Below are 72,089 nucleotides of genomic sequence, written 5' to 3' on the forward strand. Positions count from 1 at the left end.
TTTTCGGGGTTTCAAAATCCAAAGTAGAAGAGCCTAAGGGAAACGGGGCAATTAATGCTCAAAATTAAAAGCATTAAACCCTCGCACGTTCCCAAAAAAGCGCCGGTATAAAAGCGCGCGTCTTTTAAAGAAGAAACGTTCTACATTCAAAAGCTAATACAAAGGAATCGACAAAATGCTTGAGTTCGTCTTCACCAAAGAAGGACCGAAGTCAAGGACTCGGCCTCAAAAAAGAAGACCGAGCTCAAGCAGGGGCACTGTTCATACCCTGGGTCGAGCTGTCTGACTCGGGATGTTCTATAGGTAAAGCGACCGACCTCTTCAGGTCAAGACAACCCGACCTCTCCTCAAAGAGCTCGACCAAGTCACAAGAAAGCCCAAACGAAGGGCCCAAATAGAGGAACGCGCCCCAAATCTAAGGGCAGCCCAAGCCCATAGAGATAAAGGCGGTTCCCTTAAAGATGACCTCACTGAAAGATAAAGATAAGATAAGATAACTAACTTATCTTATCCGCAGAAGGCCACATCTCACCATTATAAATACACTGGAGCACCCAGGTATAACTCATACTCTGATTCTACTTAATACCTGCTTAATACCCTTGCTAACTGGTATGCGAAATTGTGATCACTACCTTCCACAACTCAAATAATCCCCGGTAATGAATCCAAAAACTTGGTGTTCAATACCATGGTATAAACACAACTTCGCACAACTAACCAGCAAGTGCACTGGGTTGTCCAAGTAATAAACCTTACGCGAGTAAGGGTCGATCCCACGGAGATTGTTGGTATGAAGCAAGCTATGGTCACCTTGTAAATCTTAGTCAGGCAGACTCAAATGGTTATGGATGATATATGAATAAAACATAAATATAAAGATAGAGATACTTATGTAAATCATTGGTGAGAACTTCAGATAAAAGAATGGAGATGCTTTGTCCCTTCCGTCTCTCTGCTTTCCTACTGTCTTCATCCAATCCTTCTTACTCCTTTCCATGGCAAGCTGTATGTTGGGCATCACCGTTGTCAATGGCTACAGTCCCGTCCTCTCAGTGGAAATGTTCAACGCACCCTGTCACGGCACGGCTATCCAGCTGTCGGTTCTCGATCATGTCGGAATAGAATCCAGTGATTCTTTTGCGTCTGTCACTAACGCCCACAATCGCGAGTTTGAAGCTCGTCACAGTCATTCAATCATTGAATCCTACTCAGAATACCACAGACAAGGTTTAGACCTTCCGGATTCTCTTGAATGCAGTCATCAATTCTAGCTTATACCACGAAGATTCCGGTTAAAGAACCCAAGAGATATCTACCCAATCTAAGGTAGAACGGAGGTGATTGACGGTCACACGTTCATAGGTGAGAATGATGATGAGTGTCACGGATCATCACATTCATCAAGTTGAAGAACAAGTGATATCTTGGAACAAGAACAAGCTAAATTGAATAGAAGAACAATAGTAATTGCATTAATACTCGAGGTACAGCAGAGCTCCACACCTTAATCTATGGTGTGTAGAAACTCCACCGTTGAAAATACATAAGAACAAGGTCTAGGCATGGCCAAATGGCCAGCCTCCCAATGATCTAAGATAGCATAAGACTAAAGATAGCTACCAAGATGTCAAATACAATAGTAAAAGGTCCTATTTATAGGGAACTAGTAGCTTAAGAATTACAAAGGTGAGTAAATGACATAAAAATCCACTTCCAGGCCCACTTGGTGTGTGCTTGGGCTGAGCATTGAAGCATTTTCGTGTAGAGACTCTTCTTGGAGTTAAACGCCAGCTTTTGTGCCAGTTTGGGCGTTTAACTCCCATTCTTGTGCCAGTTCCGGCGTTTAACACTGGGAATTCTGAAGGTGACTTTGAACACCGGTTTGGGCCATCAAATCTTGGGCAAAGTATGGGCTATCATATATTGCTGGAAAGCCCAGGATGTCTACTTTCCAACGCCATTGAGAGCGCGCCAATTGGGCTTCTGTAGCTCCATAAAATCCACTTCGAGTGCAGGGAGGTCAGAATCCAACAGCATCTGCAGTCCTTTTCAGTCTCTAAATCAGATTTTTGCTCAGGTCCCTCAATTTCAGCCAGAAAATACCTGAAATCACAGAAAAACACACAAACTCATAGTAAAGTCCAGAAAAGTGAATTTTAACTAAAAACTAATAAAAATATACTAAAAACTAACTAAAACATACTAAAAACATACTAAAAACAATGCCAAAAAGCGTATAAATTATCCGCTCATCACAACACCAAACTTAAATTGTTGCTTGTCCCCAAGCAACTGAAAATCAGATAAGATAAAAAGAAGAGAATATGCAATGAATTCCAAAAACATCTATGAAGATCAGTATAAATTAGATGAGCGGGGCTTTAGCTTTTTGTCTCTGAACAGTTTTGGCATCTCACTCTATCCTTTGAAATTCAGAATGATTGGCTTCTTTAGGAACTCAGAATCCAGATAGTGTTATTGATTCTCCTAGTTAAGTATGATGATTCTTGAACACAGCTACTTTATGAGTCTTGGCCGTGGCCCAAAGCACTCTGTCTTCCAGTATTACCACCGGATACATACATGCCACAGACACATAATTGGGTGAACCTTTTCAGATTGTGACTCAGCTTTGCTAGAGTCCCCAATTAGAGGTGTCCAGGGTTCTTAAGCACACTCTTTTTGCCTTGGATCACAACTTTATTTCTTTCTTTTTCTTTCTTTTTCTCTTTCTTTTTTTCATTTTTTTTTTTTGCTTCTTCTCTCTTTTTTTTTTGTATTCACTGCTTTTTCTTGCTTCAAGAATCATTTTTATGATTTTTCAGATCCTCAATAACATGTCTCCTTTTTCATCATTCTTTCAAGAGCCAATATTCATGAACCACAAATTCAAAAGACATATGCACTGTTTAAGCATACATTCAGAAAACAAAAGTATTGCCACCACATCAAAATAATTAATCTGTTATAAAATTTAAAATTCATGCAATTCTTCTCTTTTTCAATTAAGAACAATTTTTCATTTAAGAAAGGTGATGGATTCATAGGACATTCATAACTTTAAGGCATAGACACTAAGACACTAATGATCATAAGACACAAACAAGGATAGCATAAGCATGAATTTTCGAAAAACAGGAAAATAAAGAACAAGGAAATTAAAGAATGGGTCCACCTTAGTGATGGCGGCTTGTTCTTCCTCTTGAAGATCTTATTGAGTGTTTGAGCTCCTCAATGTCTCTTCCTTGCCTTTGTTGCTCCTCTCTCATGATTCTTTGATCTTCTTCTAATTTCATGGAGGAGAATGGAGTGTTCTTGGTGCTCCACCCTTAGTTGTCCCATGTTGGAACTCAGTTCTCCTAGGGAGGTGTTGATTTGCTCCCAATAGTTTTGTGGAGGAAAGTGCATCCCTTGAGGCATCTCGGGGATTTCATGATGAGTGGGATCTCTTGTTTGCTCCATTCTTTTCTTAGTGATGGGCTTGTCTTCATCAATGAGGATGTCTCCTTCTATGTCCACTCCAACTGAATAACAGAGGTGACAAATGAGATGAGGAAAGGCTAACCTTGCCAAGGTAGAGGACTTGTCCGCCACCTTATAGAGTTCTTGGGCTATAACCTCATGAACTTCTACTTCTTCTCCAATCATGATGCTATGGATCATGATGGCCCGGTCTAGAGTAACTTCAGACCAGTTGCTAGTGGGAATGATTGAGGGTTGGATAAACTCCAACCATCCCCTAGCCATGGGCTTGAGGTCATGCCTTCTCAATTGAACCGACTTCCCTCTTGAATCTCTCTTCCATTGGGCACCCTCTTCACAAATGTCAGTGAGGACTTGGTCCAACCTTTGATCAAAGTTGACCCTTCTAGTGTAAGGGTGTTCATCTCCTTGCATCATGGGCAAGTTGAATGCCAACCTTACATTTTCCGGACTAAAATCTAAGTATTTCCCCCGAACCATTGTAAGCCAATTCTTTGGGTCCGGGTTCACACTTTGATCATGGTTCTTGGTGATCCATGCATTAGCATAGAACTCTTGAACCATTAAGATTCCGACTTGTTGAATAGGGTTGGTAAGAACTTCCCAACCTCTTCTTCGGATCTCATGTCGGATCTTCGGATATTCACTCTTTTTGAGTTTGAAAGGGACCTCGGGGATCACCTTTTTCAAGGCCACAACTTCATAAAAGTGGTCTTGATGCACCTTTAAGATGAATCTCTCCATCTCCCATGACTCGGAGGTGGAAGCTTTTGCTTTCCCTTTCCTCTTTCTAGAGGTTTCTCTGGCTTTGGATGCCATAAATGGTTATGGAAAAACAAAAAGCAAAGCTTTTACCACACCAAACTTAAAAGGTTTGCTCGTCCTCGAGCAAAGGAAGAAAGAAGAGAGTAGAAGAAGAAGAAATAGAGGAGATGGAGATGGCTTATGGTTCGGCCAAAGGGGGGAGAAGTAGTGTTTAGGGTGTGTGAAAATGAAGGAGTGAAGATGGGTTTATATAGGGGTGGAGAGAGTGGTAGGGTTCGGTTATGTGAGGGTGGGTTTGGGAGGGAAAGTGGTTTGAATTTGAATGGTGAGGTAGGTGGGGTTTTATGAAGGATGGATGTGAGTGGTGAAGAGAAAGATGGGATTTGATAGGTGAAGGGTTTTTGGGGAAGGGGTGTTGAGGTGATTGGTGAATGGGTGAAGAAGAGAGAGGGTGGTGGGGTAGGTGGGGATCCTGTGGGGTCCACAGATCCTGAAGTGTCAAGGAAAATTTAACCCTGCACCAAGTGGCATGCAAAAATGCACCCTTTTGCCAATTCTGGCGTTAAACGCCGGGCTGGTGCCCATTTCTGGCGTTTAACGCCAGCTTCTTGCCCTTTCCTGGCGTTTAACGCCAGTCTGGTGCCCCTTTCTAGCGTTAAACGCCCAGAATGGTGCCAGACTGGGCGTTAAACGCCCATCTGCTAGCCTCACTGGCGTTTAAACGCCAGCAAGTTCCCCTCCAGGGTGTGCTATTTTTCTTTCTGTTTTTCATTCTGTTCCTGCTTTTTCAATTGATTTTGTGACTTCTCATGATCATCAACCTACAGAAAACATAAAATAACAAAGAAAAATAGATTAAATATAACATTGGGTTGCCTCCCAACAAGCGCTTCTTTAATGTCAGTAGCTTGACAGAAGGCTCTCATGGAGCCTCACAGATACTCAGAGCAATGTTGGAACCTCCCAACACTAAACTTAGAGTTTGAATGTGGGGGTTCAACACCAAACTTAGAGTTTGGTTGTGGCCTCCCAACACCAAACTTAGAGTTTGACTATGGGGGCTCTGTTTGACTCTGTTTTGAGAGAAGCTCTGCATGCTTCCTCTCCATGGTGACAGAGGGATATCCTTGAGCCTTAAACACAAGGGATTTTTCATTCACTTAAATGATCAATTCTCCTCTGTCCACATCAATCACAGCCTTTGCTGTGGCTAGGAAGGGTCTGCCAAGGATGATAGATTCATCCATGCACTTCCCAGTCTCTCGGACTATGAAATCAGCAGGGATGTAATGGTCTTCAACCTTCACCAGAACATCCTCTACAAGTCCATAAGCTTGTTTTCTTAAATTGTGCCATCTCCAGTGAGATCCTTGCAGCTTGTACCTCAAAGATCCCTAGCTTCTCCATTACAGAGAGAGGCATGAGGTTTATACTTGACCCTAGGTCACACAGAGCCTTCTTGAAGGTCTTGGTGCCTATGGTGCAAGGTATTGAAAACTTCCCAGGATCTTGTCTCTTTTGAGGTAATTTCTGCCTAGACAAGTCATCCAGTTCTTTGGTGAGCAAAAGGGGTGTATCCTCCCAAGTCTCATTACCAAATAACTTGTCATTTAGCTTCATGATTGCTCCAAGGTATTTAGCAACTTGCTCTTCAGTGACATACTCATCCTCTTCAGAGGAAGAATACTCATCAGAGATCATGAATGGCAGAAGTAAATCCAATGGAATCTCTATGGTCTCAGTGTGAGCCTCAGATTCCCTTGGTTCCTCATTAGGAAACTCATTGGAGGTCAGTGGACGCCCATTGAGGTCTTCCTCAGTGGCGTTCACTGCCTCTTCCTCCTCTCCAAATTCGGCCATGTTGATGGCCTTGCACTCTCCTTTTGGATTTTCTTCTGTATTGCTTGGAAGAGTACTAGGAGGGAGTTCAGTAATTTTCTTGCTCAGCTATCCCACTTGTGCCTCCAAGTTTCTAATGGAGGACCTTATTTCAATCATGAAACTTTGAGTGGTTTTGATTAGATCAGAGACCATGGTTGCTAAGTCAGAGTGGTTCTGCTTAGAATTCTCTGTCTGTTGCTGAGAAGATGATGGAAAAGGCTTGCCATTGCTAAACCTATTTCTTCCACCATTATTGTTGTTGAAACCTTGTTGAGGTCTCTGTTGATCCTTCCATGAAAAATTTGGATGATTTCTCCATGAAGAATTATAGGTGTTTCCATAGGGTTCTCCCATGTAATTCACCTCTTCCATTGAAGGGTTCTCAGGATCATAAGCTTCTTTTTTAGATGAAGCATCCTTAGTACTGCCTGGTGCATTTTGCATTCCAGACAGACTTTGAGAAATCAAAATGACTTGCTGAGTCAATATTTTGTTCTGAGCCAATATGGCATTCAGAGTATCAATCTCAAGAACTCATTTCTTTTGATTTGTCCCATTGTTCACAGGATTCCTTTCAGAAGTGTACATGAATTGGTTATTTGCAACCATTTCAATTAGTTCTTGAGCTTCTGCAGGCGTCTTCTTCAGATGAAGAGATCCTCCAGCAGAGCTATCCAAAGACATCTTGGACAGTTCAGACAGACCATTATAGAAGATACCTATGATGCTCCATTCAGAAAGCATGTCAAAAGGGCACTTTCTAATTAATTGTTTGTATCTTTCCCAAGCTTCATAGAGGGATTCTCCTTCCTTCTGTCTGAAGGTTTGGACTTCCACTCTAAGCTTACTCAATTTTTGAGGTGGAAAGAACTTTGCCAAGAAGGCATTGACTAGCTTTTCCCAAGAGTTCAGGCTTTCTTTAGGTTGTGAGTCCAACCATATTCTAGCCCTGTCTCTTACAGCAAAAGGGAATAGCATAAGTCTGTAGACCTCAGGGTCAACCCCATTAGTCTTGACAGTGTCACAGATTTGCAAGAATTCAGCTAAGAACTGATGAGGATCTTCCAATGGAAGTCCATGGAACTTGCAATTCTGTTGCATTAGAGAAACTAATTGAGGCTTAAGCTCAAAGTTGTTTGCTCCAATGGCAGGGATAGAGATGCTTCTCCCATAGAAGTCGGGAGTAGGTGCAGTAAAGTCACCCAGCACCTTCCTTGCATTGTTGGCATTGTTGTTGTTTTCGGCTGCCATTGTTTCTTCTTCTTTGAAGATTTCTGTTAGGTCCTCTACAGAGAGTTGTGCCTTAGCTTCTCTTAGCTTTCGCTTCAAGGTCCTTTCAGGTTCAGGGTCAGCTTCAACAAGAATGCCCTTATCTTTGTTCCTGCTCATATGAAAGAGAAGAGAACAAGAAAATGTGGAATCCTCTATGTCACAGTATAGAGATTCCTTGAGGTGTCAGAGGAACAGAAAAATAGAAGGAAGAGGTAGAACAATTCGAACTTAGTGAGATAGAGTTCGAATTGTGCATTGAGGAGGAGTGTTACTCCATAAATAGAAGGATGTGAGAAGAGAGGAAGAGTTTTTTTCGAAAATTAAAAGAAAGATTTTAAAATCATTTTGAAAAAGATTTTGAAGAAGATATGATTGAAAACTATTTTGAAAGAGATATGATTAAAAAGATATGATTTGAAAAACAATTTAAAAAGATTTGATTTTAAAAATTAATGACTTGCCTAACAAGAAAAGATATGATTCAAACATTAAACCTTTCTCAACAGAAAAGGCAACATACTTGAAATGTTCAATCAAATCATTAATTGTTAGCAAGTATCTTTGAAAATGGAAAGAAATTGATTTTGAAAAGGTTTGATTGAAAAGATTTGATTTGAAAAGGATTTGATTTTGAAAAACTTTGAAAACTTGAAAAAAATCTGCATTAAAAACAAAATCTTCCCTCTTGTACCATCCTGGCGTTAAACGCCCAGAATGGTATCCATTCTGGCGTTTAACGCCCAAAATGCTACCTTTTTGGGCGTTAAACGCCCAGCCAGGTATCCTGGCTGGCGTTTAAACGCCAGTTTTTCCTTCTTCACTGGGCGTTTTGAACGCCCAGCTTTTTCTGTATAATTCCTCTGCTGCATGTACTGAATCTTCAGTTCCCTGTATTATTGACTTGAAAACAGAACCAAGATCAAATAAACAATGCATGCAGGACACCAAACTTAAAATGAGACACTGGACTCAACAAGAAACATAAAATATTTTTTTTGGTTTTTATGATTTTTGTAATTTTTTTGTGCTTTTTCAAAAATTATATGAAAAAAGAAAATAAAGGTTTCAGAATTCTTAATGAGAATTCCAGGAATCATTGCAATGCTAGTCTAAGACTCCGGTCCAGGAATTAGACATGGATTCACAGCCAGCCAAGCTTTCAAAGAAAGCTCCGGTCCAAAACACTAGACATGGCCAATGGCCAGCCAAGCCTCAGCAGATCATTGCTTCAACAGCAAGATTGATAGAAATCAACAGGCTCTTGTGATGATAAGTTGAAACCTCGGTCCAATAAGATTAGACATGGCTTCACAGCCAGCCAGATTTCAACAGATCATCATGAAACTCTAGAATTCATTCTTAAAGAAATTCTGAAAAAGATACCTAATCTAAGCAACAAGATGAACCGTCAGTTGTCCAAACTCAACAATCCCCGGCAACGGCGCCAAAAACTTGGTATGCGAAATTGTGATCACTACTTTCCACAACTCAAATAATCCCTGGTAATGAATCCAAAAACTTGGTGTTCAATACCATGGTATAAACACAACTTCGCACAACTAACCAGCAAGTGCACTGGGTCGTCCAAGTAATAAACCTTACGCGAGTAAGGGTCGATCCCACGGAGATTGTTGGTATGAAGCAAGCTATGGTCACCTTGTAAATCTTAGTCAGGCAGACTCAAATGGTTATGGATGATATATGAATAAAACATAAAGATAAAGATAGAGATACTTATGTAAATCATTGGTGAGAACTTCAGATAAGCGAATGGAGATGCTTTGTCCCTTCCGTCTCTCTGCTTTCCTACTGTCTTCATCCAATCCTTCTTACTCCTTTCCATGGCAAGCTGTATGTTGGGCATCACCGTTGTCAATGGCTACAGTCCCGTCCTCTCAGTGGAAATGTTCAACGCACCCTGTCACGGCACGGCTATCAAGCTGTCGGTTCTCGATCATGTCGGAATAGAATCCAGTGATTCTTTTGCGTCTGTCACTAATGCCCCACAATCGCGAGTTTGAAGCTCGTCACAGTCATTCAATCATTGAATCCTACTCAGAATACCACAGACAAGGTTTAGACCTTCCGGATTCTCTTGAATGCAGTCATCAATTCTAGCTTATACCACGAAGATTCCGGTTAAAGAACCCAAGAGATATCTACCCAATCTAAGGTAGAACGGAGGTGATTGACGGTCATACGCTCATAGGTGAGAATGATGATGAGTGTCACGGATCATCACATTCATCAAGTTGAAGAACAAGTGATATCTTGGAACAAGAACAAGCTGAATTGAATAGAAGAACAATAGTAATTGCATTAATACTCGAGGTACAGCAGAGCTCCACACCTTAATCTATGGTGTGTAGAAACTCCACCGTTGAAAATACATAAGAACAAGGTCTAGGCATGGCCGAATGGCCAGCCTCCCAATGATCTAAGATAGCATAAGACTAAAGATAGCTACCAAGATGTCAAATACAATAGTAAAAGGACCTATTTATAGGGAACTAGTAGCTTAAGAATTACAAAGGTGAGTAAATGACATAAAAATCCACTTCCAGGCCCACTTGGTGTGTGCTTGGGCTGAGCATTGAAGCATTTTCGTGTAGAGACTCTTCTTGGAGTTAAACACCAGCTTTTGTGCCAATTTGGGCGTTTAACTCCCATTCTTGTGCCAGTTCCGGCGTTTAACGCTAGGAATTCTGAAGGTGACTTTGAACGCCGGTTTGGGCCATCAAATCTTGGGCAAAGTATAAACTATCATATATTGCTGGAAAGCCCAGGATGTCTACTTTCCAACGCCGTTGAGAGCGCGCCAATTGGACTTCTGTAGCTCCAGAAAATCCACTTCGAGTGCAAAGAGGTCAGAATCCAACAGCGTCTGCAGTCCTTTTCAGTCTCTGAATCAGATTTTTGCTCAGGTCCCTCAATTTCAGCCAGAAAATACCTGAAATCACAGAAAAACACACAAACTCATAGTAAAGTCCAGAAAAGTGAATTTTAACTAAAAACTAATAAAAATATACTAAAAACTAACTAAAACATACTAAAAACATACTAAAAACAATGCCAAAAAGCGTATAAATTATCCGCTCATCACTAACTTAAGCATCGGAGTCTCTTGCAGGTACCCCCCACCCTCCGGGGACGAAGGCTCAGCACCACCACTAAGTCCAACAAGTCGGACACACCAGCTCCGGCCGATACCCACCTGCAGGACACGTCGGTTCCGACCAACACAGACGATCTCATTCAAGATCGACCTACAGTTTCAGGTAACCCTCGGAACAGAAGCTCATCATCAAGAAATCCCTGAGATGCCTCAAGGGATGCACTTTCCTCCCAACAACTATTGGGAACAACTCAACACTTCCTTAGAAGACTTGAGCCACAATGTGGAACAATTAAGGGTGGAACATCATGAGCACTCCATCATTCTCCAAGAAAGAAGATCAAAGAGCAATGAGGGAGGAGCAACAAAAGCAAGGAAGGGACATAGAAGAGCTTAAGGACATTGTTGGTCCTTCAAGAAGAAGATGCCACTAAGGTGGATTCATTCCTTGTTCTTATTTCTTTCTGTTTTTCGGTTCCCATGTTATGTTTATCTATGCTTAGTGTCTCTACTTCATGATCATTAGTATGTAGTAACTATGTCTTAAAGCTATGAATAAAATCCATTAATCCTTCACCTCTCTCAAATGAAATATGTTTTAATTCAAAAGAACAAGAAGTACATGAATTTCAAATTTATCCTTGAATTTAGTTTAATTATATTGATGTGGTGACAATACTTTTTATTTTCTGAATGAATGCTTGAACAGTGCATATGTCTTTTGATATTGTTGTTTATGAATGTTAAAACTGTTGGCTCTTGAAAGAATGATGAACAAAGAGAAATGTTATTGATGATCTGAAAAATCATGAAATTGATTCTTGAAGCAAGAAAAAGCAGTGAAAAAAAGAAAGCTTTCAAAAAAAATGGCGAAAAAAAATAGAAAGAAAAAGAAAAAGCAAGCAGAAAAAGCCAATAGCCCTTAAAACCAAAAGGCAAGGGTAAAAAGGATACAAGGCTTTGAGCATCAATGGATAGGAGGGCCCAAGGAAATAAAATCCAGGCCTAAGCGGCTAAACCAAGTTGTCCTTAACCATGTGCTTGTGTCATGAAGGTCCAAGTGAAAAGCTTGAGACTGAATGGTTAAAGTCGTGATCCAAAGCAAAAAGAGTGTGCTTAAGAGCTCTGGACACCACTAACTGGGGACTTTAGCAAAGCTAAGTCACAATCTGAAAAGGTTCACCCAGTTATGTGTCTGTGGCATTTATGTATCTGGTGGTAATACTGGAAAACAAAGTGCTTAGGGCCACGGCCAAGACTCATAAAAGTAGCTGTGTTCAAGAATCAACATACTTAACTAGGAGAATCAATAACACTATCCGAAATTCTAAGTTCCTAGAGAAGCCAATCATTCTAAACTTCAAAGGAAAAGTGAGATGCCAAAACTGTTCAGAAGCAAAAAGCTACAAGTCCCACTCATCTAATTAGAATTAATATTCATTGATATTTTGGGATTTATAGTATATTCTCTTCTTTTTATCCTATTTGATTTTCAGTTGCTTGGGGACAAGCAACAATTTAAGTTTGGTGTTGTGATGAGCGGATAATTTATACGCTTTTTGGCATTATTTTTAAGTAGTTTTTAGTATGATCTAGCTACTTTTAGGGATGTTTTCATTAGTTTTTATGTTAAATTCACATTTTTGAACTTCACTATGAGTTTGTGTGTTTTTCTGTGATTTCAGGTAATTTCTGGCTGAAATTGAGGGACTTGAGCAAAACTCTGAAAAAGGCTGACAAAAGGACTGCTGATGCTGTTGGAATCTGACCTCCCTGCACTCAAAATGGATTTTCTGGAGCTACAGAACTCCAAATGGCGCGTTCTCAACGGAGTTGAAAAGTATACATCCAGATCTTTCCAGCAATATATAATAGTTTATATGTTATTTGGAAATTGACGACGTAAATTGGCGTTGAACGCCAAGTACACGCTGCTGTCTGGAGTTAAACGCCAGAAACACGTCATGATCCGGAGTTGAACGCCCAAAACACGTCATGATCCGGAGTTGAACGCCCAAAACACGTTATAACTTGGAGTTCAACTCCAAGAGAAGCCTCAGCTCATGGATAGATCAAGCTCAGCCCAAGCATACACCAAGTGGGCCCCGGAAGTGGATTTATGCATCAATTACTTACTCATGTAAACCCTAGTAGCTAGTCTAGTATAAATAGGATAATTTACTATTGTATTAGACATCTTTTGACAGTTTAATCTTTTTACTGTTTAGTCTTTGATCACTCGGTCTTTTGATCATTCAGGGGACTGGCCATTCGGCCATGCCTGAACCTTTCACTTATGTATTTTCAACGGTGGAGTTTCTGCACACCATAGATTAAGGGTGTGGAGCTCCGCTGTACCTCAAGTTTCAATATAATTACTATTATTTTCTATTCAATTCTCTTTTATTCTTATTCCAAGATATACGTTGCACAACACTTTGACGAATGTGATGATCCGTGACACTCATCATCATTCTCACCTATGAACGCGCGTGATTGACAACCACCTCCGTTCTACCTTAGGCCGGGCGCATATCTCTTAGATTCCCCAACAGAATCTTCGTGGTATAAGCTAGAATTGATGGTGGCATTCATGAGAATCCGGAAGGTCTAAACCTTGTCTGTGGTATTCCGAGTAGGATTCCGGGATTGAATGACTGTGACGAGCTTCAAACTCCTGAAGGCTGGGCGTTAGTGACAGACGCAAAAGAATCAAGGGATTTTATTCCAACCTGATTGAGAACCGATAGATGATTAGCCGTGCTGTGACAGAGCATAGGACCATTTTCACTGAGAGGATGGGATGTAGCCATTGACAACGGTGATGCCCTACATAAAGCTTGCCATGGAAAGGAGTAAGAAGGATTGGATGAAAGCAATAAGAAAGTAGAGATTCGAAAGGATTCCAGCATCTCCGCACGCCTATCTGAAATTCTCACTATTGATTTACATAAGTATTTCTATCCCTTTTTATTTTCTATTTACTATTAATTTTCGAAACCCATAACCATTTAATCTGCCTAACTGAGATTTACAAGGTGACCATAGCTTGCTTCATACCAACAATCTCTGTGGGATCGACCCTTACTCACGTAAGGTATTACTTGGATGACCCGGTACACTTGCTAGTTAAGTTGAACGGAGTTGTGTCCACACATAGTTGAAAAAGCAATGAATTTTACAAAATACAATAACAAAGGAATCACAATTTCGTCCACCAGTGACCACTTCATCAAACCTGATGGAGTAATATCCCTGCCAATCTCTGTGGGACAGACTCAAGGCCGAAGATCGGCGATGGCCGAGTTCGTGATCCTCCGAGATTCCACCGCCTACAATATCATCTTGGGAAGGAAAACGATTAACGATGTTGAAGCAATAATCAACACGAAGCTACTAGTCATGAAGTTCGTTACCGATGACGGATCCATAGGGTCCATAAGAGGAGACCTTGAGACGGCAGTCGCTTGCGACAACGCCAGCCTCTCCCTAAGGAAGAAATCCAAAGAGGCGTCCGGTGTGTTCCTAGCGGACCTGGATGCCAGAGTAGACGACAAACCCAGACCGAAACCAGAAGGGGACCTGGAAAAATTCATGATCGGTGACACGGAGGAAAAATTCACGTTCGCCAACAAGAATCTCCCGCATGAGCTGAAGGAGCCCTTGGTCGAAATGATCAGGGCCAATAGGGATTTGTTTGCCTGGACACCGGCCGACATGCCGGGCATAGACCCCAAAATTATGTCACACCACCTGGCCATCAAGTCGGAGGCACGCCCGGTAGCCCAACGAAAGAGAAAAATGTCACGGGAGAGGGCAGAGGAGGTGGCCAGGCAGACGGCCAGCCTCCTAGAAGCAGGTTTCATATGAGAGGTAGACTACTCGACATGGCTCTCGAATGTAGTTCTAGTAAAAAAGCACAACGGCAAATCGAGAATGTGCGTAGACTACTCTGACCTTAACAAGGCATGCCCTAAGGATTGTTTCCCCTCCCTAACATAGACGCGCTCGTCGATGCTGCGGCGGGCTACCGTTATCTGAGCTTCATGGACGCCTACTCCGGCTACAACCAGATTCTGATGCACCGACCAGATGAAGACAAAACGGCGTTTATAACGCCGGGGGGAACCTTCTGTTATAAGGTGATGCCATTCGGCCTAAAAAACGCAGGGGCAACATACCAAAGGCTGATGAACAAGATATTCCGCGACCTCATAGGCAAGACAGTGGAAGTCTATGTAGATGACATCCTCGCGAAAACAACGCGACTCGATGACCTCCTGGAAAACCTGGCAAAAGTGTTCGCGTCTCTCCGACAACACGGCATGAGGCTCAATCCCCTCAAATGTGCCTTCGCCATGGAAGCTGGAAAGTTCCTAGGATTCATGATAACTCAGAGAGGGGTAGAAGCCAACCCGGAAAAATGCCAAGCGATACTCCAGATGAAGAGCCCAGGCTGTATCAAGGACGTCCAGAGGTTGGCAGGGCGACTGACCTCGTTATCCCGATTTCTCGGAGCGTCGGCAACAAAGGCCCTACCCTTCTTTAACCTCATGAAGAAAGGGATAGCGTTCGAATGGACGCCCGCATGCGAGGAAGCCTTTCAACACTTCAAGGAAATCCTGGCGGCACCCCGTGTGCTCGGAAAGCCAAAGGACGGGGAGACGTTATATCTATACCTCGCCATAACAGGAGAGGCCCTGGCCGCAGTTCTAGTGTGAGAAGAAGGGAGGGCTAAACAACCAGTCTATTTCATGAGTAGAGCCCTGCAAGGGGCAGAACTAAGGTACAGCAAACTGGAGAAGCTAGCTCTGGCACTCTTGACCTTTTCACGGAGGTTAAAGCAATACTTCCAAGATCACCAGGTGGTCGTAAGAACGGACCAGGGAATCCGACAAATACTTCAGAAACCCGATTTGGCGGGAAGGATGATGACCTGGTCCATTGAACTTTCCCAATACGACAAACGATACGAACCCCGGCAGGCCATCAAGGCGCAGGCAATGGCAGACTTTCTAGTAGAAGTAACGGGAGACCCAACCGAAGAAACGAGCACACGGTGGAGGCTCCACGTGGACAGAGCCTCCAACCAGACGTCCGGGGGCGCCGGGATCATCCTGGAAAGCCCGGTTGGAGCCGTATACGAGCAGTCGATCAGGTTCGAGTTCCCCGTTTCAAACAACCAGGCAGAATACGAAGCCCTCATAGGGGGCTTAACCCTAGCAGCGGAAGTCGGAGCAACAAGGCTGGAAATATGCAGCGATTCGCAGGTCGTCACCTCCCAGGTAACGAAAGCTATCAAGCCAGAGACTCATTATTACAAAAGTACCTGGAAAAAGTCAAGGATTTAAGCCAAAAGTTTGAGGAGGTCACGGTCCACCACGTACCCAGAGAAAGGAACACACGGGCAGATCTCCTATCAAAGTTGGCCAGCACTAAACCCGGAGAAGGCAACCGGTCTCTCATCCAAGGTATGGCGAGGGAGCCGGCGGTCACCTTGCATTTATCAAGGCTGGGTCCTTCATGGCTAGACCCCATCACCAGCTTCTTAGAAAATGGCAAACTCCCCGACGACAAAAAGCGTGCCGCAAAACTGAGAAGGGAAGCAGCCAAATACGCGGTCATTCAGGGACAGCTATTCAAGAAAGGGCTCAACCAGCCCCTACTGAAATGCTTACATCCCGACCAGACGGACTACGTCCTCAGGGAAGTCCATGAAGGCTGCTGCGGACACCACATAGGGGGCAAAGCCTTAGCAAGAAAGTTGATCCGAGCTGGATACTATTGGCCGTCAATGATGGCAGACTCTAAAGAATTCGTCAGGAAATGTGTAAAGTGTCGATAGAACGCCAATTTCCACAAGGCACCGGCCTCCGAGTTAAGCCTGTTAACGTCCTCCTGACCATTCTCACAATGGGGAGTCGATCTCTTGGGGCCCTTCCCAGTCGGTCCCGGGAAAGTCAAGTATCTCATAGTCGCCATTGGCTACTACACCAAATGGATAGAGGCCGAGCCGCTGGCCAGCATATCCTCATCCAATTGCAGGAAATTCATGTGGAGGCAAGTGATAACACGATTCGGGATTCCAGAAGTCGTTATCTCGGACAACGGCACACAGTTTACCGACAAAAAGTTCACGGAATTCCTCACCGGCCTGGGTATAAGACAGAAGTTCTCCTCGGTAGAGCACCCCCAAACAAACGGACAGGTGGAGTCCGCGAACAAGATTATCCTGCTAGGGCTCAAGAAGCGATTGGATAATAAAAAAGGTGCCTGGGCCAACGAGCTAGCCTCGGTGCTCTGGTCTTACCGAACAACTGAACAGTCCTCCACCAAGGAGATTCCTTTCCGACTAACATATGGATTAGATGCGGTAATACCCGTGGAAATCGGGGAACCGAGCCCCCGGCTACTTTTGAAAGGAGTGGAGGAAGCCGTGGAGAAGGACCTAATAGATGAAGCCAGAAAAATGGCCCATTTGACGGAGACAGCGCTAAAACAAAGAATGGCCTTACGCTACAACACCAAAGTGCTCAAAAGGGAGTTCGAACCGAACGATCTCGTCCTAAGGCGTAACGACATCGGCCCACCGACTCCGGGAGCAGGCAAGCTGGCGGCAAACTAGGAAGGCCCCTATAGAATCAAAAAAGTGATGGGTAAAGGCGCTTTCAAGTTAGAAAGGCTCGATGGCAAGGAATTCCCAAGAACATGGAACGCGAACAACTTGAGAAGATTCTACTCCTAGCGCATGAGGCGACATGCCGACCAATCGAGCTAAGTAGTTAATTCGCGGATTTGTACTTTTCGTTATGCCCTATAGGCCTTTTATGCGATTACCGAATAAGATGTACTTGTGCAAATTCTCTCTCTTTTGTTTTGTTCACCTTTTCTAGACAACCCGCTCCAGAAGCGAATTCATTACAACTCGACAACGATGCGCGGCCCCGGGACTGATCACCCCGGGAGCCCATCAACTGCCGCAATAGCAAATGACTACACTAAAAAGCCATGACCCGTTAATATAAACGACAGCCATAAACCAATAACGGTTAATAGAAATGATAACACAACCAGGCGAATAAGAAAGTATTAACTACGGTAAAGCGGGCAAATGACCAAAAAAGTCAATTGTTCACAAAAGCCAAAACGAAACGGCTAAACCAAAAAGTTTTACACAGAAAAAGAGGATTCATTTCTTAGGAACGTCAACAATTTTGCCGTCTTTGATCACCTTGAAGACGCCAATCGCCGACGTGTCGAAATCGGGAGCAACAATTTTGACCTGAGCTTTAAGGGCCTCCTCGGTCGCCAGGATCGCACCCTTCCCCTGCTTGACGACGTCTTTATACTTTGTTTTTAACGTTGCCAGTTCAGCCTCCACAGCTTGCTTCTCCATCTCGATCTCGGCCACCCGTTTTTGTGCCGCGCCGACCTGACTCTCTAAAGCCATTTCGCGCTCGACAAGACGTGAAACTGTGGCGACCGACTCTTCCAACTTCTTCTCGGTGGTAGTGGCCTTCTTCTCGGCGGCAGTAGCTTTCTTCTCGGCAGCGTCAAGCTTCTCATTTGATTGGGTTAGCTGCTCCCGGAGAGTCTCAACTTCACCTTTAAGCTCATTATTAGCCTTCCCAGCTGATTCCCACCTCCTGTGAAGAGATTCCATCCCGGACAGTTCAAACTCGGCTTTCCGAGCTATCACTGCGCCGCGCAAGAGAGTACGGTACATCCACCTCGCTTGCCCGGCAAGGGATGACTCATGAAAATGCTCTTCAGTATCGGGAATCAGCTGAGAATCGATAAAGTTCCCGGCATCAAAATTCTTCTCCATTACAGTAAGAACCCCCTCAGGACTGCTGGACATCTTCCTCTTCCTCTTCAAGCTTGGAACCTCCTCCACCTCTTCATCGGCAGTAGGGTTGGACGTCGACCCCCCAGTGCCGACCACTTCACGGATCGGGGAAGCGTGAACCGCCCTGTCGCCATGAACCAGGGCATCCTGAACCGAGGTGCCGGTCTTCTCGACCGTGGCCCCTTGTTCGGAATTGGCCTTGTCCTCCGGAGGAGCAGTAGATTTTTCATTACCTCCCTCATCGTCACTCGCGCAAAGGAAGGTTTGGAACAAGTTAGGGAGACCCGTGATCTCGGCAGACATCCCCACTGTAAAAAGAAAAAGAAGTCGGTTAGTTGATGCAAATGCATATTTGCATTATTAGTTAGTTAGTTTAGTTAGTTTTAGTTTAAATTCACTTATTTTCTCTAAATAAACAAGTCCTTTTATGAGTTTTGTTTCCATGCATGATGATATCAAGGAACATGTTAATTCTAGCCAAATTCATGCAAATGATTTAAGGAATGCATATATGAATGAGTATGAATGAATCTCATGAAATTTATTGCTTGAATTGGTAAGACTTTGAAGCTATCTCCCTTGTTGATGATAGGTGATGAAACAAGGAAGCATGGAAGCAAGAAGGAGGCAACCAAGGCAAGAAGTTGGCGTTGCCAACTTGGGATTGGCGTTGCCAACTCCACAACACAAGGCAAGAAGGAGGCAACCAATGCAAGAAGTTGGCGTTGCCAACTTGGGATTGGCGTTGCCAACTCCACAACACAAGGCAAGAAGGAGGCAACCAATGCAAGAAGTTGGCGTTGCCAACTTGGGATTGGCGTTGCCAACTCCACAACACAAGGCAAGCTTGGTCCTGGAGGCAACCAAGGCAAGAAGTTGGCGTTGCCAACTTGGGATTGGCGTTGCCAACTCCACAACACAAGGCAAGCTTGGTCCTGGAGGCAACCAAGGCAAGAAGTTGGCGTTGCCAACTTGAGATTGGCGTTGCCAACGCCACACACAACCACACCAAGCAAGCTTGGCAACCCTGGAAGCAAAGTTGGCGTTGCCAACTCTAGAACCAAGTTGCCAACGCCACACACAAGACACAAGCAAGGAACTTGGCCCTGGAAGCAAGGTTGGCGTTGCCAACTCTAGAACCAAGTTGCCAACGCCACACACAAGACACAAGCAAGGAACTTGGCCCTGGAAGCAAGGTTGGCGTTGCCAACTCTAGAACCAAGTTGCCAACGCCACACACAAGACACAAGCAAGGAACTTGGCCCTGGATTTGGAGCCTCGAGCACGTTGCCAGCCTAGAAATGAGGGGCGTTTTTGAGGACAATGCAGGCTAACAACGCCAAACAATCAAGCTTGGCCCTGGAAGAAAAGGAGCTGGCGTTGCCAACTCAAGATGGGCGTTGCCAACGCCACACAACCAAGCAACAAATGGAGCCCTGGAAGAAAAGGAGCTGGCGTTGCCAACTCAAGAATGGCGTTGCCAACGCCACACAAGAAAGCTTGGCTAGGCACCAAGTTTTGGTGCCAGCCAAGTTGCCAAACGCCCAATGGCGCTCCAACCAGCTGCTAAACGCCCAATGGCGCACCAACCGCGTTCCAAACGCCCAAATGCCGCACCACTCACGTTGCCAACGCTAGATGGGCGTTGCCAACGCCAACTTACCAAAACAAGGCAGCCTGAACATGTCCACTTCAATGGAAGATATCTTGAGCTACAGAGATCCAAATTGAGTACTTCCAGTTGCGTTGGAAAGCTAACATTCAGAGCTTTCCAACCATATATAATAGTCCATGGTGGAGCACAAGATTGAAGCCAAACCAGAGTCATCTTTAGGCCCTAAAAACAAGAACATGAAATGAAATTCAAAGGAGCTAGAGATGATCCTTGGATGTGGGATCGAGCACGTTGCCAACGTGCACAAAGGGGGCGTGTTTTGCAACAACGCCAGCCTCAAGTCCTTGCCTTGGGAGAGTGATGCTCGAGCACGTTGCTAACTTGGGGTTGAGGGTGCGTTGTTCACAACAACTTGGCAACAACTTGGCAGCTTGACCTTACCTTCTTTGAGGAACCATAACTTGAGCTAGGAAAGTCCAATTGAGGTGATTCCAGTGGCATTAGAAAATAGACATCAAGAGCTTTCCAATGATGTATAATAGTCCATATTGAAGCTGAAGGTTGACACTCAAATTCTGGGCTACATTTAGCATGAAAGTAAGGCCAAGAAGAGGAAGAGCAAGTTGTTTGCAACAACTTGGGCTAGCAACGCCCAAGTCTCAGACTCACTTCCAGGAAATTGGCTTGCACGTTGCCAACGTGCACTAAGGCCTGAGTTATTGCCAACAACGCCCATCAATGGGCCAGAATTGGTGCCAACTTGCTCTACTTCCCCTATTCATCACAAAGGCCAAAACACCTCCAATTGAGCCAAGAATTCAACAATGAGAAAGCCCACATTGCTAACCCAAATTGAGGATCTCTGAAGAAGTTTTGGGAGTGGTATAAATAGAAGAGGTTGATGTACTTGTAGGGGACTTTTACACTTTTGAATACTTTTTGACACTTAGAATTTTTATACACTTTTAGCACTTGTACTTGGCTTTTGTTAGAACTTCCGGGTACTCTCCCGAGAAGCTCATTTTTTGGCTTTTCTATTGGAACTTTTCTTCTTCATTTTTCTTAATCTTGAAGCATTTTCATTCTTCTTCTTCTTCTTCTTTTACATTTAGTTTAATTTTGATTTATGGCAATTGTTGTTGAAATTGGAGCAATGACTCACTAAACCCCACTTTCATTAGGGGGAGGAGCTCTGTTTGTTGGAATGGATTGATGAACCCATCTTTCCTCCTCAATTCTAGTGGTTGATCTAAAGAGGGAACTCTTGCTCTTCATAGATTCAACCACCATCGAGAGAGGGGTTAATCTACATGAATTATGTGGTGAATTTGAGGAATGAGCCACATAATTCAGTTTAGAGTTCATCCTTTCATGATTTCTTCAATCAATATACCTTGGTTAGTATGTGAGATGTAACTCTCCTTGGTTGAGATTATAGAAATTGTGTGGCTGGATAATATATGAGCTTCACCTCTTCTCATGAACAATTAGATCACGAGAGTGGCAATTGGCTATGTTGAGAGAGATTGAATCACCAAGAGATTGGGGTTCAATCACCCACTTGCCATAGATCTATACCCATGATTGAGAGGAATTTGACTAACATCAATTCATGAAAACTAACATCTCTGATCCCTAATGATCTTCTCTACCATCAATTCTTATTTCTATTGCCTCTAGTTGTTTAATTTCCCACAACCCAATTCCCTTTTACATTCGGTCATTTATTCTTCTTGTCATCTACATTTTGTTCCTTTAATTCATGCTATTTACTCTTATGTTCTTTAAATTTCTGCAACCTTTAATTCCTTGCAATTTATCTTTGATGTCATTTAAGTTCCTTGCAATTTAAGTTTCCGTTATTTACTTTCATTTAATTTTTCTTTTCTAGTTCTTTACATTTTGTGTCATTTACATTCTTGCAATTATGTTCAAAAATCAAAATGCTCATGAAATCAAAACTATGTTTGCTTGACTAAATTTACCATTAACTAAAGTTGCTTAATCTACCAATCTCTGTGGGATCGACCTCACTCTTTGTGAGTTTTATTACTTGATACGACCCGGTATACTTGCCGGTTATACGTGAAATCTAATTTTCACGTATCAAGTTTTTGGCGCCGTTGCCGGGGATTGGAAAGATTGACAATGATTAAGTGAAAGGTGGTTCAGATTAAGCATTTTTTTTTATTTTTGTTAAGCCCACTAACTGTTTGATACTTTGTTTCACTAACTCCAATTCCACTCTAGTTCTAGAATATTTCACTTGTGATTTTGATTCTGTTTGTGTATGTCAGGAACAAGTAGACGTGATATTGAGGACGAGAGAACCCGCCGAAGGTTAAGGAGAGCAGAAAGAGGAAAGTTCATAGTTGGTGAAGAAGGGTCAGAGGAATCAGAGGGAGAAGATCAAGTCATGGAGGATGAGATGCACAACCCTCCTGGAGGGGTCAACAATAATGGTGGACACGCTAGAAGGGTGTTATCATCATATACTATCCCTGATCCAAGACATTGTGGGAGCAGCATTGCTACACCAAATGTTCAGGCCAATAACTTTGAGCTAAAACCTCAGCTCATCACTTTGGTACAAAACAATTGCTCTTATGGAGGGGGACCTCTTGAAGACCCAAATCAACATCTCTCTATTTTTCTGAGGATATGCAATACAGTGAAGACAAATGGAGTGCATCCAGATGTCTACAAGTTGTTGCTATTTCCATTCTCTTTGAGGGATAAAGCCACTCAATGGCTAGAATCATTCCCCAAGGAAAGCCTCAATGATTGGAATGAAGTGATGGGCAAATTTCTAGCAAAGTTCTACCCACCTCAAAAGGTCATCAAGTTGAAGACAGAGGTTCAGACTTTTAGGCAAATGGAAGGGGAGTCATTGTACGAAGCCTGGGAAAGATATAAGGCACTAATGAGAAGATGTCCCCCAGACATGTTTAGTGATTGGGTTAAGCTCCAAAACTTTTATGAAGGCTTAAACTTAGAAGCAAGGAAGGGACTAGACTACTCATCAGGAGGATCACTCAACATGATGAAAACTGCTGAGGAGGCTCAAAACCTCATTGAGATTGTGGCAAACAATCAATATTATTACTCATCAGAGAGGCAACACAATCCACCCCCAAAGAAAGGTGTAATGGAGCTTGAAGGTGTTGATGCTATCTTGGCACAAAACAAGTTAATGCACCAACAAATCCAACAACAAATGGAGATGATAACAAAGAGAATGGATGGTATGCAACTTGCATCAGTGAACACAACAAATCAACCATCACTTGAATGGAACCAAGGTGAAGGAACCACGGTTGAACAACCACAAGAACAAGTTCAATACATGCAGAATACTTCAAATTCTCAGGAGGAATTCCATGGTGATACATACAACTCATCTTGGAAGAATCATCCCAATTTAAAGTGGGGAGAAAACCATTGGCAAAAGAACAACAACCACAATCACACCCGTAACACAAACAACCAAAATCACCATACCAACAACACTAACCAATATAGAAAAACACAAAACACATATCAACACCCCCATCATAACTCACAAACCCACCAAAATAACTTCTCTGCACCAACATCCAACTCACAAAATTACCACACTAATCCACCCAACAACTTCCAACAACAATCAACCCCCATCATACCTCCAATTGACCATCATGAGGCCAGAATCTAAAGTCTGGAAGCAACCTTGCAAGCACTTGCTCAAACCACTCAAGCTTTAGCTAAGGGACAACAAGAACAAGCGGTCACTATGAAGAACATTGAGAGACAAGTGGGACAACTAGCCAAACAAGCCGAGAAACCAACCCATGTCCTCCCAAGTGACACAATACCCAACCCAAGAGAAGAATGTAAGGCTCTGCAGTTAAGGAGTGGCAAGGTAGTTGGTGAAAGTTCAAATAAAGAAGCAACAAAACCCAAAGAGCAAGACACAGTGGAAAGGCAAGATGAAGAAAAGGCTTCAACATCTAACAAAGGCAAGGAGGTTGTCAAGCCACAAGGCAATCCACCAAGTCAAGAAGGCAACCGTGATGGCAAGGAAAGTATGAATCCACAAAAAGAAAACAAAAATGAAGGAGTGAAAGCTTATGTACCCAAGCTTCCTTACCCAACTAGGATACACAAAGGAGCAAAGGACCAACAATTCCCAAGGTTTTTAGAGATCTTCAAGAAACTTGAAATCAACATCCCATTGGCAGAGGCTCTAGAACAGATGCCATTGTATGCAAAGTTTCTTAAGGAGTTGATCACCAAGAAGAGGAGTTGGCAAGAAAAAGAAACCGTGGTTCTCAATCAAGAGTGTAGTGCCATCATTCAACAAGGGTTACCTCCAAAACTCAAAGACCCTGGCAGCTTTCTCATACCTTGCACGATTGGGAGCATGGCTGTTGACAAATCACTTTGTGACCTGGGAGCAAGCATTAACTTAATGCCCCTTACCATGATGAAGAAAATGATGATTGAAGAGCTCAAACCCACAAGGATGTCACTCCAACTTGCTGACAGATCCATCAAAGTGCCAAATGGAGTAGTTGAGAACCTCTTGGTGAAGGTGGGAAACTTCATATTCCCAGCGGATTTTGTGGTCCTAGATATGGATGAAGAGGGAAACAATTCAGTCATTCTTGGTAGACCCTTTTTGGCTACAGCTAGAACAATCATTGATGTGGAAAAGGGAGAGATGATCTTCAGGGTGCATGATGAACAAATGACCATAAATGTCTTCAAAGCAATGCAACACCCTGTTGAGAAAGAAAATTGCATGAGGATTGATGTAGTGGACTCTTTGGTTGAAGAAGTGCTTAACACAAACCATCAAATGCAACAAGAGGAAGTCCATAACATCAAGGGACAAGAAGAAAATACGTTGGAAGCATCAAAGGAACCAAGTGAAGCTACCAAAGAAGAGGCACCACAACAAGAGTTGAAACCACTACCCCCTCATCTTAAATATGCATTCCTTGGTGAGAAAGACAGCTTCCCAGTGATCATCAATTCCACATTGAATGCAGAGGAAGAAGAAAAGCTCCTTGTGGTTTTGAGAACTCACAAAGAGGCTTTGGGGTGGACCATTGATGACTTGAAGGGCATAAGCCCTGCCATATGCATGCACAAGATACTCTTGGAGGAGAACTCCAAACCTGTGGTACAACCTCAAAGAAGATTGAATCCCACAATGAAGGAGGTTGTTCAAAAGGAAGTTCTGAAGTTGTGTAGAGCTGGGATCATCTACCCTATATCTGACAGCCCATGGGTCAGTCCAGTGCAAGTAGTACCCAAGAAAGGAGGGATGACTGTCATTGTTAATGAGAAGAATGAGCTTATCCCAACACGAACAGTGACAGGGTGGAGGATGTGCATAGACTATAGGAGGTTGAATGATGCCACACGAAAAGACCACTTTCCTCTACCTTTCATTGATCAGATGCTTGAAAGGTTGGCTGGCCATGCTTATTATTGTTTTCTTGATGGATATTCTGGGTATAATCAGATTGTGGTTGACCCCATGGATCAAGAGAAGACTTCCTTCACTTGTCCCTTTGGAGTCTTTGCATACCGGAGGATGCCATTTGGATTATGTAATGCTCCAGCCACCTTTCAAAGATGCATGCTATCAATCTTCTCAGACATGGTAGAAAAATTTATTGAAGTATTTATGGATGACTTTTCTGTTTTTGGTGATTCTTTCAATACTTGCTTGCATCATCTTACCCTAGTCTTGAAAAGGTGCCAGGAAACCAATTTAGTTTTGAATTGGGAGAAATGCCATTTCATGGTACCCGAAGGCATTGTTCTTGGTCACAAAATTTCAAGAAAGGGTATAGAAGTTGACAAGGCAAAAGTAGAAATTATAGAAAAACTTCCTTTGCCAACTAGTGTGAAAGCTGTTAGAAGTTTCTTAGGACATGCTGGATTTTATAGGAGATTCATCAAAGATTTTTCCAAAATAGCAAAGCCACTAAGCAATTTGCTGGTGGTAGAAAATCCTTTTATCTTTGATGATGAATGCAAGCATGCTTTTGAAACTCTAAAGGCTAAGCTCACCACAGCACCAATCATCACACCCCCAACTTGGGGACTACCTTTTGAACTTATGTGTGATGCAAGCAACCTTGCAATTGGCGCTGTGTTGGGGCAAAGGAAGGAAAAGAAGCTTCATGTTATCTACTATGCAAGTAAGGTGTTGAATGAAGCTCAAAAGAACTACACCACAACAGAGAAAGAACTACTAGCTGTGGTATATGCTTTTGATAAGTTTAGACAATATTTGATTGGATCTAAAGTCTTAGTGTATACTGACCATGCTGCTCTTAAGTATCTTATGTCAAAACAGGATGCCAAACCAAGGCTAATCAGATGGGTACTACTCCTACAAGAGTTTGACATTGAGATCAAAGATAGAAAGGGCAATGAAAATCAAGTTGCTGATCACTTATCAAGGGTGCCACAAGATGCATGCCAAGACAACTTGCCATCAATAAATGAAGAATTTCCAGATGAACATCTTTTGCACATTCAACATGTCCCTTGGTTTGCAGACATGGCCAACTACAAGGCAGGAAGAATCATTCCACAAGAGTACACGAAACAACAAGTCAAGAAGCTGTTGCATGAGGCTAAGTTCTTCTTCTGGGATGACCTATTCTTGTTCAAAAGATGCCCAGATGGAATGATAAGAAGATGTGTGTCAGAGGATGAGATGAAGGACATACTATGGCATTGTCACAACTCCAATTATGGTGGTCATTTTGGGGCTGAGAGAACGGCTGCAAAGGTTCTACAAAGTGGTTTCTATTGGCCCTCAATCTTCAAGGATGCTAGGGAGTTTGTGAGCCAATGCAATGAATGTCAAAGAACAGGGGGTTTGTCAAAGAAAAATGAGATGCCTCAAAAGTTCATTTTGGAAGTGGAACTCTTTGATTTGTGGGGAATAGATTTCATGGGACCTTTTCCTCCATCCTACACGTTCAAATACATCCTGGTAGCAGTAGAGTATGTCTCCAAATGGGTAGAAGCAATAGCCACCACCACATGTGATACCAATGTGGTCTTGCAATTCCTCAAGAAGAACATCTTCACAAGATTTGGAGTACCCAAAGGGCTTATAAGTGATGGGGGAAGCCACTTTTGCAACAAGCAACTCAATTCCTTACTCCACAAGTATGGTGTTACACACAAAGTAGCTACCCCATATCACCCACAAACCAATGGACAAGCTGAACTTGCTAACAGAGAGCTAAAAAGGATCTTGGAAAAAACTGTGGGAACAACAAGAAAAGATTGGGTTAGGAAGCTAGATGATGCACTTTGGGCATATAGGACAGCCTTCAAGACACCCATAGGAAAATCTCCCTTTCAATTGGTGTATGGAAAGGCATGCCACCTCCCTGTAGAGCTTGAACATAAGGCTTTCTGGGCCACCAAACTTCTAAATCTAGATGCTCAAGCAGCAGGAGAGAAGAGGTTGCTACAACTCAATGAGCTTGAGGAGTTCAGATTGGAGGCATATGACAATGCCAAAATATACAAGGAGAGAGCAAAGAGATGGCATGATAAGAGGATCTCTCAAAGAACATTTGAACCAGGCCAAAAGGTGTTATTATTCAATTCAAGATTGAAGATCTTCCCTGGGAAGCTGAGATCTAGATGGACTGGTCCATACACCATCACCAAAGTATCACCTCATGGCTATGTTGAATTGCTTGATGAAGCCTCAAAACAAACCTTCACAGTCAATGGACATAGGGTGAAGCACTATTTTGGTGGCCCTTGGAGCAAGGAAGAGAGTGTGCAACGCTTAACATGAGCAAAGAAGCTGCAATGTCGAGCTAAGGACAATAAACAAAGCGCTTCATGGGAGGCAACCCATGCACAGGGAGTCTTTTAATTTCATGTTTTAGTAACCAATAATGATCAAGTAGACTAGTACATGGTGTATGCAAGGCACTAAGTTTGGTGTGGCCAATCTTGAAGTAATGGCAAATGTGTGTTCTATAACACTTAGCCACAAACTAAGTTTGGTGTCCATACATACACGAAAATGCTAAGCTATGAAAGTTTTGTCATCTACTTTAGTTATAAATAAAATAAAAAAAAACGTGAAAAAAAAAAGCATTTAATGTAGGTAAATTACTAAGTTTGATGTGGCTATCTTTGGAATTAATTCCATAGAACACTTAGTCACAAACTAAGTTTGGTGTCTTTACTTGCATTATTAATGCTAAAAAAATAGATTAGGGAATTTAATTTAGTCAATTTTGTATAGGAACATAATCATAAGTTTTTAGCCATTAATGTCACTTTAAGAATCTCAAGCCTTTGGCATTTTGTTGCAGGAAAGAAAGAAAGAAGTGATGGGGAATCTTGGAAGCATATAATGAAAGAAGGAAAGAAATGATGGGGAATCTTGAAGAAAGATCACGGATACATAAGGAAGGGTAGTCACATGAATTTTAAACTTTGTGCATGGGGAAAAAGAAATCAACATGCATTATGCACAAGGAAGCATGCCATGACCGAGCCTTAAATGTCTTCCCACCAACTTTCACTTTAAATACTTCAACCATATTCATTCATCATTCATTCTTCTACCCACCAACTTTCACTTCACTAGCCGAACTCATACTCAACCTCCAACCTACTCCATGTTTCACAAATTCTAACCTTGAACCTCATCTTTACCCAACAAAAACTCTTGAAGCATCACATCTCTCACATAACCGAAACACTCAATCTCCTTCACCATCATTTTCTACCTTCTCTAAGTCACCGTGCTTATCCCATATCTTTCTCATTCACAATCATTTTCCTTGTGCTTGAGGACAAGCATTCATCTAAGTTTGGTGTTGGGGAGATTCAATCTTGCAAGTGAATCTCAATGGCCTCATCATCAAGGGATAGGAGAGAAGATGAATTTGATCAAAGAAGATTCAAATCCAAACACAATGAGCGAATTTTTAGTTGGATGTCAAGCAAAGATGTTGTTCCAGAGCTACCATTCAAGCTTAAAAAAGATGAATACCCTGAGATACAAAAAATAATCAGAAAAAGGGGATGGGAGCTTCTCTGTGACCAACCTCAAGAAATAAGCATGCTTCTCATCCATGAGTTCTTCACTAATGTGATAAGAGAATATGATGATGAAGAACCATACATGAGCTATGTAAGAGGTGTGGATGTTGATTTTAGCCCGGACACCATCAATAGGGTGCTAAGGGTCAAGCACAAACAGTTCAAACGACCTAGCTATGAAGAAAGGGTTGAAAATGACCCAAGATATGTAGATGTGGTGAGTGACTTGTGCAGAATAGGCACTGATTGGGTATTGGATTCACATGGCCGACCACTCAAACTTCGGAGAGGTGATCTCATACCTCAAGCAAAAGGATGGCATGACATAGTGAGGAGGTCATTGATCTCTACTTCAAATAACTCTGAGGTAACGGTGAATAGAGCTATAATGATCCATTGCATAATGAAAGGAGGGGAAATCAATGTTGGAGACATTATAGCCAAGAACATCATTGAAATAGCTCAAAAGGTCAAACAGGACAGTTGGCTAGGATACCCTAGTACTATTCTGCGCCTATGTGAAGAAGCTGGAGTGCCTCTGGGAGAATTTGAAGAAACTGATTTGGTCTCTATTGGAAAACCTCTTACCAAAGAAAGGTTGGAGTTCATCACCACAACCCAATTGGAAAGGCAACCTTTAGCAAGAAGGAAGAAAAGGAAAGAAGTAAGACAAGAGGAGGAGCCTCAAGAAATGGATGAATCCCACACCTTGAACATGAACCAACTCCAAGCCGCCTTGGAAGGGATTTCTGGGCAATATTCACAAATTCAAAGAAGCCAAGAGGAACAAGCACAACAACAAAGGGACCTTTGGCAATTGATGGATCAACAAAGAGGGGTTCAAGTTCAATGGATGAACCAACAAAATGAGTACCAAACACACATGATGGAGTTGCAACAAGAACAATATGCCAAGATGCAAGAAGCCATCAACAATTCAGCTATGGAACATGAAAAAGCCATGGAGAAAGTGATACAAGAACAAGCTCAACTAAGGATAGAGCAAGCTCAGCAAAGAGAACTTCTCCATAGGTTGGATGCTAGACATGAAACACTCTACAGAGATTTCAATGAAAACAGAATGTTCAAGGAAGCCAGGCACAAGGACAGACTTGACTATGACATATGCACCCAAGAAAAGCTTAGTTACCTCTGTTCCACACCCCCATTGATCAACCCACAAATCAAATGTTTTAATGAGGCTCGGAAGATATTTGAACAGCAAGAACTAGCAAGGGTGAGATTCAATCAACAGAGGCTACAGGAGACAATGATAAGCTCAGGAATTTGGCAAAGAGAAGAGAGGGATGCAACGACACAACAACAAGGGGAAAGGAGGAGCAAAAAGAAAGAAGATCCAAAGGGAGATTCAACAACAAAGCAACAAGGAGAGCTAAGAAGCAAAAAGAAACAAGATCCAAAGGGCAAAGGAAAGCAAGGAGAATCAAGCAAAGGAAAAGGGACATGAAGACTAAAGGTGGTGAAGTTCCTTTATTTTTTTTTGTGTTTCTTTATGTTTTAAATAAAGAAGATGTATGTCTGAAATATGGTATACCTTCTAGGATGCATTTTTTTTTTCTTTGTGAAGCATTATCTTTTATGTTGCCCATTCCATGCATCACCACTCACAGATTTGGAATAGTTGCTTGTCTTTAATATTTTTACTTGTCATTGGAATAAAAGATGTAGTTTGAGCAAGAACAGAGAGAAATCTAGTTTAAAAAGGATCATGTTGTCCCATAAGAAAAGTGCTAGTATATTTATTGTGAAAGAAGCAATGTTCAAGAAATTCAAAAGAATGCTTGCTAATACAAGACTAGTTTGGTTAAGGATCACAAGGGCTTTATCAGTAAAAGCACAAATAACCTTGACAATAAAGAAAATAGAATACAAAGAATGAAAGGCTAGGCATCAATGACAAAAGTTGGATATGTGTCTGTGGTGATTGATGTTAAGAGACATACTTGGGCTAGTAAATCCGAGGGGTGCTTCATCACCCGGTAACTTGAGTTAACTAACTCGGGATTATCGATTGAAAACCCACAATCAAGAGTAGCTCTATAACAGAACATTTAGCAACCCAAAGAGGTGCTGGACACCACTATCCAAACAAAATTTCAATGTTATATGCCTGTGACTGAATGTGTTAAGGAAAGAGGCTTGAGTGAGTAAATCTTTAAGAGTGTCTCAACACTTAACAACTTGAACCAACTGGTTTGGGATTGTTGATTGAAAGCTTATGCTAAAGAGCCGCCTTAAGACAAGATTTCGAGCTTAATTGAAAGAAAAAGGTAAAGAAAAAAAAAGAAGGAAAAAGAAATAAGCAGAAAAAATTGGTTCAAGGATCATGTGCTTAGGTGTGAAAGAAGTCTAGTGAAGTTAACCAATTTAGTAGTGAAGCAAGCATTTTAATTGAAAAAGTTGAATAGTTGTGTTCAATTACAATAAATTTATGACCACACAAGTGAGGATAACATGCTCAATGAGAAATTACTCTCTGGGAGAACATTCAAGTCTTACATCTTAAATTCTTGTGACAAAGTCCTTTATATTTTGCTTGAGGACAAGCAATACTTTAAGTTTGGTGTTGTGATGCAAATGCATATTTGCATTATTAGTTAGTTAGTTTAGTTAGTTTTAGTTTAAATTCACTTATTTTCTCTAAATAAACAAGTCCTTTTATGAGTTTTGTTTCCATGCATGATGATATCAAGGAACATGTTAATTCTAGCCAAATTCATGCAAATGATTTAAGGAATGCATATATGAATGAGTATGAATGAATCTCATGAAATTTATTGCTTGAATTGGTAAGACTTTGAAGCTATCTCCCTTGTTGATGATAGGTGATGAAACAAGGAAGCATGGAAGCAAGAAGGAGGCAACCAAGGCAAGAAGTTGGCGTTGCCAACTTGGGATTGGCGTTGCCAACTCCACAACACAAGGCAAGAAGGAGGCAACCAATGCAAGAAGTTGGCGTTGCCAACTTGGGATTGGCGTTGCCAACTCCACAACACAAGGCAAGCTTGGTCCTGGAGGCAACCAAGGCAAGAAGTTGGCGTTGCCAACTTGGGATTGGCGTTGCCAACTCCACAACACAAGGCAAGCTTGGTCCTGGAGGCAACCAAGGCAAGAAGTTGGCGTTGCCAACTTGAGATTGGCGTTGCCAACGCCACACACAACCACACCAAGCAAGCTTGGCAACCCTGGAAGCAAAGTTGGCATTGCCAACTCTAGAACCAAGTTGCCAACGCCACACACAAGACACAAGCAAGGAACTTGGCCCTGGAAGCAAGGTTGGCGTTGCCAACTCTAGAACCAAGTTGCCAACGCCACACACAAGACACAAGCAAGGAACTTGGCCCTGGAAGCAAGGTTGGCGTTGCCAACTCTAGAACCAAGTTGCCAACGCCACACACAAGACACAAGCAAGGAACTTGGCCCTGGATTTGGAGCCTCGAGCACGTTGCCAGCCTAGAAATGAGGGGCGTTTTTGAGGACAACGCAGGCTAACAACGCCAAACAATCAAGCTTGGCCCTGGAAGAAAAGGAGCTGGCGTTGCCAACTCAAGATGGGCGTTGCCAACGCCACACAACCAAGCAACAAATGGAGCCCTGGAAGAAAAGGAGCTGGCGTTGCCAACTCAAGAATGGCGTTGCCAACGCCACACAAGAAAGCTTGGCTAGGCACCAAGTTTTGGTGCCAGTCAAGTTGCCAAACGCCCAATGGCGCACCAACCGCGTTCCAAACGCCCAAATGCCGCACCACTCACGTTGCCAACGCTAGATGGGCGTTGCCAACGCCAACTTACCAAAACAAGGCAGCCTGAACATGTCCACTTCAATGGAAGATATCTTGAGCTACAGAGATCCAAATTGAGTACTTCCAGTTGCGTTGGAAAGCTAACATTCAGAGCTTTCCAACCATATATAATAGTCCATGGTGGAGCACAAGATTGAAGCCAAACTAGAGTCATATTTAGGCCCTAAAAACAAGAACATGAAATGAAATTCAAAGGAGCTAGAGATGATCCTTGGATGTGGGATCGAGCACGTTGCCAACGTGCACAAAGGGGGCGTGTTTTGCAACAACGCCAGCCTCAAGTCCTTGCCTTGGGAGAGTGATGCTCGAGCACGTTGCTAACTTGGGGTTGAGGGTGCGTTGTTCACAACAACTTGGCAACAACTTGGCAGCTTGACCTTACCTTCTTTGAGGAACCATAACTTGAGCTAGGAAAGTCCAATTGAGGTGATTCCAGTGGCATTAGAAAATAGACATCAAGAGCTTTCCAATGATGTATAATAGTCCATATTGAAGCTGAAGGTTGACACTCAAATTCTGGGCTACATTTAGCATGAAAGTAAGGCCAAGAAGAGGAAGAGCAAGTTGTTTGCAACAACTTGGGCTAGCAACGCCCAAGTCTCAGACTCACTTCCAGGAAATTGGCTTGCACGTTGCCAACGTGCACTAAGGCCTGAGTTATTGCCAACAACGCCCATCAATGGGCCAGAATTGGTGCCAACTTGCTCTACTTCCCCTATTCATCACAAAGGCCAAAACACCTCCAATTGAGCCAAGAATTCAACAATGAGAAAGCCCACATTGCTAACCCAAATTGAGGATCTCTGAAGAAGTTTTGGGAGTGGTATAAATAGAAGAGGTTGATGTACTTGTAGGGGACTTTTACACTTTTGAATACTTTTTGACACTTAGAATTTTTATACACTTTTAGCACTTGTACTTGGCTTTTGTTAGAACTTCCGGGTACTCTCCCGAGAAGCTCATTTTTTGGCTTTTCTATTGGAACTTTTCTTCTTCATTTTTCTTAATCTTGAAGCATTTTCATTCTTCTTCTTCTTCTTCTTTACATTTAGTTTAATTTTGATTTATGGCAATTGTTGTTGAAATTGGAGCAATGACTCACTAAACCCCACTTTCATTAGGGGGAGGAGCTCTGTTTGTTGGAATGGATTGATGAACCCATCTTTCCTCCTCAATTCTAGTGGTTGATCTAAAGAGGGAACTCTTGCTCTTCATAGATTCAACCACCATCGAGAGAGGGGTTAATCTACATGAATTATGTGGTGAATTTGAGGAATGAGCCACATAATTCAGTTTAGAGTTCATCCTTTCATGATTTCTTCAATCAATATACCTTGGTTAGTATGTGAGATGTAACTCTCCTTGGTTGAGATTATAGAAATTGTGTGGCTGGATAATATATGAGCTTCACCTCTTCTCATAAACAATTAGATCACGAGAGTGGCAATTGGCTATGTTGAGAGAGATTGAATCACCAAGAGATTGGGGTTCAATCACCCACTTGCCATAGATCTATACCCATGATTGAGAGGAATTTGACTAACATCAATTCATGAAAACTAACATCTCTGATCCCTAATGATCTTCTCTACCATCAATTCTTATTTCTATTGCCTCTAGTTGTTTAATTTCCCACAACCCAATTCCCTTTTACATTCGGTCATTTTATTCTTCTTGTCATCTACATTTTGTTCCTTTAATTCATGCTATTTACTCTTATGTTCTTTAAATTTCTGCAACCTTTAATTCCTTGCAATTTATCTTTGATGTCATTTAAGTTCCTTGCAATTTAAGTTTCCGTTATTTACTTTCATTTAATTTTTCTTTTCTAGTTCTTTACATTTTGTGTCATTTACATTCTTGCAATTATGTTCAAAAATCAAAATGCTCATGAAATCAAAACTATGTTTGCTTGACTAAATTTACCATTAACTAAAGTTGCTTAATCTACCAATCTCTGTGGGATCGACCTCACTCTTTGTGAGTTTTATTACTTGATACGACCCGGTATACTTGCCGGTTATACGTGAAATCTAATTTTCACGTATCATTAGTCACAATGAGTTATTAGGAAAAGCAAGAAGCTAAGAGACAAAACAAGCAAGGGCTTCTCACAAATATAATTACGACCAGCCTCCCGATCACCCATGAGGAGGTGAGGATTCACATGATTCCTCCCAAAGACTGCCATCAACACATTGGCAATCTTTCTATCCACCGCTGACATGCCCTTATAGGATACTTTAACGAAGGCATTGGACCCTGCCCCGAAGCTCCAATAGGTCGGGATAAGGCGTGCCCCCTCCAACGACAACCAAAAGGGATGACGACATTTGACAGGGCGGACCTTGAAATATTTATCCTTAAATCCGTGATAGGAGTCCTCAAACAAACCAAAAATCCTCCAACCTTGGGCAGACCGGAAGGACATGAACCCCTTCTTATGTTTCCCCTCCTTCGAAGGGTTTGTAAGATTGAAAAAGAAAAGAAAGACATCTACAGACACCGGCAGCTCGAGATATTCACAAACCATCTCGAAACAGCGGATTGAAGCCCAGCTGTTCGGATGCAACTGCGACGGCGCCACGGAAACCCGACTTAGAAGCGCCATTTGGAAGGCGGAAAACGGAATACGGACCCCAACCTGGATAAACATAGATTTATAGAACCATATCCAATCGGGAACCCGGGGAGCATTGAAGTTGAGCTCGTACAAGCGCTCATGAGGAGCCGGGACGAAGACGTCATAATTGGCCTCCTCGTCGGTCCCTCCGCATAGGTACTCGGCTTGACGGAACTCGGTGAGCTCCTCCTCGCCCATTTGGTTGGGAGAGTCCTTTATATCGGAAACGACCCAGGCGTAGGGGTCGTATGCCGCGGGAGAAGAGGAAGCCCGGGAGGTCGTGCGAGCCATACCTACATGGGGGGACCATCCAGTCAGTCTAAGAGGTCGGGTGCTCAGGCCGAATACAGACGCTACCCCCACTACTCCCCAACTAAGGCTAAACACAATTAAAACACAAAAGGTTCAAGCAAAACCTACCCTGAAATGGTACCCCTCCCCTAACACATCTAACCAGCATCAAAAGGCCACATAACAACAAAAATCAAGCAAATACAAGCAACAAGCATGCAAGAACGAAGCATAAAAGAGAAGGATTCAAGAACTACCTGAATTGGTTGTAAGAGAAGGAGGATGAAGTTGTAAGAGAAGAAGGATGAAGGGGGGACGCGCGAGGGCACTGCAACAACGCTCTGAAATTTTGGGGAGAGGGTAGCAGAAGATAGAAGAAACGGGAGTATGCAGAAGTGTATAAGTATAAAAAAAAAAGGAAGAGATGAAACTGGTTGTTTAAAACTGCCTCCCAGGAAGCGCGAAAAACCTGGGGGCAAAATAGTCTTTGCGAACAGGGTTTTCCACCCCATTATGAGCATTCAATGCTCGGCGCAAGGAACGAGGCGACGAAACGATTGTTTGTGCAACCAAGAGACACGCGCATTGGGGGCATGTCCCTCCCACGGGCGGCCGACCTGACGAGAATGAACGAAACGCGAGACGACACGCCATTGATAGCTCCCACGACTACCACTGGCGCGTGGGGGCACTGTTACGGCCTGGCCCAGGCCACTCACGGGTCAACCCAACCCACTGATGACCCGACCCGAACGGTCGGGCACATACAACCCACGACGCGACCCGGACACGCGTCCCTGACAGCTCTCCACAGCAACTGTGAGGAAGCTTCAAGGAAGGTGGGCCTATCCTTGCAGGGCCCACCTCTGACACGGTATAAATGGGGAAGGACCTGCCCTTCCCCCAAGGTACGTCACACTCTCCATCTAACATATCCCCGCCTACACACTAGCTGACTAGAGCGTCGGAGTGTCTTTGCAGGTGGCACCCCATCTTCCTTTCACAACGAGAGCCCGGCTACCCGGCAGATCCGAACCCAGCACGATCGCGATTGAGGCGTCCTCACCCCCTTAACAACCATCCGAATTGTCCGGTAACCGACCACAGTACAGAAACGAAAAAGAAAAATTAAGAAAATAAGCCAATTTATGTAATTAAAGTAAGCTAGATACATAAACTTGATTGCCTTGACTAATAAGGAAAAAAACAACAACACAGTGCACAGGAACTGAAGTGAAATGTGAACCAAAACAAGAGAAGAGAGATCTCAACAATTGAGATTAAAGTGAACAACATACAATTCTTATCCTCAAAAATAAATAGCCAAAGAAATATTGTAAATTGTCAAAGTTAGGTCATATTCGAGTCTAAAGGGTATTGTATGGCTGGAAAAATAAGAATGAATCATGAAGAAGCAATTAAGGGTAGATACTTATTCCTATTTCCATAAAAATTTAAGATAAAAGTGTTGAAGTACTGTATAGAATCCTTACGGTCGTAACGTACAACATGTATGTCCTGGTCATAAATATAGATCACTTTGCAAAAGTTACGTGCAACAGCTGCCTAGAAAACAGCACAAATATCACATATCATAACCAAGAGGGAAATCATATTAACTCTGCACAGTAGTTTAATAAGTGCATGCAGCATGGTCAAGATTGTAATTGGTTGATTCATGTGACTATAGTAGCATAGACACACCTAGTTGGCAACAAATGTTTCCAGAGATTCACGTCCAACTTGATTATCATGTAGTTTGTTCTTCAATTTTCCTAATAAATTATATTGTCAATATATAACATTGGTTCTTAAGAAGTCTCACCATTTGTTCTTAACAAATAATGTCTATTTCACTTACTATCTATTGATATTTAATGGGTGCAACAAACTAGCTGTAACTTTATTCATATTAGTACTACTAATATGAGCTCAAATCCACTAAGAGTAGAAATGTGAACCTAGTTAATCAAATTAAATAGGTGATACGGAATTGTAAGATGTTCTTAATATTCTCTAACATACATAAAGAAAAAGGTATAAATAATCTCACCTTTGTTCTTGCATTCTTCTTCCTAAATCTGGAAAGTCTTTGACCATTGAAACGGAGCTTCTCACCGACTCTTTCTGCTCAACTCGACACAGGCTTCTAAATATACATCACTTCAGACTGCTGCATGATAAGTCCCGCTTTCTTGTAGCAAATCTCATTGTTCCTTTTATATTTCTCACTCTATATCAATTTGAATAAGGAATTTGTAGAATGCAAAGACCAGAGGCAATTGAATTTTCATAAGCTGACAAATATTGAATCCAAATAAAAGTCATAAGTGCCAGAAGCAATGTTATACTTATACAACAGTTGGTGTACCTCTTCCGTTGAAATGAGGAAATTAGAATTATAAATAAAGAAAAAGCATGGAACAAAATCTTCATTTTTAATAACCTCGAGTCCTAATCAAACCAAAAAAATAAAGAAATTAAATAGTTTTATAGAACTCCATTTTAATAAGCTTAATAAAGCAAGCTTAAGGATGTTGACCCATTTAATAATTAATCAAGAGTTAATGAAAATGAAACATTTTTTTGTGAGGTGATATATGAATTGTCAGCTCAAATCTCTCTTTAATATATATTCAACTACAAAATTTACCAGATCAAGCAAATTTAAAATGACAGTATCTATAGCTGATTCAAATTTATATATTTATAGCTGATCAAGCAACAATAATCAAGCAACAATAATTAGAACATATTTTAATTAAATTCAGAACAAATCAGACCCAAACATGGAGAATAAATCAACATTATATGTAATTAAAATCAAAATAGATCAAAACCAAACAAAGAGAATAAATCAACAATAATCAGAAGTTCAGAACAACAAATCAACCTTATAAATTATAATAACAAACTTTGAACAAGTCTAGCATTATAAATTATAATAACAAATTAAAGCTTAGACCTTAATCCTAGTTTAGAAAAAAAAAAGTTCAGAAGAATTACCAGGACCAGTCCACCAACTCTTGCTCTGACAAAGATATCAACTCCCCGTCACAATTTTATTGATCCTTTCCACCACAGCAACTGTCGAGAATGCCGAACAACTCCCTTCACAACAAAACCAAAAACATCAAATCAAATTCTTTTAGGGGAATTAATATTATAGAGCATCAAAATTAAACCCTAAATATAATGTGTTAACCGCATTAGCCTTGATCATTAACGGGGGAGACAGCGCCCTTCTCCCTCCAATCAATAGAAGCAGCTAACTCGTCGCTGGTGCATGGTGCACGAAACTGACTCCGCACATTTCGCATAGATAGATCGGCAAGTATAACGGGTCGTCGAAGTAATACCTCAGGTGAGTGAGGGTCGATCCCATGGAGATTGTTGATTTGAGCAAGCTATGGTTACCTTGCAGATCTTAGTCAGGCAGATAGAAAATACAGTTGTCACGAGAAAACACATAAAATAGATAAATAAACAAAATGTTACTAGATAAGTGTGAAATCAATGGTATGAGAACAGTTGAGGCTTCGGAGATGCTTCTTCCTTCTGGATCAACTTTTTTCACCATTTATTGCAACTTATGATTGATTATTTCCATGGCAGGCCGTATATGATTAATGCCGGGTTAGCGGTCATTAATCTCCTCTGCTTCAGGTAAAATGTCGGGTCAGCGGTCATCCAATCTAAACGAGGGTGAAGCTCTAGCAGTCCATTTCCTTGGTGATCCTACTCCAAATACCACAGACAAGGTCGGATCTTCCGGATCAGAGAACGCTGCTCCAATGGTTCTAGCCTATACCACAAAGGCCCTAATCGCCCCACACCTCGGCTGAATTGATGTCTCGAGAAGTCCCCAATGAAGTCGTGGATTAGCCGTCTAAGAGATGTATAATCAAGCTTGTGGTTCAATACTATCCCGTCAAGGACTCACAAGAACTCATGTGAATAGGGATGACGGTCAAGTTACACTCCTAATTTGTAAAGATGAAGAACGAAGATACATTTTAGAATGGAATCAAGCATAGATTGAAGTAGAATAGTGATATTATTAATTCATAAGAATCAGCAGAGCTCCTAACCTTAACCTAGGAGGTTAATGACTCATAGTGTACAAAGAAATAATGTAATTCAAAAATATGGCATTCCGTTCTGAACAAGGGTGATCCTTGTTCTATATATATTGAACTAATAACTAAGAATTACAGAAATATGATAGACTATACTTAGAGGTGCAAAAATCCACTTTCTGGGCCCACTTGGTGAGTGTTTGGGCTAAGCTCGGGGTGTCTCCACGAGCTAGTACCCCTTAGGGGTGTTGAACGCTGGCTTGGGACTCCCTAATGGGCGTTGGACACCAGCTACCCCCTTTTGGGCGTTGGACGCCAGGAATGGGACTGGTGGCTGGCGTTAAACGCTAGTTTTGGGCCTTGATTTCCAAAGTAAAGTATAGACTATTATATATTTCTGAAAAGCTCTGAATGTTAGCTTTCCATAATCGTTGAGAGTGTGCTATTTGGACTTTCTTAGCTCTTGAAATGCTCCTTTGAGTGTATGGAGGTCAGAATCTAGCACCATCTGCAGTCCGTTTCTCTATATCTGAATCAGACTTTGCCAAAACTCCTTAATTTCAGTCAGAAAATACCTGAAATCATCATAAAATACAAAAAATCAAAGTAGAAACAAAAAATGTAAATTTAGCACTAAAACCTATGAAAATATAATAAAACTTGAACAAAACATAATGAAAACTATATGAAAATGATGCCAAAAAGCATATAAGATATCCGCTCATCAGCACGGAATGCATAACAATGTTGCTGGGAGGAGCTGTGGGGTTTGGTGCCGAGGTACCTGGCTCTGTACTCTTCATTGTTGAAATCGGCGAACTTGTTCAAGCCATGCTTGTAGGGTTTGTTCCCAGTGCTATTATGGTTGTAAATGAACCACAGGTTATCCTTGAAGATCTCGAACCTTCTCTCTTTCTCTCCCAATGATTGACATCAATGATTCGGAACAAGCACTAAATGCACAAACACGCATAATCACAAAATATCAACAACAAAAATAATAATAATTGAATAATTAACAATAATAAACAGTTGAACTATGGAAGTGACAAAACCCACCAGAAGAAGGTACAACTGTTTGAGGAGTACCCGGGATGGTGGCATAACCGTTTGGCATCGCGTAGGGTGGTCTCAGGGTTCGGATGGCGGGATGGCTGGTAGGAACCTGATACGACATCGTTGGTTGCATGTGCGGCACAAAAGCCGGAACCGCAACACCACCAGCAGCAGAGGCGACGCCGGGAGCCAGTGCAGCCGCAGAGCTAAAACCAGGAGGTGGAATCAATGGATTATGGTAGGCAAGGCTCGGCGAAGTGGCGCCTCCTGATGGATTTAGCAGCGGGGAGAAGTGCGGTGCTTGAGGAGGCAGCAGCCTGAAGGAGGGGGCGGTGGGAGACGCGAAGGGAGGTCCAGCGGAGACCTGAAGTGGCACGTAGGAGAAGGTGGGATGGTGCTGCTACAACAGCGGCGGGGATGGGGGCGGTGGCGCGGAGAGCAGAGTTGGATTCGGATTAGGGTTTGCGGGAGCTAGAGATTGAGATAGGGAAGTGGAAGGTGAAGCTGGATCGGGTTGTGGTTCAGTGTGCTGGGTTTGGGTTCTTCAGGAGTTATTAGGGTTAGGGGTTGTGAGTGACCGAGAGTAAGTGTCTCGAAGCTTTTGGCCAAGTTGAAGAGTTAGTAGGAATCAGGGGTTATTGTGTTTGTTTTTTTTTTTACCTTTTGGCCACGTTTTCAAAGTGTGCCAAATGAGTACTAGGATATAGCCACACTTTATAAACACTACTGTAATGAAACTCTGTCGCCACACTTTGAAAATGTCCCTGTTTCTGTTTATGGCCACACTTTTGAAGCGTGGTAGAAAAAATCTCTAATCAATTGCCACCCTCACAAAAGCGTGGCCATTGACCCTTTTCGTCATGCCTTTGAAACATGGCGAAAAAAAGTGGCCGAATCTATATTCAATCGCCACCCTTACAAAAGCGTGGCCATTGACCACTTTTGGAAAGCGTGGCAAAAAAAAGCGTGGCCATAGGACTTTTTTCTTGTAGTGTAACTCTACTAATTAATACAAACAAAGTAAAAATTTCAACTCGAAATGGAACTAATGCCTTCCAAATAGTTTTAGTGAAACTATAGCTTGATATATCCTCTGACAACTTTTTTTTCTATAATACCTACACAAATAAGTTAGTATTAAACAATCCATTTTATTAAACTTCCATACAATTATATCTTCTCTTTCTCTTGTTAATTTGGCCTTAGGGTGAGCAAATTAAAAAATATTTTTAGTCATGTATATTATGAAAATAATTTTTCTATTTATTTAAATAAAAAAGCCAACTTCCTAAGTGGTCAAATTTAAATTATTCATTTTTAAAAAATTAAACTATGATAAAAACATTAATATAATTGCTTAGAAACCCAATTATTTGACCTAAGACACCTTAGATTTGTTTGTTTTGATTAAAATCTAATTGCTCAAGTTTCACTGAAACCTAATTTTATTCTAGTTTTGCTACACACTTAAGTTTTTTTGGAAATTAAATTCAACTAAGTTAGTTCAAACTCAACAAAAATTAGTTTCATTAGTGAGAGCGTGTTAGACATACTCCAACTCTCCACTACGTGTATCCCGCGCTCTTTAATATGAATACCTTCTTCACGTTCCTTATTTTTTTTTTTGCTTGTTTCTTTATCATCATCATTTTTTGTTGTTGCTGCTATTGCTGCATTCTTTTTCTTTTCCTCCTTCTCTTAGTGGTTTTGCAGTATTATGTATTTTTTTATTTGATTTTTTTATTTTTATTCTTGTTAAGAGGGTAAAACAAGAAGAATTATGAGAAGATAGAACAAGAAAGAAAAGATGAATACAGAAAAAAAAAAGAGGAAAAGGAAGAGTTTTGAGTTATGCAGAATTTATCAGAAAATAACACTGAAATTTTTTAATCGTAACATAGAAGTTTTTCAATTTTGATATTGAAATTTCTTAACTGTGACACAGGTTCTTGTTAAGGGGTAAAATAAGAATTATGAGATCAGAATGTGAAAGAAGAAAAGGTTTTGATTTATGTAGAATTTATAAAAAAGAATAATATCGAAATTTTCTAACCATAACAAATGAAAATTTCTAATTTTAACACCAAAAATTTTTAACCATGTCATTTATAACTAAATGAATCGTTAAATTAATTGTGTGATATTTAACTAAGAAAATGGTGGTGGTGGTGGTGGTGGTGGTCGTGGTGATGGTGATAGAAGAAGAGAAAAAAAGAAGGAAAACAATCAAATGAGAAAAAAGGAGAAAGACGAGGAGGAGGAAGAAGTGACGGTGATCATGACGACGACGATGATAATGAAAGAGAAAGATGAGAATAAAGAAGAAGGCGAACAAGGTTATCAAACTCGCGAAGTTAAGTAAACTAAAGGAGCTAACCTAAACTCGACTTGCGAGTTAACTCGTATACTGATACGAGTTTACCTGTTATGATTTTTATATATATATATATATATATATATATATATATATACTCAAATATAAGCATTCAAACTTAACAATTTCAACCTCAAAATATATAATAAATAAAAATAGTACTACAAATACAACAAGTATTTTAAAGCACACATTCAAATTCTTCACAAATATGCATCTAGTTCAACATAGAACACACACAATCAAAGCTTCATATAACACAACAAAAAAAAATAACAAAGCAACAATTAAATATTCTAAAAAACTAAAAGTCTAAAACTGAAATCCTCTAATATCTTTATCTTCCATGACATCGACATCATCATTTTCACCTTCTTCATTAAAAACATTATTTTTTTCATGTTCAGGTTCAAGTTTTACATGACTAACAAGATCATCATCATTCACATGTCCATGTTCTTCTTTTGTTAAATTTTGAGTTAGATCCTTAATAAATTCACACCCAGTACTATTCAGGTACTGAAGCAAAAGGTTTTACATCCTCTTTAGTACTGGTAAGATGGTGCTGGAACTTATAAATTTTTTTGTTTATAGTCTTTGAGCAATAATTATACTCTATTTTTTATTATTGCCTTAAACATCAATCTCATGTTTCCATTCTATATTACTTTTATCTCTAGTTTCATTTTTTCTCTTAGAAATAGTAGGTCTAGAAATACTAGGAATTGAACACCTTGTCTCTAAATCAACATTCTCAGACATTTTGTCCCTAAATCAACAAATTAACAATATGGAATAATTAAATTTGTAAGGTTATCCCTAAATAAAATAAAAAAATAATGAAAAATGAATTAACAAAGGTTAGAAATTTAGAATTCAGACATTTAATAACAACTAATAACTACAAAATGTAATAACTCAGTAACAAATATGATTTTTTTTTAAATACCTGAATGCAGCAAAAAAACCAAGTGCAATTATGAAGATAGACAAGCGGTGATTGTGTGCGAATGAATTGCGACAGCTAGGCGGATGACAGAAGATGCGATGAATGGTGGCAACACGAGAAACTACGGTAGGGGTGCGGATAATAGAGTCTTCACATGCATCAAAGCAGCATAGAGAGCGAGAGTAAGGAGAAGCAGAGAGTGACCTGTAGCTATTTGGAGACACAGTCGATTAGTGGCGAGCGACGAATGACAAATGGAAAAGGTCACAAAAATGAAAGAGTGAGAGAATGACGAAGAGGGGGAGAAGAGTGAGCGATTAGGATTAATGCTTGAGCCATCAACATTATTTTGTTATTTTTTTTTAGTTTAAATGACGTCATTTTTTGTCAAAGCGGACACCCAACACAAACTTGCTAACTTATGATTTTGACGAAATTTATACGAGTATAGCTAAGTTTACTCAGAAACGAGTATGTTTGAGTTAACTCAATTTCACTACTTAAACTCATAAATTCATACCAGTTTACGAATTTACTCACAAATTTAACAACAATATAACGGAGAAGAAGAAGCAATAGGAGTACAAATAAAAAAAAAGAAAAAAGAAAAAAGCATATACAAAAAAGAAAAAGTATTAAATATTTGTTGAAATGCATTTCTTTTTATCCTGACCGCAATTTGCAATTCGGTGAATTGTGAGAGAATTTGGTACGAGTAAGAATGTGGTCTAATTTAGCAATAGTAGCACTTAAGCAGCTGAAAAGCCCCAGGCCAGGACAGAGAGAAAAAAAAAGAAAGAAATAGCGAAACAAGACCAAACAAGACACCTCTCTCTCTCTCTCTCTCTCTCTCTCTCTCTCTCTCTCTCTCTCTCTCTCTCTCTCTCTGCAAAATGAAGAGCAACACGAACACGAAGCTGATCCTCCTCCACCCTTCATCCTTCCACCCTTCTAACCACCACCGCCTATTATTCCTCCTCTTCCTCACTTTCTTCACTCTCCTCTTCACCTTCGCCCTCTTCACCACCGTCAACGTCCCCTCTTCCTCCACCACCACCCCCTCCATCTCCACCTTCTCCCCTCTCCCTCCCTCCATCTCCAAAGCCCTCCTCCACTATGCCACCACCTCCAACACCACCATCGCCACCACCAAACCCATGTCCCCCTCCGAAACCAACGCCATCGCCTCCACCCTCCTCCGCACCCCACGCCCCCCCAACTTCCTCATCTTCGGCCTTACCCACGAGTCCCTCCTCTGGGCCGCCCTCAACCACCGCGGCGGCCGCACCGTCTTCGTCGACGAGATCGAATACATCATCTCCAAGTTCGAGCAGAACAACCCCGGAATCGAAGCCTACGACGTTCAGCTCACAACCAAAGTTACCGAACACAAGAACCTTCTCTCACACGCGAAGAAACACAGTAAAAAAGATTGCAGACCCGTTCAGAATCTCTTGTTCTCGGAGTGCAAACTCGCCATTAACGACCTTCCCAACCATATCTACGAGGTTCCATGGGACGTTATACTCGTCGACGGTCCGCGAGGCTATTTTCCGGGGGCTCCGGGGAGGATGGCGCCGATCTTCACAGCGGCGGTTCTCGCGCGGAGCAAGAAACCGCCGGGGAAGAAAACACACGTGTTTGTTCACGAGCTAGGAAGAGAAGTGGAAGCGGTTTTCAGTAAAGAATTTCTCTGTGGGGAGAATATGGTGGAGAGGGTAGATTCGTTGGGGCATTTTGTTTTGGAAAGTGAGATTGAAAACAGGGAAAGTTTCGGTTTTTGCAGGAATTCTAGTTACCCTTTATCTTCTTCATCTTCATCTTCGTCTTCCTCGTCGTTGCCGTCATGACCATTGATGAATCACAGAGGTGTGATTTTTAGATAATATCTGTAAAATAATGTTTTTTTTTTCCTTTTTAATATTTTAATAGGGAAAAAAGTGTAATTTAAGTTAGCGTTACACAATAGTGGCATGCTTTCAACGGTTTTTCTCTCCCCAAAAAAGGGGTGGGAACGGGAAAATGGAGCTTTAGAAAATCAAAATTTTTAATTATGTTTTGGTGCTGTAGCTATGATTGTAGCTTTGGTTATTTGCTTTGGTAAGAAAAATTGAATTTTGAAAAAAGTTGAAACTTGTAATTGCTGTTCACGGGTAACAGGGTCAGGGAGGACCTGTTAAACGTTTTTACCGTTTAATTGGTAAAATTTCAAATTTAGCAAATTTTTTATTTTTCAAGATTTAAAATAAATTATGTTTTTTAAATACTCAACCGTCGTCGTAGCAAAATCCATAATTGAATTAGGCGGGAGTGTTAGATGCTGATGGGATATGAGTATGATGTGTGAGGATTTTAATTTGATGGCATTTATTATTTTAAGCTACCTGAGAAATAGAAATAATGATGAAAATTAAGTTTCTGTTCTTTTCCTGCGTTATTTCCTCTTACCAGCCAGACAGGTAAAATGATGGTTATGATTTTTCGTTTTATGAATGTGTGTCGGTGGCGAGATTTTGATAGTATAATACGATATGCCAACGAAGACAAACTCTTTTAACCTTTTTAATAAATTAACTTCGTCATGAGTATCCGAGAAATACTAGTTTAAAGTTTAAACTAAAGAACTGCCCGAAATCTGGGTCATGATTGCGAAGAATGGAAAATGATGATTCTTTTGAAGTGGGTACAGGATAATGTGTTAAGATATTTGTGATTTTGGGTATCTTAATTTTAAGGTTGGTACTAATTAATATATTTTAATTTAAATTTAAATAATTGGGATAATGCCATATTGGGATCGTACGAAATTTTTTTGGAAGTGGGTAACACCAACTACAAGCCAACGAAACCAACACGGGTGCTTGACATAGCTTAAAGCAGTAGATGAATCGTTGCAAAGCTGTGATATTTTATTGTTTTATTGGTTGATTAAGCTACTACTAGTCTACTAACATCTGCTTTGATATTTTTTTGAGAAAGTATAGGGAGCCAATAGCTTAAGTATACAATGTGTACAATGAAAGTTTAGAAAGTATTAGAAATATAATTATTATTATTACATTGTTATGTTAGATTAGATTTTTGGGATGAGCGAGTTCATAATATGGTGTTTGAAGATGTTTATTATCCTTGGTATCCGGATGATTATTCTGGATAGTATGGGTGATGCTCATTTTATTCATTGACCAAAGATTTAGCCCATTATACACATTGTACACTTAGACCATTGGCTCTCTAGTAGTGCTTATTGTTTATTAACAGAAGCACAAACACTTCACGGTAAATAAAAAAGAATGTTGCATACCAAATAGGCTGATTTCCTTTAATGAAAATAATTATGATGTAATGCAATGAAATGGAATTATATCAAGTATTTATATAATTGAGGTTTGCTATACATACATATCTTTTTGGCTTACAAGCTATACAAGTTGGCCCAAGTTTAAGAAAAAAACACGCGCACCACTCTTTTAAAATCAAGCGTCCAATGCACGCGTTCATTATGCCGCACTCTTCCTCTTATTCCTCAATCAAAATGCAAACCATCAAAATTCAAGCGACATTCAAAACAATTTTGAAGACACGTTCTAACTCCTCGCGAAGAGTAGGAGAAATCAAGAAGAAAAAATACAAATCTCCATAAAAAAATCACCAGAAAAAACGAGGAAACATTATTCAAGTTATTGTTTTACTGTTCTTCTAGTTTTTTTTTTCTAGATTGTTTCTGTCATGTGCCTCATCCTTAACCAGCAAAACATTAAAGGATTTCAAGAAAAAATATACTGTTTTTCCCATGTTTTGGGTGTATTTCTGTAATCCTTTGGGTGTATTTCAATAACCGTTTGGGTGTATTTCTGTAACCATTTTGGTATATTTCTGTAATCGTTTGGGTGTATTTCTGAAGTTCCATTATCTTCAAAACAATTTTAAAACTTGATTTCAGAAACCATGAAAATCGAAAAAAAAACGAAGCAAGAAGGAGATCCAACAAATTTGGCAAGAAATTCGAAAAAAGAAACGAAATCTTTTGAAAAATGAAAGTTATATATTTGCGCGTTAATTGATTTGAATTGATTTAAAAATCTGTTAAAGAGGCCCGTAACATAAGCAACGCGTTTAGTAGGTTTCGTTCTCTTCAGACTTGTAAAGCTTGTAAGCGCAAAACACTTATATGTAGAGATAAATCCTTATATTATTACGAGTGTCAACCAAAACACAGATTACATTTTGTTTTTATCATATTCTTTCATATTTTTGTACAACCAAAACGTAAGTTACGCTTTTAAAATTTTAACTTTTTAACTTTTTTGCTTTTATTTTTTAGCTCAAAATGCAGGTTGCATTTGAAAATGGACTTTTTTTTTTTAAAACCCAAAACGCAAGTTGCTTTAAAAATAATTTTTTTTATTTTTTTTTTGAAAACTCCAAAATGTAGGCTATGTTTTATGTGAGTTAAACAAATTTTTTAGAAGCTGCAAAATGCAATCTGAATTTTGTATAAAAAATGATATTTTAATCAAGAGATTTATCTATAAATACAAAATTCATTTTAATTTTAAGTTGTACCTCATTTCTATTCAAAAAAATAAAAAAGATCGGATATTTTTTGTTGACTAAATATCAGAAATATATGTAATTAGGAATATATAATTAATAATTAACCACTACAAAATACCTAACATATTAATACAGTTTGGTTTATTTGTTGAAACTTAAAAGGCATTAAGAAACAAGGTAAAGATTCAATTTTCATGTGAAGTTATAATTAAAAATTATTATACGATTTAATATATTTAATTAAATTATTATTTAATAATTTTTAATTATTAATTTTATATAAAAATAAGTAACAGTGAATTTTTAACTCATCGAAAAACAAATGTGTAGCTTATAGAGAGATGACTGATGAGGTGAGATTAGCAAAAGGAAAGCGTTTGTTACGGCAGAAGAGGAGGATTCGAGGAGGAAAGCAAAAAGAGGCGTGTCGGTGGCTTGGTTTCAAAATTTCAAATATTATGCGCATCTTTTTTTGGCTGATTTTTTTTATATAAAAAAATATTAGTATTTTTATTAAAAATATAATTATTTAATATAATTATATGTAGATAAATTTGGTAAGTAAAAAGTCAATACATAAAAGACGTATTGTAATATATGGAAGTGTGTTGGACACATGACAACATTCTAGTCGACACGCAAGAGTGTGTTGAATACTTGAATAAGTGACAATATTCTGACCAACAAAAACGTATTGAATAATTTCTATAATACTATAATACACTTTAAATACTATAATACATTTTAAATATCAATATTCAATCAAAATATCATTCTTATTTTCATATTAAAAATAATTTTTGTCTTTTTTTTGTTTTTTGACTTTTTTTTAAGTATCAAAGTGTGGAGTATACTTATGTTCTTCCAAACCCTTTGCCGGTCATCCAAATAAGGTTTTACCGTACGAGAGATTTTATTTTATATTATTTGATAATTATTTATTATTTTTATTTAAAAATTATTCTTCAATAATGAATTTAATGTAAAAGAAGAATTATTCTTCCTTTGTATGTATACAAGGGTTACAACTCAAAATGTTGCCCACAAGTAAGTGTGGGAAAAGAAGCAGCTGTAAGTGCCCCAGGTTAAAAATGTTTATAGTATATATAAAATTTAATTGGTGATCGAATAAATTAACTCCTATTTCATTACGACAATACAACTAGTATTTCCAACGATATTTAATTCATTGGTACTGAAATGCACTTATTTTATGAGTAAATCTATTTTAGATTTAGTATGTCAGACAGTTTAATAACTACTTGATTTTCAAACCCAAATCACTCTTACAAATTAGAATAGGTTTGAGAATTGGAAATGATTAACTAACATACAAATTTAAATATCTCTTTCATCTTAACTAACATATAAGATAAGATAATAAGACAAATTATATAAAGAGGGTTAGAGGCTCTGTAGCTCCATAAATGCTCGTTTGAGTGTATAGAGGTCAGAATTTGACAGCATCTGCTACGCTTTTTTTGCCTCTGAATCAGACTTTGCCAAAACTTCTCAATTTCAGCCAGAAATTACCTGAAATCATCAGAAATCACAAAAACTCAAAGTAGAATAAAAAAATGTGAATTTTTCACTAAAACCTATGAAAATATAATGAAACTTATACAAAACATAACTAAAACAATATGAAAATGATGCCAAAAAACGTAAGCATGGCCCCTGTTTTGCTAAAAATTATAATTTTTGAGTTTTCAACCATTTTTCTAGCTTTTCAAACTTCTGTAATCCCTGTTTAAGGTCCGATAGCTAGTGTTAGGTTGCAGAAGAAGAGCAAACACATTGAGAGAGTTGGTTAATGTTGAAGAAGAGTTTTGAAGTGAATAAATGAATCAATGATACATGGATAATGTTGAATGAGATATGAATAAGGATAATGATGATATTGATGAATTGTGACTGAATGATCCACATGGCATATGCATTATATTATCTGAGACACGAGTTTCTCTAAGTAGATGTAGTGGCTTGCCACCACTTGCTTCATATTGAGACTCGATACTTTGTTGACCTTCCGTTACGAGATGTGACCAGGCACTTGAACTCTCCGGATTCACCTTAACCAGCGCCGACGTAGTTGCGATCTACTGCCCTCTTACGCAATTTTTTTTCAGTGCATCATCCCTTAATGATGTTGTTGAATTTCCATCGCCCGTAACTTCCCCGTTCTTCCCAGTATAGCCAGCGTCGACGTCATCGCTATCTCCTGTCCTCCCACTCGATCCCTCTTTCTGCCGTGGATCACTCTTTACCAACATAATTAATGGTTAGTTTGGTTATTAAATTTGTTTCATTAAAAAAATATATCTTTATTTAATTACATGATGGAACATATATTCATATGTAAAATATAATATAAAAAAATAATTCTATTCAAAATACTTAAAAGTATAATTAAAATCATGAACATATAAATATAATAATAAAATCTCTACTCTAAACAAGTAAACATATATTTTATCATACATAAATTATTTAAAAAATAAATATATTATTAAATTAATAATACAAATTTAAAATGATAAAATCTAACTTTCTTTATCGTATTTTTTATAGTATTTTTATTCTTTTAATTTTTAATTTATTAGTAATTTATTATTTAATTAATGATTAAACAAATTATTTTTATGAGAAATTATTTTTTGTATTATCTTAAAGAAGAGTCTAATATAATAGTTTAAAAAATAATGTAAAAATAATATTTTAAATAAAAAAATATTTAATATTAAAATTTTTAAATACAAATATAAATTGTATAAATATTTAAGAGATAAATATGAAATACATGGCTAAAATAAATAAAATGGATAAAATGGGAGTACTAATGAGAAATAAAGAATTATTTTTGTCTGTTTTATTTATTTTAGACATGTATTTCATATTTATATCTTAAATATCTATACAATTTACTTTTATATTTAAAAATGTTAATATTAACTATTTTTTATTTAAAATACCATTTTTACATTATTTTTTAAACTGTTATATTGGTTTCTTCTTTAACATAATACAAAAAATAATTTCTCATAAAAATAATTTGTTTAATCATTAATTAAATAATAAAGTACTAATAAATTAAAAATTAAAAAAATAAAAATACTATAAAAAATACGTGTAAAAAAGTTGAATTTTATCATTTTAAACTTGTGTTATTAATTTTAATAATTATTTATTTTTTTAAATAATTTAAGTATGATAAAAAATATGTTTACTTGTTTAGAGTACAAATTTTATTATTATATTTGTATATACTTCATAGAATTATTTTTATTATATTATATTTTACATATGAATATATGTTCCATCATGTAATTAAACAATGATGTGTTTTTTCAATGAAAAAATTTAATAACCAAAGTAACCATTAATTATGTTGGTAAGGAGTGATCCACAGTAGAAAGAGAGATCGAGTGAGAGCACAGGAGATAGCGATGACGTTGGTGCTGGCTATATTCGGAAGCACGGAAAAGTCACAGATGATGAAAATTCAACGACGTCGTTAAGGGATGATGCACTAAAAAAAGAAAAATTGAGTGAGAGCGCAGTAGATGACGACGAGCGCTTTTTGTCATGACGGCAACGACCATGCTTGGAAGGATCGAAGCTACGTGATGAAGAAAAAATGGAGGAGTGGAAAGTTGCTTCAATTAACGGAAATGAAGGTTTGATATTTTAAGAAATTATATCATTACCTATCTCAAATAATTTTTATTACAAAATAATTCAACTATGGTTAAGATAATGACCAATTAAAATGTGACACATTATGAAGGGTAACTTACATATTATTTTAGAGGGGGTTGGGTAGAATTTATATGTATATGCAAAGACTCTTAGGGATGCACACACGCAGGGACTGTCCAGGGTTCGCTACAGGACATGTCGGGTTTGCCTAGATAACTGACAGATGAGATTCATCGGCCATAGGACAGACATGCATCACATGCACTTGTATGTTTTATTTGAGTATGCATTTGTTTTGGCTTGTCTACTTGCTTAAAAGTAGTTAACTGCTACCTATTTAGGTGATGATCAAACAAGAAACGTAAATGACACGAAATTAAAAGAAAGCAATAAAGAATAAGAAAGTAAATTATGGAAATGTAAAATGCTGGAAGGTAAAGTGCAATAAAGTAAATGATTGGAAATGTAAAGTACTAGGAATTAAAGTGCAGGAATGTAAATGATCATAAAGTAAACAAGAACTAAGAATTAGAATGAACATTAGGATCAAGAGATATTGCATTCTCAGGATCAATAATTTCCATCTCCTCTTCAATCATGCAATCATTGATCTCTTGACAAATCATAAGTAATCAAACTCGAATCTCTTGGTGATTTGATTTCTCTTAACTTGATCAATTTCCAATCTTTTGATCTAAGTGCTCAGAGAAGAAATGAAGAGTGGTCTCTGATTTAAAGCCACACAATCCTCAAGATCTTAATTCAAAGTGATTACATCTCACATATCAAGCTTTGAATTATCATCCAAGAGAATTGTGAGAGTAGAGCCTTAAATTGAATTCTATGAATCCTTTCTCAAGCTCATTATAGTATTCAAATAGATCTAATCCCTCTCTCGATAGAATTAGATCTTTGAAGAACAAAGACTCTCTATAAAGAAGCAATGAAAGAAGAATTGAAGATGAAGAATGAAAACAAATCAATCCATTAAATTGCAATAGAGGTCCCTTTCCAAATATTGGAAATTAGAGACTCATAACTAACTATTTACAAAAGTGAGTGTGAAAGAATATGGAAGAGGAGAAGAGAATGAGGGAGAGGAAAGAGGGTCCAAAGACTCCCCTTCAAGTTGTGTAAAATGATGAACTAAAGCCTATTTATAAGCTATCCTAAATTACAAATTCAAATAAAATTTAAAACAAATTACAATCAAATAAAAATTAACTACTTCTAAATGATTCTTGTGGCCTTGATTGATTGTTTATTGTGGACTTTCTCGCTTGGATTTGGAGTGGACTTTAAGTGGAAGAAATGGACCAAATTGAAGGCTTTAAGGTTCACTTGAAGTTGGGCATTTTAAGCGTGGAAGTGGGGCATTTTAAATGCCAATCTGGACTTCAAAAATTGATTCCTAGAAGGTCTTGGCATTTGGGGTGTCCTTATTGGAGTTTGAAATGCTAAATGGGGTTCTAGGGTGTTTTAGGCGCCCTCATTGGTATTTGAAACGCTGGTTTGGGTGTTTCAGGATATGGGCGACACATTGTTGCTCCTTGTTCATGGCACTGATGACTTGCATCATCTATCTATTTTTCATAGAGTTTTGTTTATAGAATGAATGACTTCTCATTGAATTAGTGCATTATTGATGGATAAATCTTGAATTGCTGGAATACTACTTTGAAAATGTGCTTTGCATTAATTTCAGGAGAAAAGTAGAGCAAAGAGGGTGGAGACAAGCAAAGCAGGTGGGACGTGCCAATTGAAGTAGCACGTTGGACCTAAAGGGAAGAAACTTTGCAACAACAAAGAAGGAATACCAACCAGCGTGTGTATGGGTGTCACACGCCAAGATCTTCAAGGATAGAGTGTGATCTGGCCTACCTGGGCGTGGCACGCCAAGCTTGTGACCCAGAGAGATGACATAAGGGCAGCACTATAGGCGTGCCACTGGCGCTTGAGGAAGCGTGGTATGCCAAGAACTTGAAACCGGCGTGTTTGCTAGCGTACCTAGGCATGGCACGCCAGGCTTGTCTTCCAGAGTGGAGGAATAATTACAACATAACATGCGTGCCACTGGCGCCTGTGAAGACGTGGCACGCCAAGATCTTCAAGGCCGGCATGTATACTGGCGTGCCTGGGTGTGGCACGCCAGGTTTGTGATCCAGAAGAGCAAAAAGGAGTGCATCATTATGGGCGTGCCACTGGTGTGTTTGAAGGCATGGCACGCCAGAACCTCCAAACCAGCGTGTCAGATGGCATGCCTGGGCGTTGCACGCCAAGCTAACTTTCTAGAAGGAAGAAAGTATTGCATCATTGAGGGCGTGCCACTGGTGCTTACGAAGGCATGGCACGCCAAGATCCTAAAGCTGCCGTGCCTACTGGCAAGGTTGGGCGTGGCACGCTAGGTCAATCTTTCAGGAAGAGGAAATGGAGGCATCACACGCCGGCAGGCCCGCCAGGCTAATTATCCAGAAAAGAAGCATGGCTGCAACACAATGGGCGTGCCACTGGCACTTGCATGGGCATGGCATGCCAAAGACTCCAGAACGGGCGTGTGATCTGGTATGCCTGTGCGTGGCACGCCAGGTTTATTTCACAGAAAGGCAACCCTGACTCATCACTATGGGCGTGCCATTGGCGTGTTCAAAGGCATGGCACACCTAGCTTGCAACAAAGGCGTGTCCACTGGCATGTATTGGGCGTGGCACACCAAGCTTGTTTGACAGAGAAGGAACTAAGGGCTTCCAAAAGGGATGTGCCAACTGCGTGCTCAGAGCGTGGCACGCTAGTACATCATCATGGGCGTGCACTTTCAAGTGACACGCCACTTAACACACCTTCACTCAGAGAAAGGAGTCCTAGAGGGAGTTAGTTAGAGAATTAGCTATTTTTACAAAATTTATTGTAATTTTCATTTCTAGATAGGAGTAGTATTTAAACCCCTTGAAGGTACTTAGTAAGGGACTTTTTTGGACACTTTTACTCACTTCACTTCCTCTTATTTTTTGTACTTTCTCTGAGCTATGAGTAGCTAAACTCTCTCTCATTGGGGGAGGGAGCTCTATTGTACTTGATGGATCAATAGTGAATTGAATTTCTTCTTATCTTCATCTCTCTTTGATTTGCTGGAAAGATTTTTGTTCTTCATTCAAGAACTCAATCATCTTGGGAAAGAGATTGACTTCATATGGATTCTATGTGAGCCTTGGAAAAGGGATCATAGAGTCATGCTTGAAATCTTTCTCACACTTGAATAGATCTAGGTATGGGTTAGATATTATGACATTTAATCTACCCATAAATTGGATCTAGGAGAGTGTGTGGTATAATCAGGGACCAAGCTTCATCTTTTTTATGAGCAATTAGATTAAGGAATTAGAAACTGATCAAGATTAGAGAGATTGAATTACCAAGAGATTGGGATTCAATTACTCATGATTATCAAGAGATCAATGAGTTGCATGATTGAGGAAGAGATGAGGAAGTGTTAATCCGGAGAATGCAATATCTCCTGAACCCAATGAATTTCGCTATTCATTCTTCCCCATTCTTTTATTGTTGTTTAATTCCTATCATCTAATTCCCTTTCCTCTTTATCATTATAGTCATTTACTTACTACACTTTACTTTCAAGCTCTTTACAATTTTGCTATTTAATTCAGTTATTTACTTTCATACTATTTACAATTCAGTCATTTATTTACTATACTCAATACCCATTAATGATTTGTTCAACTAGAATATCCTAGTGACTAAAGTTACTCAATCAATCAATCTCTGTGGGATCGATCTCACACAAAGTTAGTTATTACTTGACTACGATTCGGTATACTTGCCGAAGGAATATTTGAGTTCATCAAAATTTCGTATCAAGTTTTTGGCGCCGTTGCTAGTGATTGATCTGAATTGACAATGACTAAGTCAGAGAGCCTAGATTAAACACTTTTTTGTTTATTTTGCTACTCAGTTTAATTTTAGTTTGTTTACTTTACTCTAATAGTAATTGTGTTCAATTGTTCATTGTATATATTTTACACTCTTGTTTTAGCCCACTAACTGGATGCTTTGCATCAACCAATTCTAATTCCCCCTCTTGAGAGGGTGATTACTTTTACCTTGAATTATTGTTCACATTGTGTATGCCTGGTGGTAGAAGAGGAGAATAAACTTCTTTTGATTCTGAACCGAAAAGGACATTTTTAAGATTGAGAAGAGAAGCAATAACAAGAGGCAAAAGGGTGGTTAGAGAAGAAGAAGATCTAGATCAAGCCATGGATGATGAAATGCATAATCATCATGGTGAAGGTGCTGACAATCATGCTTCACCAGTTAGAAGGGTGCTAGGCTCTTTCATCAACCCTAATATTGGAAATTGTGGAAGTAGCATTGTTACACCCAATGTACATGCCAACAATTTTGAGCTAAAACCTCAATTGATCACCCTTGTTCAAAACAATTGTCAATTTGGAGGAGGTGTTCAAGGAGATCCTAACCAGCATTTTACAACTTTCTTGAGAATATGTGACACAGTGAAGACAAATGGGATTTATCAAGATACACATAGATTGCTTTTATTCCCCTTCCCCTTAAGGGATAAAGCATCTAAATGGCTAGCGTCCTTCCCCAAGGAGAGTCTCACTACTTGGGATGATGTTGTCAACAAATTTTTGACCAAATTCTACCCTCTCCAAAGGATTATCAAGCTAAAAACATAGGTGCAAACATTCAGGCAATTGGATGGAGAAACACTTTATGAAGCTTGGGAAAGATACGACGAATTAATGAGAAAGTGCCCCTCAGATATGTTCAGTGAATGGGTGCAGCTTCAAATCTTCTATGAAGGCTTTGGATCATTCATCAAGAGGTTCACTCCACATAAAGAAAACACTCGAAGAAGCCATAGACATTATTGAAACTATGGCTAACAACCAATACCACTATGCTTCTGAAAGGAACAACCATTCCAAGAAAGGAGTGATGGAGGTGAATCAGATGGATGCTTTACTAGCACAAAACAAGCTGATCACACAATAGCTAGCAGCCATTGCCAAGCAAAGGGGAGAAGTACAAGTGGCAGCTATCAACACCTAAGCACCATCCTACAACATGCAAGAAGAAGCTCAGTTCGGAGGCAATTATGAATTGGATCAATCAACATTGGAGCAAGCCAATTTTGTAGGCAACTCTTCTAGGAAACCTTATGACCCTTATACAAAACATACAATCCTGAATGGAGAAACCACCCAAACTTTGGGTGGGGAGACCAACAAAACCAAAAGACAGACTACAGAACACAAAATCCCAACCACACCCACAATTTTAACCACCAATCCTCCATTCAGAAGCAATACCAAAACAGACACAATGCGCCCTCTCAAACTCACCAATATACACAAAGTAACCAATCACAACCATCACAACACTCCCATATAGAGCTAAGACTCTCAAGGTTGGAGACTAGTATTAAGAAATTCATGGAACAAATAAATTCCAATCTACAGAATCAAGGAGCCTCAATCATGAAGTTGGAAGCAGAAATTGGCCAACTCTCTTAGCTGATAGCCAAACCCACAAATAACTTCCCAAGTGACACTGAAAATAACCCAAGAGGAGAAGAAAAAGCTATGAAATGGGAAGAATACAAAGCAGTCATTCTGAGGAGTGGGAAAAAGTTGGAAGAAGGCACCACTAGTCAGGAAGATCAAACTAAAGAAGACCCAAGAAAAGCCTTGAAGGAGCAAGAGTAGGCACAAGAACCCTCCACAGAGACGAACAACTCAACAAGGAAGGAGACATTGAAGCCTTATGTACCCACAGCTCCATGCCCCCAAAGGTTCAAAGAAAGAGTCATGGAGAAGTAATACTCTAGATTTCTAGAGATATTCAAAACACTCCATATCAACATTCCTTTCATAGAAGCACTTGAGTAAATGCCATTTTATGTTAAGTTCATGAAGCATTTGATGTCAAAGAAAAAGTCCTTGAAGAGGGGACAGACGATTGTGATGACCAAAGATTGTAGCGCCATTATTCAAAGAAACTTACCAATGAAGAAACAGGACCCAGGAAGTTTTCACATCCCCTGCACCATAGGCAACATGACATTTGAAGTAGCATTCTGTGACCTTGGTGAAAGTATCAATATCATGCCAATGAAGAAACTCCAGATTCATGAGTTAAATCCCACACTCATACCTCTTTAGTGGTGGAAAGTATTTTGGTGAAGGTAGAAAAGTTCTTCCTCCGATATAATTTTGTCATTCTTGACATGGAAGAAGATCAGAACACTCCCATCATTCTAGGAAGACCTTTCTTAGCTACGGGAAGAGCTTTGCTAGATGTTGAAAAAGGGGAATTAATGTTAAGAATACACGATGAGCACCTAGTGTTCCATGTTTACAAATCCACACATGATCCCAATCAAGAGAAGGAGAGTTTGAGGGCCAATTTTGGAGATCCAGGTTTGATGAAGGCACCCAATGAATCACATCCAAGATTTTCAATCCCATGCATAGATGGAAGAACAGAGGTTGAAGGAATTTTGAAGGTCGAGGAGAAGGGGCAACCAACACTCCTAGGGACAATTAACAAAACCCTCTGGATATTGAGACCAAGGTTTGTGTTAAGGATGGATTAACACTTGAAGAAGACAAGAATCGTAGGAAGAAGGTTCCCAAAAGCTGGAGGAATAAAAAAATCCTCACTGAAGACTTCTCACAAGGGGATAAGGTGATGCTAATCTATCGACAAATGGGACCATTCTCACACCTTTCTGACCACTACACAGTAAACAAAATCCTCTCATTGGAACATGTGAAGATAATCAGGGAAGCCACTGGAAACAAATCTATTGTGAGAGGAGAGGAGCTGTAGCACTATGAAGATCACCCTCCTTAACAAGGGACAGCCTTCAAGCAAGTGATGTTAAAGAAGCGCTAGTTGGGAGGCAACCCAACCTTGAGATCATTTTATGATCAAGATCACTTTATAGCTTTTGTTGTTAATTGTTTAAATTTGATGAGTAGTCCTTGTCATCTCTTTTAAAATTAGCTTTAATATTTTGCATTGTTTTAATGTATAAACTATTCTCTTTCAACTCATCTTATTTCTCACTAAGTGTTATGTGCCATTAACCTGGAGTAAATGAAGAATATGCTTGGGAAGTAAGTTTGGGGTGATCACCAACTCAAACCGATTTCTAAGCCCATCCTAAAACTGCATGAGTAATAGGACTTGGCTTAAAAGTGGGCTTAGAAATACAGTTTGGTGTGGTCACTAAATTAAGAAGCATGCAATCAATTTCAAAGAATCATAGCCACTTACACACTTATAAGGAAGCAAGTTTGGTGTTCTCATTGCATCAAACATCATGGTAGGACTTATAATGAGAGAGCAATTGCATTTACATAGGAAAAACTAAAAACTTAAAAGTAAAAAATATCCTACAATGAATGCAAAGGGATCTCTAATTAACAACATACATACGTTGCAAAAGAACTAAATTTGGTGTCCACATGACACTAAAGTGAATCCAAATGGATATGATAGATAAAAGTTACACTTGAATATGATGTTACATTTGAATTGATGCACCATAATGAGTTGGAGTGTTATATTTCAGGAACAAGTGAACCGTTACAGGAGGCATAAATAAGGGGGAATATTTTTCTATCAAACACAACTCCCCTTGCCAACACACATTGGAAGTCTCAAAGACTTAATTTAACCTCAAAGTGGCATCCCATTCCGAGGAAAGGCACGTTGGAAATACAACACACTTCATTGCTCATTATAGTCAACCTCGAAACAACCTCATCCTCCCTCCTCTATTTAACTAATTCTATATCTCACTTCAGTCAAAGCATTTCCCTAATTCGTATATCACCTTGCTACTCTCTTTTGAACCTGGAACCTAGTTAGTTCCTCCTCTACCAATCTGTTCTTCTTCTCTCCCATAACCACATAACCCCAACCTTTCAATGGCACCACCCAGAATCTCAAAGGCACCAAGCTGCAAGAAAAGAAAAACCAAAGAGAGAGCATCTTCAACTGTGTCTGATTATGATGACCACAAGTTTCGATCACTTTTCTATCGCAACCAATTCCATGGATGGGTGAGGGAAAGAACAATGATTCCGGAAGTAGGCTTCCAGTTAAGGAGAGATGAGCAAATGGAGATTCAGATGGAGATTGCTAGGAGAGGATGGTCATAATTGTGCAATTCAGTAAAGAAGGTCTCCACCAGCATCATGAGGGAATTTTATGCAAATGTGGCTCAGCCTTTGGGCTAACCTCTCACATACCAAAGTTACGTAAGAGGCAGAGTCATCAACTATAGCCCTGACAACCTAGAAAAGAATCCTAGGAGTAAGGAGGGCCAGAGCCACAACAAGCTTTGAGGAGAGAATGCAACGAACGGATCCTGTATTTGATGATATCATCAACAAAATATGTGTTGTTGGCACCCAATGGGGACGAGATGCAGATGGAAGACAAAACTAGCTGAAGAGTAAAGATTTATGTCCACAGGGAAGAGGCTAGTTGGAGTTTGTGAGGAGATCACTCAACCCCACTTCCAACACCTCAGAAGTAACCTTAGAAAAGGCTGTACTCATTTATAGCATAATGAAACATGAAGAGGTGAAGGTGGGAGAAATGATTGCCAACAACATTCATAGGGTGATCAAGAGCACCAAAGATAGCACGAGACTAGCATTCCCCACCAGCATTATCCAGCTACTCTATAATGAAGCCGAAGTGTTGATTTCTGATGATGAAGAGCTGGTGGAAGAGCAACACCCAATAACTGCTAAAAAGATAGAGAGGGTGGTGGCTGTTAACCCGTTACAAAGGGTAAGAGCTCGGCGTGCCAACCCACAACCCCTACAAATTGTGTTAGCACACTCACCTCAACAACAAGAAGGACAAAGTACAAACCCTCAAGGTCCCCATCAAGAGCAAACCAATTGGAGGCAAATACAAAGGAGCATCCATCAAATCCTGGAGCAGCAGAGGGAATTATAAAAGAATTTGGCTGAGTTCAGAACATTGTACCAAATAAGGAGCGTCCACAGAAGAGAATACGATGTTAATTTATAAATCAAATTGAACTACCTATGCTCTGCAATGCCAACTCTAGATCCAAGGATCCCAAAATTTGAAAAAATAATGAACTGACTGAGGGAGCAGCAAGAGGTCTTTATGGATAACCACAAGGCTAAAGAAAGAAACTTCATGTAAAGACATGGGTTCTGGAAGCCAAGAGAAGCCCAAGGACAAGAAGGAGCTTCAGGAAGGAGAGCCACTGATCACAAATATAAAGCTACCTCATCAAAAGGAAAAGAAAAAGTGCAGGAACAAGAAACCAGCAATGAATAGGAGTAAAGAACAAGGGGTGGTCAAGTTCTTATAAGGAGCACTTCACACTATATCTTGCAATTTAAAAATTTATCTTTACCATTAAATAGTTCTCTTTAAAATTTCTTGTCTGTAGGGTGCTAGTATTTTGTCTATGAGGAAAGAAAATGATGAATCACTACATGATATCTTTAAAATTTCAATGAAATATTGCTTGTTTAAAGCAAAAGAGTTGAAGTTGAGTTGTTCCAAAAGAAAAAGAAGAGACTATGAGCTAAAGAAAAGAGATAAAAATCAAGTGTAAAAACCATGAAATGAAGTTTGTAGGAATATGAATTAACAGTGAAAGGATGAGATAGGGGAGGACATAGAGTGATGCTAATAGATGACCCTCAAACATCAATAGAACCAAGAAGTAGTTGTGTAAGAAAGAATAAAAGAAAATGGCCCAAAGCTCTAAGCATCAACTATTAGGGCATGAAAGAAAGAAACAAAAGCTCAAAGAGCCAATACCCTAGTAATGCTTGTGATGAAACTGTGTCAACAAGAGAGGCTTGAGCAAGTAAACTCTTAGGGATATTTGAATACCTAGTACCCTAAAACCTACTGTTTTGGGAGTGCTAGTTGAAAGCTTATCCTAAAGAGCCATCTTGAGACAAACCATTTAGAGTTGTGGTCAATTAAAGAGAATAAGAGCAACAAAAAGGAATAACATTACCGCTACTACCTGATGACAAGTCATCTTAGGCTAGTTTCACAAGCCTTTTCCATTAGTTTTTACTTGGTTTTCAAGCAATTTTAGGCAATAAGTGTTTGAGTGAGAATTTCATGCTTGTTTTGATTCAATCAAACATTGGTAATTTTATGCATTTTCATTAGATTTCTTGCAAGATTTAGTTGATAATATGAATGATGCAAGATTTGATGATTATGCCAAGGCTTTGATGTATCTGTTTGGTTGATGATAGGTTAAAAGATGAAGGAAAAGAAGCAGAAAGCACAAAATAAGCTCAAAGGAAGAATTCTGAACAGATTTTGAAGTTTGAGCACGCTTTGGAGCCTTAGGGCACACTTTTAAAAGCGTGGCCCATGACTTAAACAAGGAGAGCGCTCTTCGCGCGAAAATGCTATGACACGCACACGTACATAACACTTACGCGTACGCATGCATGACGCGTACGCGTGGATGTGATTAGCGTTCAATTACAAAGAGAACGCTACGTTACAAGAGTGAACATTTTCGAGCAAAACAAAAATTGGAATGGAAGTATAGCCATCGACGCATACACGTGCAAGACGCGTACGCATGGATGTGGCTTATCTGAAGAAGGACGCGCAAGCGTGGGCTGAGCGGCAGCATGGAAATGGCATGTTTTAAAACCCACGCGTACACGTAGGTGACCCGTACACGTGGGGAGCACTCAATTGAAGAACGCTACGCTCACTAAGTGAACGCTGAAAAGGGACGCGTATGCGTCAATGTGCCAAATTGCTGATGCGGCGGAAATTGGTGAATTAAAAATTATTAAAATGTGTATGTTGCAAGTATAGTTCTTAACTCACCAGAAATCCACTTATCAATTTAGAAAGATGTCACAGAAATTTAAAATTGAAATACTGGGAGTATGAATCCCAGGTCGTCTCCCAACGAGTTGCAGAAAAGTGTGTTATTTTTATTAATCAGATGTTTTCAAAAAAAGGTTTGAGTTGAGTAAACAGGAAATTAAATTGGAGAATTTGAATAATAATAATAAAGACCTTGACTGGGAGTTAATTAGTTGGAAGTCCCGCTATTGTTGGATTACTCTCTAGATTAATTGATAATTAAAGGTTATCCTCTTTAGTTATCTCTTACTAGGTAAGGGAAAGTCAAACAAGTTGGGATGCTATGCCCGTTCACAAGTTACAACCCACTTAATTAAAAGGGATTGGTATTAGTGACTAGAGGGAAAGCCAACAATAACCCAATTACAATCTTTCTTTTAAGCCTTCCAACTTAATTGTTCCTTTCAATCAACTCCCCATCAAGTTAGGGAACTACTCGCTCATTGTGAATGTAAAATTCATAACATATGAAAAGGAATTAAAGAAAGACATTATAAATAAAAATCAAAATAATCAAATAAAAATAAAAGTAATCCTTGTATTAAATAAATCCTAATAATATTCCAATGGTAAAATTAACAAGGCAAAGGACATGGAAGAGTAAAGCCAAGTAAAGAAAACGAACTAGAATGACGAAGTCTTGATGAGGTAATAACTCTTCTCAGTATCCCAATGCAAAAAGCGGTAGAAAAATCAAATCCTAAAAACTATGGACGTCTAGAGAGAAAAACCTAGAGGAGGAGTAAAAACTAGATCTAAAACTAAAACTGTGTAGAATGAATGTTGTCTCTGGTTTCTGCATGTTCCTCTGGCTCTAGTCTGCTGTTCTGGGCCGAGAACTGGGTCAAAATAGGGCCAAAAATTGCCCCCAGCGGAATCTGCAGATTATGCAGATCGCGCACGTCACGCGATCGCGTCGTCCATGCGGACGCGTCGTTCGCGTTTTTCCCTGCCACGCGTTCGCGTCGTCCATGCCTCCGCGTCACTTGTGCTTTTCCATTTCGCGCGATCGCGTGAGCCATGCAGCCGCGCCACTGCGATTTCTCCTCTTTCGCGGGAACGCGTGAGCCATGCGGCCGCGTCACTTCTCGCTGGTCATCTCCTTAATTTCTTGTGTTCCTTCCATTTTTGCTAGCTTCCTTTCCAATCTCCAACTCATCCATGCCCTATAGAGCCTGAAACACTTAACACACAGATCACGGCATCGAATGGGATAAAGGAGAGCTAAAATGCATAATTAAAAAGTCTCTAGGAAGCAGTTTTCAACCATGTAATAATTTCAGGAAGGAAATATAAATGCATGCTAAATTAATGAATAAGTGGGTAAGGATCATGATAAAATCACACAATTAAACACAATATAAACCATAAAATAGTGGTTTATCAACCTCCCCACACTTAAACATTAGCATGTCCTCATGCTTAATTGAAGGAGATAAGATAAATAAGTATGAACATGTAGAAACTCATGCAATGCAATGCAACCTATATATATGAATGCAACTATATGATTCTTTCCCACTTGATCAAAAGTAAATAAGCTCTTCAAACAATTACAAATTAAATTCCACTAATTCTATCACTATACAGTAAGACAGATAAAAGTGCAAGAAGATAGCTTATGAAAGCAGGGAATATGGAAATTCAAGCATTGAACCCTCACTGATGATGTATGTACGCTCTAGTCTTGCTAGTGTATAGGGTAATCACTCTATCCTTCTCTAATTATGCTCTCTAACTTTTGTTTTTCTCCTAACCAATCAACAACAGTTAATATGCCAATGCAAATATCATGAGGTCTTTTTAAGGTTGTAATGGGGCCAAGGCAAGGATAGGGATATATATATGGTTAAGTGAGCTTATAAATTGAATCTTTAATTAACCCAGCTTTAACCTAACCTACATATTTTATATAACTTAGAATTTATACCTAGCTACCCAGAATTCTTTTTTCTACATTCCATACTCATGTATCGAATTTATCATATGTGCATTGATCTTTGAATTTTTAATTCAGCTTTGGGGTGATTTTGTCCCCTTATTTATTTATTGATTTTATTTGTTTATTTTTTTTAGACATAAAAATAAACATAGCTTATCAATGCACATATATTTTTAATTCTTATAGCTTCACATGAGTAGTGTTCCGAGGGTTACCTGAAACTGTAGGTCGATCTCGATCGAGATCTTTTGTGTTGGTCGGAGCCGACGTATCCGGCAGGTGTATAGCGGCCGGAGCTGGTGTGTCCGACTTGTGGAACTGAAAGTGCTGCTGATCTTTCGTCCCTGGAGGGTGGGGGGTACCTGCAAGGGACTCCGATGCTTAAGTTAGCAAGGGTATTAAGCAGGTATTGAATAGGATCAGAATATGAGTTATACCTGGGTGCTCCAGTGTATTTATAATGGTGAGATGTGGCCTCCTGTGGATAAGATAAGTTAGTTATCTTATCTTATCTTTATCTTATCTTCAAGTGAAGTCATCTTATTTTCAAGGGAACCGTTCTTCTCTTGTAGGCTTGGGCTGCCTTAGGATCTGGGGCGTGTTCCTCTATTTGGGCCCTTTGTTTGGGCTTTCTCGTGACTTGGCCGAGCTCTTTGAGAAGAGGTCGGATTGTCTTGACCTGAAGAGGTCGGTTGCTTTGTCTGTAGAACATCTCAGGTCGGACAACTCGACCCAGGATATGAACAGTGCCCCTGCTTGAGCTCAGTCTTCTTTTTGAGGTCGAGTCCTTGACTTCGGTCTTTCTTTGGTGAAGCCGAACTCAGGCATTTTGTTGACTCCTTTTGTAGCAGCTTTGAATGTAGAACGTTTCTTCTAAAAGACGAGCACTTTTATATCGGCGCTTTTTTGGGAATGTGCGAGGGTTTAATGCCTTCTTTAATTTGAGCATTAATTGCCCCATTTCCCTTTGGCTCTTTACTTTGATTTTGAAAACCCAAAAACGGTTTCTCTCCTTTAGCCTTTTTGTAACTTCTTTTCTCTGCTCTCTTTGCTTTCTGTTCTTTCGTTTGCGCTTCTGCTTTCTCTTGGAGTTTTTGTAGTTTTCGTGTTTTCTCTTCTGCGACATGCTCTTGTTTGCGTTTTTGCTTGTGAGAGGGCGTCCCAGATTTCGTCTTCCATCTTCAATTTCTTTCAAGCTTGCTGTTTTTTCCAGGTTAGTACTGGCTTTCTTGTAGCTTCGTTTTCAATTTTTGGTGAAGCTTTGATTTTGCATGTTTGAAAGTTTGAATCTTTTCGTGGTCTTGTATTTGCTTTGACATGTTTTTCCCCTCTTTCCTTTATGCATTCTCTTGGCTTTTCCGTTGAGGCTTTCTAGGGTTTTATTGTCGCTTATGGTTTTTTCCTGCCTGATATTTGATAAAAATCTGCGTCTGTTCCTCGCTTTGTTTGGAGATTTGCTTTTTGTCTGTTCTTGAAAAAGGTTGCATCTTTAATGGTCTCTGCTTGGCGTGTTTGGTAGAATGTAACAATTTTTTGTGTTTCTCCTTGAAGAAAGGTGTTTGCTGTTTTTTGAATTTCTTTTTGAGACATGCTGGGATGTAAGCTTGTAGATTGATTTCTGGAAACCTTGCTTTGTTACTGCCTCCAAAGGATGCCTCAGGACTTTGGTTTGAGTCTTGGGGTTTTCCTTTTCTTTGTTTCATCGCCTGAGAAGTATTGACCGAGTTGTTTTCTCCCTTTGTCCGAGATGTTTGTAGTAACCCCATCTTCTTTTCTTACTTGTAGGATTAGTTGGCCTCATGTCTTCTCGCAATAACATTGTAGAGATGTCTTTCAGAGTTCTCGAGGGGATGTCCGATTGGCTGAACTTCCTTGTTTTGTTGTGTGTTTCTGTTGTGGATGCTGAGTTTTGCACAGAGCTGAGGAAGCACCATAGGATTTGTGGTAACAATACCCGTAAGGAGGATTATGAGCTTGTTGCTCCTGATTCTGACGAGAGAGTTTGTTTTCCGACTTCCGTTGAGGGAGAGCGTCCCTTCTTTTATGCTTATGAATACTTCCTCAGTCAGTTGAACGTTACTTTTCCTTTTACTGTTTTCGAGACCGACCTGTTGTGGTCGTGTAACATTGCCCCATCCCAGCTTTACCCAAATTCCTGGGGTTTTATTAAAATTTTTCAGCTTCTCTGCCGGGAATTAGATGTAACACCCTCTCAAACTCTTTTCCTTTACTTGTTTGTTTCCGCCAAGCCTGGCGGTTCTTCAAAAAAGAAAGCTTCTTGGGTTTCCTTCATGTCCGCCCAGGGCCATAAAGTTTTTGCTATGTATGACGAGTCCTTTAAGGACTTCAAGAATTACTTCTTTAAGGTTCGTGCTGTCGAGGGGGCCCGCCCCTTTTTTCTTGATGAAAATGATGAGCTTTCTTTCCCTCTAGAGTGGCAGAAGGATGTAAGAGTGTCTCGTTATACCTGGGAGATGCTTGATGATGTTGAGCGCGCCTTTGTTGTTGTTCTTGAGGATCTCTGGGGGAAACCACCCCATCTTGATACAAAAAGGTTTTTGAATGACCCGTCCTTGGTTCGGACTATTTTGGGTACTTGTCTGACTTGTTTCTATACTTGTTTCCCCTCTTTTTTTATTGGATTTGTAACTCTTTGTTGTGGCTGATTTTGTATTTGCAGAGATGTCAAAAAACAATGACCCCATGAAGGCCTTTAAAAAGGTGAAGAAGGCAACTGCTGCTCTGAACATCTCGGCCAAGGTGGCCAGGGAGGGATCCTCTCAGGTCCCATTAAAGCCTCCTGGGCCGAGGAAAGCAATTCCTACTCCTCAGTTTCGTCAGGTCGATTCGCTACAGACCTCGGCCGTTGTTTTTGGCACTCTTCCTAGTAAGAAGCAGAAAGTAACTAAGCTTTTCAACCTTGGCGCTCCTGACTTTGATCCGATCGAGTTTGTAGATCAACAAATCGGTCCTTATGGCGCCCTTTCTATGGATGACGTCTCCCTTCTTCAGCATTTTGATTATGTAGCTCAAAGTGGTATTAAGTTGGCACACTTGGGAGCAGCCCTGTATCGAACTGCTCAAAGTCTTCCTCTCCATGCCACCAAAGCCTTTATGGAGGAGGCCAAACGGGAGTTTGATCAGATAAAGGGCTTGAAGGAGGAGCTCGAGGTGAAGGTGGCCAAGTTGGAAAAAGATCGGAAGAATGAGAAGGCAAGTTCCCGTTCTTTGGCTGCCTCTGTAAGGCTGGCTGAGGATACGACCCTGAGACATAAGGATAGTTATGTTACATCTTATCGAGAGGGGATATGTCTGAAGGAGGAGTTGGAAAACGCCCGAGCTGATTACGCCGAGCTCTAGGGTCATCTTGTTGGCAGTGTAACTGCTGCCTATGAGAACTTGAAGGAGCAGGTTCGGATTATTGCTCCTGAGGCTGACCTTACTCTCTTCAGCCTGAACAACGTTGTGAGGGATGGTAAGATTGTCCCTGATGACCAGGATGATGATGATGCTGATCCTCCCCCTGTGCCTTCTGTCAAAGTGTCGACCTCCTCGGTTCCTCCCGTTATGTCTGATCCAGATTGCCAGATTTCGAACCGGGATGATGAAACTGTAGATGCTGTGCCTATTCAGACTCGCCCTCCTTCTCCCCGTACTGATGCTGCAGGGAAGGCTCCCGATCTTAGCTGATCTTCTTTCTATGTATTTGTGTAAATAGCCTGGTTTGTGGGCTTTTGAACTATTTATTGTTTTATTTAACTGCTGATGCTTTTTAGTTGCCTGTCTGGCAACTTTTTATTTTGAAAAACAAAAGTAGCTTTCTGAGGTTGATTTTGGTGGCCTCTTGAAGCTTTATCATACTATGCTTTTATTGTGCTTTAACATGGTATCTGTTGGAATCTTGCTGCTTGGCCTCTTTAGATTGCTTTCGTACTTATTGTTTGTAGCTTGGATCCTTTTGAGGCCGTGACTGTGGGGGGTCTGACTTGTTTCTCGGTTTCCTCGCTTTTGTTTGTATTTTTAGTGCCTCATAACCGATTTCTTTATGTTAGTCCCCTTCTAAGTTATTTTTGTAATCCTCTTTCCCGGACCTTTGTCAGGTCTCTTTAAGGGATTACTTTTATAACTTATCTTTGTAGGTGACTGACTTCGTTAGGTCGATCTCTTCCTAGTTGTTTTTGTAATCCTCTTTCTTGGACCATTGTTAGGTCTCTTTCAGGGATTACTTTTACAACTTGTCTTGTAGGAGACCGACTTCGTTAGGTCGATCTCTTCTAAGTTGTTTTTGTAATCCTCTTTCTTGGTCCTTTGTTAGGTCCCTTTCAGGGATTACTTTTACAACTTGTCTTGTAGGAGACCGACTTCGTTAGGTCGATCTCTTCTTAAGTTGTTTTTGTAATCCTCTTTCTTGGACCTTTGTTATGTCTCTTTCAGGGATTACTTTTACAACTTGTCTTGTAGGAGACTGACTTCGTTAGGTCGATCTCTTCTTAAGTTGTTTTTGTAATCCTCTTTCTTGGACCTTTGTTAGGTCTCTTTCAGGGATTACTTTTACAACTTGTCTTGTAGGAGACCGACTTCGTTAGGTCGATCTCTTCTAAGTTATAGCAATTCCTCTTTAATAGGGTTGGCCAGACCTCTTTCCAGGGATTTGCTGATAACTTGGGTTGACTTGGTCCGACTTTTTAGTATCGGCCAGTCTTTTTTAAGTTATTATATAGCAATCCATAAGACCTCGTCAGGTTCTTTTTGGGATCACTTTCGATAACTTCTTGCATTACTCTGTGTTCATCTTTGCCGATTTGTAGATGGTGGTTTTTTGTCCCGGTTTGATCGATCTTTTAGGTGAATCGCGTTTTCACTTTTGTCGATCGATCATTCCTATCGAGATCGTACAGTGAATCTGTTCTTCACTTTCTGTCGATCTGTTGCTTTATAATCGGACGATGAAGGCTTCAGATTAATGCGTCTTGGAAATTTGTAGAATATCTGAAATGTATTTTATTTAAAGGAAGTGCAATATATATATATATATATATATATATATATATATATATATATATATATATATATATATATATATATAGGCAGGAGTTTTTGTACCCTTAAGTCTCAATCTTGACGCCTCATTAAAAAACCTTTTCAGGAAAAAGAGTGCATCTTGAGATGTTTTACCTTTCCTAGCTATGGTACCTTCTTAGGTTACAGGCGTGCCATGATCTGGGGAGTTCCTGTCCCTCGAGTTCGGACAGTCTATAGTAGCCCTTCCCAAGTACTTCTGTGACCCGGTAGTGTCCTTTCAAGTTAGCTGCCAGCTTTCCTTCTCCGGGTCAAGTTGTTCCAATATCATTTCGGATTAAGATGAGATCATTCTCCGTGAAATCTCTTGGCACTACCTTTTGATTATACCTGGAAGCCATTCGCCATTTTAGTGCTTCTTCTCTGATCCGAGCTCTTTCTTGGATTTCTGGAAGTAGGTCGAGCTCTTCTCTTTGGAGTTGAGAATTGGTTTGTTCATTGTAGTGGACTACTCGGGGAGATCCTTCTTCGACCTCTATTGGAATCATTGCCTCCACTCCGTATGTTAATCGAAATGGTGATTCATTTGTGGTAGAATGAGGGGTTGTTCGATACGTCCATAGGACTTGTGGAAGTTCCTCGGCCCAAGCCCCCTTTGCTTCTTGCAGTCTCCGTTTCAGTTCCGGCCAATATGACTTTGTTGGGTGCTTCGGCTTGTCCATTAGCTTGGGGATGTTTGACGGAGGTGAACTGGTGTTTTATATTCAAGTCGGCCACTAATTTTCTGAAGCCTGCATCTGTGAATCGGGTGCCATTGTCTGTGGTGATGGAGTATGGTACCCCGAACCTCGTAATAATGTTCCTATATAGGAATTTCCAGCTTCTTTGGGCAGTGGCGTTGGCTAGGGGTTCTGCCTCGATCCATTTTGTGAAATAGTCTACTCCTACTATGAGGAATTTTACTTGTCCCGATCCCTGTAGGAAGGGTCCGAGAAGGTCGAGTCCCTATTTTGCAAATGGCTAGGGTGAGGTCACGCTGATGAGCTTTTCTGGTGGGGCGATGTGAAAGTTGGCATGCTTCTGACATGGTGGGTATGTCCTAACAAATTCTGTAGCTTCTTTTTGTAGAGTTGGCCAATAGAATCCCGCCCGAAGTACCTTTTTGGTGAGAGCTTGTGCTCCGAGATGATTACCACAAATGCCGCTATGTACTTCCTCCAGGACTTCCTTTGTGCTGGAGGTCGGTACGCATTTTAACAATGATATTGATATCCCTCTTTTGTACAGGGTGTTGTTTATGATAGTGTAGTACTGTGCCTCCCTTTTCAACCTCTTTGCCTCCTTTTCATCTGTAGGGAGCGCTTCTGTTTTGAGGTAGTTAATTATGAGGGTCATCCATCCTTGATCCCGACCTGTTATGGCTAGGATTTTTTCTTCTTCCGATATTGATGTGTTCTGCAGTATTTCCTGGATGAGGCTTCTATTGTTGCCCCCTGGTTTGGTGCTGGCTAGTTTTGAGAGTACGTCAGCTCGGGCATTTTGCTCGCGGGATATGTGGCAGATCCTATATTCCCCGAGTTGTCCGAGCTGTTCCTTGGTTTTATCCAAATATTTTTTCATGGTAGGATCTTTGGCTTGG

General features: G+C 40.1%; 2 protein-coding genes and 1 non-coding gene across 3 annotated transcripts; all 3 read left to right on the top strand.

The window, feature by feature from the left end:
- Nucleotides 1–6,870: 6,870 nt before the first annotated feature.
- On the top strand, nt 6,871–6,978 carry LOC130977833 (small nucleolar RNA R71). The gene has a single exon (XR_009085508.1). It is a non-coding gene; the product is annotated as a small nucleolar RNA R71 (small nucleolar RNA).
- A 9,014-nt stretch (nt 6,979–15,992) lies between these two features.
- LOC130975001 (uncharacterized) lies at nt 15,993–16,364 on the top strand. The gene has a single exon (XM_057899835.1). The coding sequence runs from the start codon at nt 15,993–15,995 to the stop codon at nt 16,362–16,364; it is 372 nt and encodes a 123-aa protein (XP_057755818.1).
- Nucleotides 16,365–45,094: 28,730 nt separating this feature from the next.
- LOC130976642 (protein IRX15-LIKE) lies at nt 45,095–46,628 on the top strand. The gene has a single exon (XM_057901557.1). It carries the CDS (start codon nt 45,165–45,167, stop codon nt 46,119–46,121), a length of 957 nt encoding a protein of 318 aa, XP_057757540.1. The 5' UTR covers nt 45,095–45,164; the 3' UTR covers nt 46,122–46,628.
- The last annotated feature ends 25,461 nt before the right edge of the window (nt 46,629–72,089 follow it).

Source organism: Arachis stenosperma, chromosome 4 (genome assembly GCF_014773155.1).
Source record: "Arachis stenosperma cultivar V10309 chromosome 4, arast.V10309.gnm1.PFL2, whole genome shotgun sequence".
Classification (NCBI taxonomy): Eukaryota; Viridiplantae; Streptophyta; class Magnoliopsida; order Fabales; family Fabaceae; genus Arachis; species Arachis stenosperma.

What these genes read in the sequence shown, in the direction of transcription:
- LOC130976642 (XM_057901557.1), top strand. Translation starts at nt 45,165, where the DNA reads ATGAAGAGCAACACGAACACGAAGCTGATCCTCCTCCACCCTTCATCC.
- LOC130975001 (XM_057899835.1), top strand. Translation starts at nt 15,993, where the DNA reads ATGGCGAGGGAGCCGGCGGTCACCTTGCATTTATCAAGGCTGGGTCCT.